The 72089-nt window shown below is 41.7% G+C and overlaps 1 pseudogene; it reads left to right on the top strand.

Annotated features, from left to right (window-relative positions):
* Positions 1-19259: 19259 nt before the first annotated feature.
* On the top strand, positions 19260-29946 carry LOC147417619 (protein TORMOZ EMBRYO DEFECTIVE-like; annotated as a pseudogene).
* Positions 29947-72089: the final 42143 nt, after the last annotated feature.

The raw sequence follows: 72089 nt of genomic DNA, 5'->3' as shown, positions 1-72089 counted from the left end.
CGTCGCTACGAGAGCGTCGCTATATGCGTCGCTATAACCGTCGCTATGAGCGTCTCTATATAGCAACGCTCATAGCGACGGTTATAGCGACGTTTACACAGAAGACTATAGCGACGCTCATAGCGATGCTACAGAGCCATAAATAGCGACGGTTATAGCGACGCCCGAGAGAATTTTTTTTTGGTGGCAGGGCATTGAATGCCCTGCCACCCATCAACCATATTGTACTTGATTCACTTTTTTAAAAAAGTGCAAGGGTAGATAATAGACCTAAAATAGTCACCCACAAGACGCATTGTTTGCAAAATTGACAATTGTACACATCATAGGCAAAATGAATTGATTGGCAAATGTAATAATGACAATTGTACAACATCATAGGCATAAAGAATTGATTGGCAAAAGGAACTGCGGTGACAAATGTAATAATATACATGGTTCAAAAAGACGTATAAAATCCGTCTCATGATACATAAGCTATGAGAAACCCTAAACTAATGCTATCTAGCTACGGCTAAACTGACGTCGTCTAGTCAGATGTCTCATCGCGTCCAAGCGACGTATCTGTCGGATTCTGCAAAAAAAGACAATAAGACAGCTTTCAGTAAGTATAAACATATAACGACATTTATAAAACAATACAAAAAATAGAAAAGAGTAAACCCTAATACTAACCATGCCGCCGCGAGAACTGAGAATGTCCATCAGGGCGTTTAAGCCCTTCCTACCTGCGTACTCGCGCTCGTACGGTGTGGGATCACGTCCTGTCATCGACCACTGTCAAAACATACAAAGATTTCATTATGTTAGAATTAAAAAACTCATAAACCCTAAAATATCGAACATAAAGAGCAATGCGAAAACACTTACAAAATCGGCCTCAAATGATGCCCATCCACCGCTCCCCAAGTGGTGCGAGCTCCCTGCCTCTACTCGCGCTCTGGCTGCATCCTTTTGTTGCTTCCACTTGTCGGGATTCTCGCGCGCTGCTTTCTTCGCATTCTTCCAATCTTCTTTGGCCAGCCAATCTGGCCTGTTCCACCCATTCTTGATTGCTTTTTGCACTTCGGAACGCTTGTGTTTGCAGTATTCGCGCATTCGAATCTTCATCAGGTCTTCATTGAAGCGCTGATCCCGTGTTGGAACGGGAAACTCATCATGAAGTATGCTGATGACTCTGTTTTTTAAATCACTTGGTACTTCACTCCATTTGTTTAGTATGTAGTGTCTAAACAGCTGAGAGCAAAGACCACGCATGCGCGAGATCACCTTCTTTCCGTCATCATCCATGATGATGCCGCCGCTGAAGTCGACGGAGTAAGACAAGCCCTCTGGCCGGTGACGCGTGAACCTGGGTATCCCGACAGGGGTCTCTAGCGGCGTGTCGATGGGGGTACGGACGTCAGGTGTCTCCACCGGCGTCTGGGCCCCGAAGCGAGGAGTGTCGAGTGGGGTGGCTCCTGGCGGAGTAGGTACAGGTGTGTAGCTTCTAGGAACAGTCAGCCGTGCAAAACCTGGCGTAGATGGCGATGCTGTGGCTGGTGTGGGGGCGGGCAAAGAAGGGGAGGGTAAAGAGCCTCATCGAACACGAGGCGGTGTGGAGGCATTGGTGGCGGAATCCCCACAACAACCGCCACCGCCACCACTAGAGCGCCGGTGTCTAGACGAGTGTGAAGCTCGTCTCGTCGACGCCGAAGCTTCGGAGCGCGCCGAATGCTCCGAAAGAGAGGGAGATGCGGATGGAGTAGGAACGCGCGATGATGCGCCAGAGCGATGACGCTCCACGTACCACTGTCTCTGCTGCGGTGACAAAGAAGAAAGAAACTCCTCATCATCCATACCTGCATTAAACACACGAATATTTAAACTTAATATTGAATGAATAGAGTAGACAATGACGCAAAGACCATTAAATACAATGACGTAATGAAGCATATAAATACAATGACGCAATGAATTGAGTGATAGAAGAGGCAAGTCGAAAACTCAGAATTTTCAATCAAAAGATGTGAGCGCGAGTAGAAAAGAGCGTTATACACCATGGAAGGTACTTAGAGAGCCAGAGCTTTTACAACACGGAGCAAAATTGTTCAAATACAATATTTGTGGCTTTAAGAGATCTCTCTCTCATCCTCGCATAACGCAGCATAACTTCCCATATCCTCTGTTTCATTTTGTAGCTCCTCTGCATGCACCCCATATAGAGTAGTAGCATCTTGATGCTCGTCTGGCACCACCGCAGCGGCTTCTGATTGAGCATCTTCTCTGATCTCCTCCATTGATGCCGTTGTGATTGGCACATGGTAGCCTTCATACGTCCTTGCACTACGAGGGGCTACCTCTATGACGTACCACCAGTTTGATGTAGACTTTGTAGGATGAAATATTACCTGCCAGAGCCACATAACTTACATGAGAGCTTTCAAGCACATAACTTGTAAAAGGGGGATGTTAACTATTTACATACTTACTTGTTCACAATGCTCGGGTAGTACGAAAGTGTCTCTTAGGTCAGTCCATTTCTTAGTAGAATCCACCTCAAGAAAACCAGACTCTCCTCTACGCACAGTAGCGTTGCGACCCTCCATGATTATCTTGAACCATTGCACGTCGAACAAGTCGACAAAAAATCCTCTGTAATCGATCCTCAAAATCTCTTGCAGCGTGCCGAAGTAAGTGAGTTCCGCCACCACAGGATCTGCATCAGAGGAACGTCGTCGACTAGACTGTTCAAATTTTGCCATGATTCCACAATCTTGAGTAAAACGCTTTTTGTCGATTCGTTCCACTCTAAAATGTCGACCTTTACACCATGCTGCTATGTATGACTTATACTACAACGAACAAAAATTATGAGTGGCCGTTCAAACGTTTATAAATAAAGTCACTTGCTAGTCGTACATTGCAAACTTACCTTGGTCGCGTGACCCCGAGAGTACTCCCACTCTTCCTCAGTCACTTCGTCACCGCATTGTTGTGCGCTTTTCAATTGGTTGTGCAACCATCTTAAGCTCATGAAGGTTGGTAGGCTCTCCAGAACCGCTGGATAGTGCATCGGTGGTCGTCTTCCCCGTCTCCACTCAATTCATGCCCTTTGTCGCTCTTGCTTTGCATCCTCATATTGTGAAATCCACTTTTGCATCACTGGATTGTGAAGCATGCAAAATCGGTTGATTTTAGCCTCTAGATCTTCCGTCATCTTCTTCTCAACACCGAGATTGCACATGACAATCCCAGATATGCGCTCATCATCTATGGTTCGCCATAGCGTGTCCCGGGCTTTATCAAATCCATCTAGCCACTCTCCAATGTACACTAGGGACTCTGATACCAACCAATCTTCTGCCATGCTAACCTCCGGACGTGCCTTTTGACGCACATATCCCTTAAGCGTTTTCATGAAACGTTCTAAGAAGAACATCCATCTGGAATGAACTGTGCCAGCTATTTCCACCTCATCAACTATGTGAACAAGAAGATGCACCTGAATCGTTAGCATGGTAGTAGGAAAATGTTTCTCAAACATGCACACAAGCTCCGCAACATTTAGTTTGGCGAATGGTATGGAGTCTACGTTGATCTCCTTTTGTGAGATCCATTGCACCAGCTTTGCAAGTTTGTAGATTGTGTTACGGATGTCGAGAGACAAACATCCCTCAATGGCAACCGGTAAAATAAACTGTAAAGTATGTGCAGCAATGATATTAAAGTCCACATTTTATGCAATGATATTAAAGTCCACTATGAACGTACCTGACACATTTTATGCCAATCGTGTGACTTCAAACCGGTAAGCTTTCCTTCTTTAGTAAAACACGTTCGGAGCGAGTGCATTACGCCAGTGGGGGTCCGCAAAGATCGAATGGTCTCTTTTACTTTGCGTTCTTGGGCTCCTGTGAAAATCCATGGTGCTTTAGGGAGTTTTATCGATCCATCAGACGTTGTTTGCGGCCAATATTGCTCCATACGATCCACATTTCTAAGGTCAACTCTGGCTCCCAAAGTATCTTTCTTGCCGGTCAGATGGTCCCATAGTAGATTACCCACATTCTTGAATATGTGCATTGGATCGAGCAAGTGATTGATCATCAGTCGGGGCCAATATGGTAACTCGTACCATAGAGATAGTCTCTTCATCCCTGGAGGCAATCCGTCATCGCACATCTCCTTCTGCTCTAACCATGCTTGTGCAGACATCCTTGGTGGCTCTCTTCCCAAAAAGCCGTCACGTAGCACATGATTCTCTGGAAGATACGCTTGATGACCTTCGTAGATTTGCTTCTTCAGTGAGGGTGCCCTACGTGCATTCAGTCTAGGTCCACATGTGACACATGCTCTGTATCCGCTTGTTTGAAGCCCTGCATGTATACACATGATAATAGATCAACTATGGGAAAAAACAAGATTTACTATGTCTGAGTGAGGAGTGTCAATAGATCACCTGAGCATTCTGTTAGCCCGGGATAGTCATGCATGGTCCACATTAGAATGCCTCTGATCAAAGCATTCCGTCGTCCTGTGTGTCGGCTCATATCCACCACCTCTATGCCAATCCACAATTGTTGTAGCTCTTCCAATAGTGGACGAAGATACACATCCATATTCCCCACTTTATATCGCCCTGGCACAATCAAGCTTAGCCATAGGTGCCCCTTCTTCGTAGTCAACCACGGGGGAATGTTGTAGTTGACGATGACAACGGGCCATACACTGTAAGATGTTGATCTTTGACCAAATGGATTTACGCCATCCATAGCCAGGCCTAAGCGCAAATTTCGAGCTTCCCTGGCAAAATCCGACCATGTTCCATCTATATGTTTCCAGGCTGCGCAATCTGCAGGAATTCGTAGCACACCATCCGAAAATTTATTCTCCTCATGCCATGATGCTAGGGCGGCCATGGACTTACATTCGAAGAAATGCTTGATGCGAGGAAGCAGAGGAAAATGTCGCAAAACCTTTTGTGGAATTTTTGTCCCGTGGAGATCTACTCGATATCTTTCGGAATCACATTTCGGACACTTCTCCATGTCTATGTATTCCCCTCTGAAAAGAATGCACTCATTAGGACAAGCGTGGATAGAATTGTAATCCATCCCCAAGTTTCGCAAAATCTTTCTTGCTTCATCTCGGGAATCTGGCATCACATTGTCAGCTGGTAGTATGTGCTCTTTAAGCAATCTACACAACATAAAAATACGATACAGTCGTGTAAAAATCTATCAGATCATTATACATTTAGAGTTTTATTAAAGTAAACTAATTGTAATAGATCACCTGAAAAGCGCTGTGACGCTAGTGTCACTCCATCCAAACTTTGCCTGCATGTTGAGAAGAACCAGGAGTGCTTTCAATCTAAACATACGTGCTCCATTATACAATGGCGTATCGGCTTCACTTTTCATATCATCATAGATAAGCTTTTCTGAATCCATGATCGTCTCGATCATTTCATCAATCTCGGGCTCAAACATTGCCTTGTTGGGAATGTGCTCTGCATGATCATCCCCCGAGCTGTCAGAGGCTACATCTTGTGGCCTCACATATGCTGCTTGACCAAAGCGCCTGCGAACACGTCTATTGGGTTGCAAGATTGCTGCTTGTTGGCCAGCGTCAGAGTCCGACGAGTTATAATTGGCAACAACTCGATCTATAATAGATGGATCGAACTCGCCAAATTCGCGAACGTGCTGCAAAGAAACACGTCTTGTCCGTCGCACAGCATGCTTGCATTGATTACAAGGACATAAGACCCTCGTTGAGAGATAGGTGTTTCGGTTGGACGGTCCCACATCCTCGTCACTACTCATAATGAGGATAAAAATCTTATAACCTGGACAACAAATTTAATATTCTATTGGCATTCTTCGTCTTATCTCTCTCTCTCTCTCTCTCTCTCTCTCTCTCTTTACCTCACATTCTCTAGTCATGTCCAATCCCCGCACACCTCGGTCTAGAGGTGCACGGAGATCAGAACCACCGGGTTATAATCTCGTCTTTATTGGTCAATACCTATATTTGTGGGTACAAGAAATCTACACACCCACGTCTACATGATACTGCATGTAGTGGACAAAACCCCTTTGCCTCTTCTCTAGCTGTAGCACTTCACAGCATCTTAACATTTTTTCACAGTAGATCTTTTCACTGTTCGTCTAACTCTAAACCCTAAACCGTAAGTAATTCTTGCATGGACTCGATCTAACGTAAATAAGCGTAAATCTAAATAAACGTAAATCTAACTAAAAATAAACCTAAATCTAATTTAATGTAAGTCTACATCTAACCTAATCTTTAACGTCTTTTGGGATAGTTTCCTACGACGTTAAAACTCTCTTCTTCTTGTGTGTGTGTGTGTGTGTGTGTGTGTGTGCGGGTAAACCTAAATAAACCTAAGTCTAATCTAATATAACATAAATCTAAATCTAACGTAAATTATGTTATATTAAAAACAAAGAACTAAACTAACAGCGACGCCGGGATTTTTTTTTTTTGAGCGTCGCTGTGTGAGCGTCGCTAATATGAATAGCCTCTTGTAGTGGACTTAGATAGATTAGGCTCGAACTTAAGTTCGATCCTCAAAGTGGGTGCGCATGTGGAGTGGAGGCCTTTGTAGATGGGGTGGAGGCTCGAACTTAAGTTTGAGCCTCAAGGTAGGTCCCATCTAGAGTAGAGGCTCAAACCTTATGGCATTTTCCCTTGAATAGAGTGGACACCATGAAGCTTAAGTGAGTGTGAAGCGACTTAGATGTGGTGGAGGCTCGAACTTAAGTTCGATCCTCATGGTGGACGCCCATGTGGTGCAACTCAAATTTAAGTTTGAGCCCATGACATTTTTTTATTGAATAGAGTCGAGACCATAAGGTTGTAACTCTAGTTAAAGCCTCAAGGAGCCTAGATGGAGCTCAATATCAAACTTAATGGAAATGGAGTTCAAGCCCACGTGCGGTAAGAAACCAAGCGGTTGACATACTAAGAAAGGTAGAGTGCCTACAATCAGAATAATTAAAAGGGAGTTGGGTTGACATTTATGTTCACAAGCTATGGTGAACCACCCTCAATATATTGGTGGCTACATGAAAGGAATCCCAGATGCTATGATTTTCTCACGCATGAGGGATGGGATCCTACAAGTTTCCTTACTTCCTCTTTATCAATTGAATACTACAGCCAACACAACCGTGATTTGTAGAGGACCGAGGTAATCCTTCTTCAATTTGTAGAGGACTTGTTTCATGCTGGCAAGATCCATGTTTCTTGCAACGCAATCCAATTATATGCTCTTGCTTGCATCCACACCATGTAAACATCATCTGCACTCCCAATGGATGCCCCAATTGCGCGCGCTATTAGCTTGTTCACCGCTAGTAGCCCCTGGACTTACCTTGCTCACCTCTGTTATCAGCAACTACAATCATGGTAGATCTCTTGCTTGCATCCGCACCATGGAAATGTCTGTTGTGCTCCCAATGGCCGCCTCCATTGCCCTTGCTATCAGCCTCGTCCCAGGCTTCTTCACCATTGGTAAAGTCCCGTCTTTCCCAACCCACCTTTGCTATCAGGACCACGGCAATGTCTGTTGGCCACCCCTTCTATCACCCCATCCTCACCTTCTTTACCACTGGTAACCCTTGGTCTTTCCTCCCCACCTTTGCTTCGACACCTCTATTTGCGTCGTTGAATACAGGCACTACCGTAGCACCATGGTAGATCTCTTCCCTGCGTATGATCTCGGTGCTGCTGATAGCCATGGGACCTCTTGCATGGCTGCGACGTCAGTAGAAATAGCCACAAAGTAGAAATGGCAAAACTGGGTGGAGAGTCGGCCGCCCTTGCTATCAGCCCCCATCCCCACCTTCTTCACCACCAGTAACCCCTCGTCTTTCCTCACCCACCTTTGCTTCAGCACCTCCATTTGCGTCGTTGAATACAGGCACTACCGTAGCACCATGGTAGATTTCTTTCCTGCGTATGATCTCGGTGTTGCTGATAGCCATGGGACCTCTTCATGGCTGCGACGTCAATAGAAATAGAAACCAAATAGAAATGGCAAAAATGGGTGGTTCACGGCTTCAAAGCAAGCGCCATAGTAGGTGGAGTATGTAGGCCATGTAGCTGTGGGTTGCAGGTAGCAGATGATGCATGCACGGTGTGTCGAGCAACCGCCAACGGCTCGAACCCGCCGTCAGTTTTAAAATTCAAACTTGACGATTCTCGTTAGTTTTAAAATTTAAACTTGACGGCTTTGAACTCGTCCATTAATGCTTTTGGGTAGGTACAACAGGAGTTTTTTTTGGTCTCTTGCTATGTGCACACGATGAGTTCTTTTTATTTTTTGGAGTAAAATTGTGTTCCTGAATCATGTATCCTCGTGTTCTTGTAAAGTGAACCACCTTGTTCAACTCAATTGCTCGAACTCAAGATTGAGCCTTGGTCCATGATTGAAAAAAGAAATGTTCATGAGTGAACCACCTTGTGCAATGGATCATACTTCTGTTTCTAGGACCAAAAGCCCTCCCCCACAAGAAGTTTTGGACAAATTCTCACAATAATTCCCACATTTGACTTACCTCAACATCATGAGCTTCTGTGAGGGAGGCACCGCATACCTAGCCAGGCTCGGTGCCCTGTCCCCAATCGTACCTGGCTAGGTATGCGATGCCTCCCTTGCAAAAGCTCATGATGTTATGCATTGTATAAAAAACATTGAAAAGGGCTCCGTTTTCTTACATGAGAAAATTTCCAAATCTTCTTGTGCCCAAGGCGTTTTATGTATTTTCTTATCTTGTAAGTTGGATTCTTTCTTACTATTTGTGAAGTTGTGTTTTGCGCTCAAGAGGCACTCATTACCTAGCTACGTGCGGTTGGAGTGCAACATTAAAACTTTCATGTAGAACTTATATACGAACTAGCATCCAACACATAGAGCTAGTATGTGTGGTACGTTATTAGAAGGGTTTGTTTAACCCAAATCTAGGGAGATTTCTCTCTTTGGAAGTGAAAACCGAACGTGGAAAGGAAGATAAAATTGAAAAATGAAGGGAGGATGGATCACGACACATTGGGAGGCCACCAGTTGGTGAACCCATGATCCAAGGGTAATGGCTACCAAGACAACTCGTGGCAGGAGAGGAAAGCCGATATGAGACACCAAAAATTGTCCAAACTTGATGAAACTTGGCTAGTGACCTTAACTTGAGGTGCTTAAAAGATCTGTGTCAAAGTTGGGGCAAAAACTTGCAAAAATTTAGTTAGAGTAAATAATCGTGATTATTTACATCTGCTTTAAAACTTGATGATTTTGCAAATTTGACTATACCACAAGGTCAAGCACATCAAGTAGACCCCACAATTCAATTTTGGTGAAATTTGGACCACAAAAGTGAGACTTAAACCAGATTCTCAAAATCAGAGTCTGCGGACACAGAACAGTGGATAAACTTGATCAAATTTTGTCCAAACTTATTGAAATTTGTCCAAGGGTTTTAACAAGTTGTATACTTGCCAGAAAAATCCAAAAAGTGCCAAAACTTGATAAAAGTAAATAATCGCGATTATTTACTTCTGTTATCGAGAGACTTCAATTTTGACTTTTGGGCTAATACAGTGTTTAGACCAACATAATATAAGGCCACAGGGCAATTTTGGGTTCAATCGGATCAAAATTGGTACAAATACACTCAGTTTACAGGTTGCAGATTAGACCTTTGATTTTGCTAAAGTCGAATCTAAAAGTCAAATTTTGACTCCCATAGCACGATTTGAAGTGATATACAGAGACAAATCACAAGAGTTCTCAAGAGCTCTATTGTCTTTATAGAAGAAAAGCTAACTTGATTAATTTTGTACAGGAATCAGGTTGCAGATGAGGAATTAGTGGCTTGACAGAAAGTTGCAATTGGAACAAGTGAAAATTGACGACAAGTCAATCCAAAGTTGAGTACTCTATTCAGGGCTTCATAAGTCTATATGAACCTTAGATCTGATCGTGTACTAGGAAATCAGGGAATGCTCGGAGAAACCTCCAGTAGAGTATCTACCGAAGAAAGAATGAATCAAGGCAATTTCTTGCACACAATTCTTGAAGAAGTCTCAGACACTTTTTCAGATTCAACATCCGAAATGTCTTCTTACTCGACTCACTCGGAAACCGGAAAAACAATACGCTATAAGCATATACTCTCTTTTTACAAGACTAGCCGTCATGGAGCCCAGGTTTACTTGGACCCTAACGAGGAGTATGCTATTCGCATTGATGACCATGGCATTGAGTTCGAAGAAGAGGTTAGGGCAAACAAACAAGGAAAAATGTACATGGATTGAAACGGAACTCAATATGTACAAGTTGAAAATCCTCATGTGGTAGACAAATGGGGATTAGAAGTAAACACTATAATCCCAGATATGTCAGCAAAAGAAGGACCACCAACTTTGGAATTTGAGGGATACGATTAAGTAGACTTGAAGCCTTTGAAACGGCTTAGTACGGGTAATCCTAGGATCAGAGTCTATTGTTGGGAAGATAGAAACATAAAAGATCTTTCGTGGACTTCTCATGCCAGACCAGGACAATTAACGGCCATGAAGATAATCTATATCTTCAAGATCAAAGATAAGGGATTTGCAAATCTACCAACTTACCTGTTTAGGGATTGTTATAACAACAATGTTGTTATGATGACTCCTGAGGAGGTAGAACAACCAAATACCAGGGGTATTCCATAAGGGATTAGATCTTGGGGAAAGGACCAGAAACAACTCCAAGAGACGAACATCGTGAGAGATCATCTGAGAGTAACGTGAAGAAACCATAAACCACCTCATCACGTAGAAAACCGGGTGACACTAAGGCCAGTCCAGGGCTACATGAGTCACTATTTCCAATAGACTGGTTTGAAGGACTCTGAACAGGATCAACTCTTAGAAGACCTGGAGTTGAACCAAATAGACGTGTCAGACCAGCTGATTTTCAAAAATGGGTCAGAAAATACAGTGGATCAGGGGATCCATATGACCACTTAGCAAGCTTTAAGCAAGTGCTAAGAGCAAAGCATATATTCCATTTCCATACTCAATTCGAGGGGTTTGGAATGACATTAGAAGGAAAAGATTTGACATGGTTCCAAAACATTCCACCAAGGTCAATCATGGACTTGAACACATTAGCTCAAGGATTTGTAGTTGCTTGTTCCAAAACAGGGATTAAACATAATACGGTAGCTCAAATCTATAGCTTTAAACAGAAACATGGTGAGTCTATTAGGGATTGTGCAACTTGAATGAAACAATACATTGCAAGATGCCCAGAGATGGAGATACCTGCAGAAGAACGACTTGTATCCTTGTTTCTGGAGGGACTCCTAAACAAAGAGCTTCATTCTATACTCTATAGTAAAAAGCATACAACCCTAGAAGCGTGTGTGTCTGATGCGATTGACCTAGGAGACAATTGTAAGATTTTCAATGAAGAAGATGTTCCTGAGGATAACCAAATCAAGAAAACAGCATCCACAAAACCAACACAAAGTGGGAACGGCTGCTGCGGCACCACTCTTAGCCATAGAGGATATGCTAAAAAGGATGAACGACATGATGAACAATATGAAAAAAGCACCTATCAGAGGACCAGGACAAGGGATACCTCCACAGGGACAACCAATTAGGCCACAAAAATGGTGTGCAATCGAGGGTAAATGGACCAACCATGAAACCCATGAGTGCTACTTCAGACCAAAGTATGATGGGAATGTTCAGTATGTGCCCATGAGGCCCCAAGGACAACCCATGCACAGATATGAGCCTAATATGGCCCAAGCTCAAAGACCACCAATGGGTATGGAAAGACCTCAACTTGTGTTGGGACAACAACCTCCGTATCCAAGACATACTGCAGTGCATGTAAAGTACATGCACTCGGAAGGAGTCATAGATGAACAAGCATTAGTGCCTATTACACCCTATGCAGAGCCTAGTCCATCTACAATAATGGTAGAAGGAGATTGGTATAGTCCACATTCACCACCAATGGAAAAAACCATGACTTATGCTCCACCAGAGGTCGCACCAATGTATTATGTAGCTAATCAAGGTGTTAGACCTCCCATGGGAAGACCCATGATGAAGCCTAGAACAGGAAACTATCATAACTGTGGTGCTGATGACCATTGGAAGAACGAATGTCCAGAGCCTGACAAAAACCTCAAACCAATTGAAGCCTATTGCATACAATGTTGCAAAAAGGGAGGACACTTTCCAGAAGATTGTCCTAAGAATCCTTTGAACAAGGAAAAAAATGTCGTAAACGTAGTCCAAGTGATGCCTAGTAGCTCATCAGAGAGTGAACCGATTGTTCCAATCAAGGTAACCACTAGAGCCCAGGCCAAGAAAAAGAAACACAACTCCTCTGATGATTTGGAGAACACAAAAGTTTCTTCTCAAAGAATCAAAAGGAGTAGAAGCAAAAGATATGAGATGAGAAAACGAAAGATATGAGATGAGAAAACAAAAACAATGGGTTGAAAACGAAGAGAAAGCAAAAATGCTAGCCCAGGATAAGTTGAAAGAAACTGGCAGAGTGAATTCAAGGAAACAACCGTGAAATCTGGAGGATCCATTCTGGTTGATAAAATTTTTGAGCCTATTAATGTTGCCTTGGAAGCCTACCAAGCAGGACTTAAAGCAAGCCAAAACATAGAAAACAAATGGAAAAACTATCCATCTCCAGACATGGAAGCAGCAAAGCTGGAGGCTTATCAAAACTTGGTAAGAATCATGCAAGAAATTTTGGATAAACAAAAACCCAAGCTTGAAAGTATTGCAAAACCTGAGGAGCTTGCGGTAGAAGAAACGAAAGCAAAATCCGATGTGGTGGCAGAACCCCACCTAGAAACAAATGAACCAGAGCTTATAGTGCCAGACAACGAAAATGCCTTAGATGGAATTCCATTCGTAGAGGAAGACTGGCCAGAACACTTATGGGAAAAGGTGAGAGAGATCAATGATGGGAGCCTAACTTTAAAATCAGCTCTCCTATAGAGGAAGTCTGGCTGGATAACCTACCATCTAATATGAGCATGGATTTACAATCCTTGTATGGGGATTGCGGATCAAAAGCTTTAGGAATATCTAAACCATTGACATTAAAAACATTACCTTCTTACTTGGAAGATAACGAAGATGAATCCATTGTTTCCAAAACCACTCAAGTAAAAAGAGCTAAACAAACCCTAGAAGTAGACAACATTCATTCAATCATGTCTACACCTATCCAATGCACTCTTACCTTGGGAGAACTGTTGAAACTTAGGCCATACTTATGGAACGATTTATAGAAAACCTTAGAGAAGGTGGGGATAATGGGGTTAATCTCTAAGAATTTGGGAAAAATGAAAAATGAAATGGATAACAAAGAGAGTCGATCAGCTCCTATGAACAAGGTCGGAGAATATTATGAAGGGGAAGAAGGAAACACCACCCTCCCAGTGAAATATAATGACATTGAAACCATGGCAATACTAGATAGTGGAGCTGGCATAGCCATAGCCACTAAAGAATTATGTGAATCCTGGGGACAGCCATCCATTAGACAAACGTGAATGAAATTGCAGTTGGCTGATGCACACATTGAGAGACCACTAGGGATACTTGAAAAAGTGATAGTCAACTCCTGTGGAATTGAATATCAACACACTTTTGCCATAGTAGACTTTGGAAAAAAACTCAACTATGAAATCATATTGGGAAGACCTTTCATGCAATAGGTACAGCTTATCCAAGATTGGGGAAACAACTATCTTTACTTGAAGTAGGTGGGATCTATAACGAGAGTCAATCTAAAAGATCACACTTATAGAGATTTCTTGAAAACACCCATCCAAGAGTTTGATTCAGTCTCTTCGGTTGAAACTAAACTCCCATCCTGGTTAAACAAAGACACTCCTATTTTGGATGTGTGGAGCTTCAGAAAATGGATTTAAGACGAGAGGAATGTATCCTAGAAAGGGACTGTACAGACAAAGCCTACATACCTGAACCCTTTCCATAGCATTTATTTGAAATATTCGAGTGGACTCAAATTTTAGAGACAATGGATGTATGTGTGAATATGTCTATGCCTACTCAATTTTGCAATGAGGATGGCTACGACATGATTCCCATCCAAATGATGTCAGTCCTCAACATTGAAAACAAAGATGAGGAACCCAAGGACTTGATGAAAGCTCAACAAGTATTTTTTGACCTCTATTACGATGCAAGTGATGAGTTAGATGAACACTCAACTACCTCAGAAGATTCGGGGTCAGAAAAAGAGTATATGAGAGCTCAGTTAATCTTAAAGGGACGGGAGGAATTTTTTTTTTAACTTTCCAAACTAGAAATCAAGAAGACAAAAATGGTATAGACGAAAGAGAGACACCAATATCGTGAAAACACGACCTATGCCATCAGTTTCCAGTAAAACACAATTCTTGATGCAAATAGATGCTAATGATTGTGTCAAGGACAAAATAACTGGCATATATCCTTCAAAAAAAAACTTAGAAATGTCTCAAACATCAAGAAAAGCAAGGAAGGGTACTCAAGCAAAATCTCAGGATAAAAAACCACTCATGACCAGAGTCGAGCGGAAAAAGAAATATCAAGAGTTGAAAAAAGCTCTAAAGGAGATATACTGTTGGATGGATACACCGCGACGGACATCAGCATAGCGAGAACTCACCTAACATATAATGTCAACTGAGGACGAAGCTCGACCCACAGGCGTGTGGAAGCAAGCAAAGGGTGTCAACCTCTACTCGACCGACTAATGACTACTTCCTACAAAGATATCAAATCTACATGCCATCGGTTCTGTGAATGTGAGAGTCTCCTATGATGCTACCGCAAGGCAAAAGCCCATTAGATGTTCTCGAAACGTTACGAAACTTGAGGGATATCCTATCAACACCAATAGGCCAATCTCCCTGAGGTCCGTGACAAAAAAACCTACTCAATACCCTCCGTGCAGAAAACGCGTAGGATGTCTGGCCGGATTTTGCAGGTCGACGTTTCCGAAAACTAAAGTGCATAATGTGTAGCACTACTTGCTCTGATCGTGTGGATATGCTGAAATGAAAAAATGGACAACAGTTACTCACCGAAACTCCAAAAGTAGCTCGCGGGTGAATCTGCCAAAACACAAACGAATGCGCGTGATATAAGCATCAACGCGTAGCTCTCTTTGTGGGCAACACACTGCTGCTCTCTGTTTACGATTCCGACCACCGTAGCTCCTGTAGCACACACACACACACACACTCTCTCACTCTCTCGCAGTCTCCCAACGACACAGAAGATCAAATTATTAGAAGTCTCTTTACAAAGCTTTAGATTTTGGTTTATATACTAAACCTTAGAAAACCTAATGTCCGACCAAAATGACCTGATTTGTCCCTAGGCTTCTATAGAGCATAATTACAACACTGTGAGCTGGCTTCGCTCATCCAACAAGCATCTGTGGCCAAAATACAATTGCGGACTTAAAATATGAAGTTCCCGTAAACATTACAAAAGTGGTCGTAATGGCTCAAAATAATAATAACTGGATATTTGATGATGTCCATGAGCTTGTATCTTCACATTACAGCATCCATCTTCATCTTCATCACTTCATCAACATCTTTATTTGGAATCTTTAGAGAATCTTTGAGGAATATTTATGGAATCTTTGTGGAAGCGTTGTTGAAAGGTTGACCTTTCAACATATACACAACCGCAATGGAAACCACGAAAGAGGATGGTAAGGACGTAAGGCATGTTGCATCCCATTACAAAAATTATACTCTCCAAGATCGGAAAATAATAATCGAACAACCTGTTAGGGAACTACAAAAACAAGGCAAATCTTACGAAGGGCCTCGAAACACTAAAAGGGTAGACTTGGCTGAACTAGGAGAAGAGCCTAGACCTGCTTACATTGCAAATGACCTAACAAAAGAAGAAGAAAAGCTTTTGCTGAGCTTGCTAAAGGAATACCGAGATATCTTCGCTTGGTCTTACAAGGATCTCAAGGGTATTGATCCAGAAATCTGCCAACATACTATACCCATGAGAGACGATGCAAAACCAAGTAGACAGAGACCATACACTTATAACAAAGCATTTGCCAGGAAGATCAAAGAAGAGATTGAAAAACTAAAGGAAGTTGAATTCATTTACAAAATTGAACACACAGATTGGGTGTCTCCAATTGTGGTAGTACCTAAGAAGAATGGGAAATTACGAGTGTGTGTTAATCTCAAAAAGGTAAATGCAGCTATCATTAGAGACAACTTTCCTCTTTTAGAACGAGTGGCAAGAAAAGAAGCTTACAGCTTCTTAGATGGCTTTTCAGGATACAATCAACTTTTGGTTGACCCAAAAGATCAACATAAAACTGCTTTTGCAACAGAATGGGGTATATTTGCCTATCGGGTTATGCCGTTTGGGTTAACTAATGCTCTAGCCACATTTCAGAGATTGATGAGCCATGCTTTCAAAGAGTATCTTCGAAAATTCTTAGAAGTATACATGGATGATCTATGCTTACATTCGTCAATCCGGGCTGATCATTTGGAGCACCTCAAAAAGGTATTCGAGAAATGTAGACTTTATAGGATTTGCTTAAATCTTGAAAAGTGCACATTCATGGGAAGACAAGGAAAAATTATTGGACATATCGTGTCTAAAAATGGCATAGCTACTGATATTGAAAATATTTTTGTCATTGCTGATTTGCCTATACCAACAATAGTCAAGGGGATACAAGCCTTCATGGGACATTGTGGATATTACCGACGGTTCATCTACATGTACGCTATAATTGCAAAACCCATGTATAGCTTGATTACACACTTTGAATGGACCGAGGCATGTGAATAATCCTTCATGAAGCTTAATCAAGCTCTCACCTCAGCTCCAATATTGAAAGCACCAGATTGGGATAAGGTATTCCACGTACATGTAGATGCTTCAAACTTTGCTATTGACTGTACACTAGCCCAACCAAGAGATGGGAAAATTGACTTTCCTATTTCTTATGCTAGCCGACAATTGAACATGGCAGAAAATAATTACACCACCACCGAAAGAGAAGGACTAAGAATGATCTATGCCACTAAAAAGTATAGACATTACCTATTAGCCAACAAGTTTGTGCTCTTTGTGGACCACCAAGCTTTGTTGTATTTGGTTAACAAGCCATGCAGCATTGGGAGAATTGTGAGATGGTTCATCATTCTTCTCGAATTTGATTTCACTATGGTTGTAAAAAGAGGCACTACACATCAACGAGCAGATCATTTGTCAAGGATTGTTTCAAGGGAATCACCTAAAGGGGTAGACGATGATCTACTAGATGCCTATTTGTATAATCTACCAGATGCCTATTTGTATAATGATACCCAGATGGTCGGACATTGTGTCATTGATGACAATAGTTCAAGTGGATTCACAAATATCACTTCCTATCTACAATTGATTTAACTGAGCATGCAGTCAGTCATTTCACATACAAGAAGGCAACAAGTCAAGCATTGACAGCAGGAATAGTGACAATCAAAGGATGCAACAAGAATCCAACTCCAACATTGGGAGTAGTCAACTTGAACGTGGTAGTATATGGATGTTCATGTCCGCATTAGTTTGTATGCTTGCCAGATGAACACATGAATGAGACGATGATTCTTGGAATTCCCTGGATGCGTACATACAAAGCAGTACCAGGTTGGGAGACGAATCAACTAAAGCTGTCACCTAAAGGTGGGCAACTCATTGTTCCAATTGCACCAAAGCAAGGAGGAATGCAAAATAAGCAATCAGCAAACCAATCCACGAAGCCAATCTTCTCCATCCCCTCGACAATCAAATGCTACAGGTACCATGCAAGGAGTCAGGAAGATTTGGGTACCAAAAGCACAGCTTAAGGATAAACCAATTCAAATCTCGGTACCTAAAACTTCACCGAAGAAACAAAAAGAAGGTTCCATGGATTCGAACACAGAATTGAGTATCTCCGAGCAAGGAACCTAACATGAAAAGGGTTTGGAAGAAAAAAGAGCACTTATCTTCTCCACAAACCATGAAACCAATCAAGCAGTGGCAAGTTAAGTCTCAACAGACTCCACCACACCATGCAGCACCACGTCGACCAAGCTACCAATGGAGAGAAAAATCTCGACAACAGTCTAAAGTGCTACCAACAGCTTAAGCAATCAGAGTGCTAAAGCACCCTGATGGTACAATCAAACAAAGATAACAAAAACTATAAGATTTTCTCTTTGGAAGACATCAGCAACAGCAAACCTCGACATCGGAAACCCTTGAGTTAATTACTCAAGATCTAGCTCTTGCACAACATATTGGTTTGCATTGCATCGATCTTCATATCATGCTAGAGCCAATCACGGCTATGCATAGACACAATTCTTCAACCCATGCACGCAGTCGTCCCGGAGTACTCCATCTAAGAGGGATGGAAGGCACTAAATACTAAGTAATTAAGGGCAATGTTTGAAGAGGGAGGAAAATTTCCATGTTAACGTGTGATTTTTTACAAAATTACCTAATAATGCCCTTATAATTCATCATCAAGGAAAATTTCATTGATAATATCTTCCCGATGAGTGTAAATAGTGTATATACTATCAGAAAATCATCAAAAATAGTCATTTTTGGGTATTTTTAATCATTTTGTTGATAAGGAAGCCTAAAAATGGTAAAATCCAACCAAAAAAAATATAGCTATGTTTTTCAAGGGATTTTCTTAATTATTGGATTTTTACTTTACTTTTTTAGAGAATTTTGCTATTTTTTTTATTTTTTTCAAATAAACATGTCAAAATTAATAATAAATAACAGGAAAGATCAGATGGAAAAATGGAAGACACGATGGTGATCGGAAGGACAAGGCAAACAAGCACAAAAATTTTCAACGAAATCAGAAGACGAAAGCGGGAAGCCTAAATTAGGCGGCCAAGCCTACTTTTGCAAAATTCTTGCAGAATGAGCTACAATAATCTGATCAGAGAAATTTTTGAGTATAACATAGATTTCACGGTTTAGTAAAACTAACAGGGGAATCTGGGAAAATTTGGTTTGTGAAGTCCAGGTATAGATATCCAGGGTAGGCTAAAACCACCTCATTTCCACTTGGAGCCTTTGCAGAGAGAGATTTCGGCCTCTTTCACACGACATTTTCGGAGCCCAAAGTTTACTTTTTTCAGCGCCGTCCCACACGAGACATGAGGGGTAAGTTCTTTACTCGATAATGATCCATTTTGTACGGCCGGCAGCTAGTCTAAAGCCTTAGAAAAAACCCTAGAACTGAGCAGTGCACGAAGACCTACGACCTAAAACTGACCATATCGACCTGCTAGCTTGACCAAATCGGATGGGATTTGAACCATAGCATGCCCTAACATAATAGAACCTTTCTATACCATCAGATGACCATTCGACTGGGGTCAAGGTGGTCCCCAGAAGAAAAGTTAGGTTTTTGGAAAATGCCAGAATTTCGACATGACTCCACAGATGGCTTGCAAATGAGGTTCATATAAAAATGTATATGATTGGTTTGGTGAAATCCATCAAACAAAGCCCTCAAAAATCAAAAAACGGCTCGAAGGTTACAAAGCGTCAAATTCGATATACGAGGCCAAACTGACTCCAAATGAGCCAGAATTGGTGGACTGGTAGCTTCACGACTATGTTACGGACAAGTCCAAAGCCTCAAAGTTGACTGACCAACCCAACAGACAGAGTAACCACAAAAAATGGTGATTTCAGAGTCGAAAGAGCACAAAGTGACATCGGCATGACCAAACTTGACCAAATTCAATTTAGGACTTGCATTAGGTGTATGAAACATGTCTAGGTCAAAATTGGTGAGTTTTGTAAAGTTTTTGTCACTGAAGTTAATAATTGTGATTTTTTACTTTTGCATCATTTTTTCTTGGAAATTGTCAAATCACTTCACCTATCATGTGTACACACCTATTACATGCCAAAAATCAAGTATGAGCCAAACTGACCACCCATTACTTGTAAAATTGCCAAAAAACGCAAAGAAGTCTTTGCAAGCCAAAATTTGGGTTATGAACAACTTTTCTTAATCCAAATCATCTCATACCTCATACCCAAGGTCTATGCCATGCCTAGAACCAATTTGTACAAAAAAATATCAATTTTGGAAGAAAAGTTAATAATCGCGATTATTTACTTTTTGGCTAAAATTGGAAAATTTTGATGTTTGGCCATCAAACATCCAAAGTACATGTTGTGATAAGCCCACTAGCCAAATTTGAATCAATTTGAATTTTAAAATCTCAAATTTCCTTTATATATACTGTTTCAGAGATCGAAAGCCAAAATCTGGTACCATTTTCAACCTTGTGCATCCAAATGAGCCCATATTTCCCTCAAAGCATGTATTTGGGTTGCAAATTTTTGTTTTGACCATATAGTTTTGTTCCTTGCATGATTCTATGCATCTTTGCTTGTTCAAAAATTGATTTGAAGCAATTTGGTCCAGATTATCAGCATTTCAGTCTAAAGGGACATTCTAGAGAAAAATCCGACAAATCTGCTAACTTTGCACTCTATTCACTGAACAGGAGCAATGCAAGCAGCGGAGAAGACCAAGAAGAAGCTAAACCAAAAAGAGAAACTACAAGAACTACCTACGTATCAACTGGACCCCAAGTCAGTCAAAGCGGCAAAAGCATCCTATCTTTCTAAAGAACAATTGTAAGAGCACCACACTACGACCTTCACTGGAAGATTCAAGAGTGAAGAAGAGAATCAGGTGGAGTTGCAGCTCCTGCCTAAAGAGGTCTATGATGTAGCTGCAAAGCCAGATACCAAAGAGGCTAACCGCAGGTTGGGGCTCAGGCATTTCTACGAACAAGAGCCTTGCGGAGTGGACTTTTGGAAAGCTTACAAGCTTCTGTCCACAATCAAAGAAGACGGAACCGCCCAGATATCAGACACCCAAGGGAACAAGGTCGAGGTAGTAATCACAAAAGAAATAGTGGCAGAAGCACTCAGATTGCCCACTGAAGGAATGACCATGCGGGCAAGAGACAGGAAAACCGTATGTACATTTACCAAGGAGACAACCGCGGCCACATTCGCCAATCTTATCCACAAACAGGTGGAAGAGCCAGCCTGTTTGTACCATCAACACTTCCATTTTCTAGCAAAAATGCCACCAAGGTACACGACACCAAATCACACAGTGGCCACCACCTTCACTCAGGTTCTTAAGTCAACAACAAGGCAGCCTGTGGACCACGCGCAATTTGTCTTGACAACCTTGAAGGGCACCAATAAGGAGGGTAAAATAACATACTTGGGCGCGCCAAAAGTGTTGAAAAGAATAGCCTATCATGCCATCGGCATGGTTGACAACCTACCGCCTGCCCCTGATCAGAATACATGGATCTTGGCAGCACAACCCTCTCCAAGAGCTACAAGATCAGGTAAAAGATCTTTTAAATCAGGTGATGAATCAGATGATAGCTCACCAGAGCAGCACAACAGTGAGAGCTTTGACAACGAAGAAAACAGAGCTCGGAGGGAAGAGATGAAGAGGAAAGTTGTGGCTGCCCACCAAGAGGAGCCAACTCAAAAACAAGTGTGCTTCGAAAGAGAAAAATAGGCTTACCAACATAGTAGGCAAGCACAAGGAAAGGACCCAGAAAAGTGGGTACCCGCAGGACTGAAAGGACCTCGAACAAAGCATCATACAAGAAAAGAGGTAGATAATCCAACAGATTATTTAGAAATAATGTACCAAGAGGCCGAAGCCCTAAATCTGATAGAGGTATAAGAAATGGCAAAGAAAGTTGAGGAAATGGCTACTCAAGAGCAAAGCCAGGGATCTCCCCGACCCACCTCACCACCACCAAAACAACAGGACCATCCCATGCCTAGCCCACCACCATCACCACCAGGCCAAGGTACCAATGAAGAAGCAGAGATTCAAAAAGAAAAAGATTGTGAATCCACCCAGCGAACAAAATCTACACAAAAAGCTGACCACACAGAAGGACATGAGGAAAAAGAAGCCGATCCAGAACTGGAGCAGGCAACAAAAGAAACTCAAAAGCGAGCGGAAGAAACTGATGAGGAAGTAGATACAAAAAAAGAGCATACCACTACACATGAGACGGAGCCCGAGCCAGAGAAGGTAGAAAGGCCAGCACCTGAAGAGATGGTAAGGGTTGAGACCACACCATCTACTTCCACTAAGCCAGAAACTACCGAGGCATCAAAGCCTCAGGATGGCCATGGAGAAGACAACCATCTACCTCTACAAAATCACCAGCAATTACGACACAGTAAGAAGCAGCACATGAGGCTGTAGGCACATCCCAGCTGGTAAGATAGGAGGAGTGGCAGTCCAATGACAAAGTTATAATAGAGGTCAACGAGTATGCAAGGTAGATGCAAGACATGACGGAGAAACTCCGCTCAACAGCCTTAAACCACAACACAAAGGCCAAGGAACTAGAAATGGTGATCGACGCTCTTCAAGGAGAGCTCAACGATAGGATGATTATCATCATTGATCTCCAAAGGCAAGTGCAATAGCTGAAGGCAGAGGTGGGACATCATCAGATAGCCAGGGATAAAAAACAAAAAGAAATGGAGGATTTAGGTGACCTCCTCACTAAGTTATCTGATGCCTGCAAAACAAAAGACGAGAAGCTAATAGAAGTCACAAATAAACTTCTTATCACCTCTCTGTCAGCTCAGAAAATTCAAGTACAACTAGATGTAGCCAATGCTTCTCTGCAATATTCCGAACAGAGAATCAATGATCATGCTATTTTCTTGCGGCAAATCAGAGAAAATCCAGCCGTGGCCTCGATCAAGGGAACTGACGAAGTGTACAAGGCACTTGAAAAGAAAAACAAGGATTTAGAACTGGAATTAAAACTTGAACAATCACAGCACAGAGACCTGGCATTGATGCAGGTTCAAAGAGAGGAGGAGCTCCTAAAGGAGATAGCAGAACTCAAACGGATAAATCAGCTCCTCAGAGATGGAAAGCCAGACACACAGGAAGAGACAGGCACTTCAGAGCCGCCCCAAATAAACATTCCCTCGGCCTCGTTTGCTGCATTTGAGATGCATTCCACAGTAGAGCAGAGTGGTGATGAGGATTTTCAGGTCCACATCACAGACGAAGATACAGTGCCAATGGTCCAACTGCCAAAATTTGAAGAAGACGCACTGAAGGAGAAAATCACCTTAGAGGTGGATGAGCAGTGGAAGGCCGTTATGGATTGGGAGTTGAGAGTTTTACACTCTATCAACGTCACTCAACTCACTCCCAATCAAATCAACGCTCAATGGCACCAACTATCCCTGCCGTACCCTCTCATCAAGGTAGAACTTTTACAGGTAAAAGAAAGGCTGTACAAGGATATGCAAGAAGATGGTGCAGATAAAGACCACCTGAAGTGGAGGTTAAGCTGGCTGAACAAGAATCCGAGATACTTGATTCTGTTCACAAGAGCACCTGTAGCCTTACAAAAAGATCCAACATTCTGTCCTGTACCCTGGGGGATTCACTATGGATTTTCGTATGGTATCACGTGAGTGTACAAGAGGGGGGTTTTTAGAGGTCAGACATAAGTGTGTACAATGGGGGTAACCCCCCATTATTTCATGCTTGTACCGTATGCATAAGGGAGGGGGAAACCTACCCCGCGGGGGGGTGGGGGATATTAAGTGCTTATGCCATAAGACACATGCCCTAACAAACCAATTAAAGAATCTTTTACATGAGACTGCTGTTCTTGGTATTTCAAAGAGTTATTTTACTCCACTAGAAAACTAAGATAGCTATACCAATGAGAAGATATGGTACCTCCCTGTCCTCTCCCTTAGCTAGCATCTTTAAGACTTGTTCAACAAGATTCTAGATTTATTGGGGTCGATGCTACCATAAACTTGACTAATCTTCTTCTATGTAGCCACTAGGCATCAATATCTTGGACATCCAGACCCTCAGGAACCTCTTCAACATCATCATACAATACCACCATCTGCATAGCCTTTGTGTCCACATCTGCACCCTCATTTTATTTATTGTTGTCTTCTTGCACATCATCCAAGTCACTCTTCTCTTCTTCTTCTTCGTATGCAAACTCAATAGCAACACCAATGGCATGATCGAGAGCTTCTCCTACTCCCAAGATACCAGCTTTATCATTGTAATCTATAATAAGTTTTGCAATCTTTGCATGTGCGTGCATTGTTTAGTAGCTTTTCAAACTCTTTCTTCTCACCTAGATCCTTGGTGTTGTCATTATTAAGGACAACTAGAACTTTATCAGCTACCCTATGTAAAATATCTTGGGGTTGATCGCAATATTGATGTTGTATGAGGTTCAGAAGTGCTTCCCTCTCGTGTATCCCCTAAGTGGAGGGGCCTTAGTCATGTGATACGCCTATGTATCACCAAGGCTGACAAGGTATAATGGGAGAAGGGATTCCGGCTCCCTCCCCCGGACACATGGCAAAAGGAGAATCCTCCGGCCAGTGTTTCCTGCGCTAGCCAACTGTGCGAGACACATAGAGAAAGAAGTTGCTTTGCGTGCAAATAAAGGGGGGGGGGGGGGAGAGAGAGAGAGAGAGAGAGAGAGAGAGAGAGAGAGAGAGAGAGAGAGAGAGAGAGTTCCTAGAGATTAAGGGAAAATTACCAAAATACCCCTCTAATTTATGAAAATTCCCAAAATCCTCAAATTTCAAAAATTCCCAAAACACCCCCAATATTTTGTCACAAATTCCAAAATGCCCTTCAATTTTTCCAAATTTCCCAAAATACCCTTAATTGTGAGACTAAATTTTTTGAAAGACGGAAAAATTTGTAGCTTTTCGTAAGAAGACTGATTGTCTATCAATACAAGATGCTAAAACTAGAATTTGGGTATGTTACGCAGGCTTTGGGGATGAATTTCTTCATGATTATTAGACATAATTGTCCCTTTGCAAGGTAATTTGTGACAAATTACATGCTAAGCACTCCAAACGGATCTCAATTGTTAAAAAGGAATAAAAATTAGAAAATCTTGAGCAATACAACCAAAATAGATACAAGGGTATTTTGGAAATTTCCACAAATTAGAGGGTATTTTGATATTTTTCTTTAAAAAAATATATTGCAGCTAGTTTGTAATGCATGGCCGCCCGCCACCAAAAAGTGACGTGCAGGCATGTTTTCATAGCCTAAGTCTGAAGAGTTTGAGGGCGGGAAACGGTAGGTAGCAATATGCAACTCAAGACAGGGAGAGGGCTCAACCCTACTTGTTGCTCCCCTTCTGGCCATGGAAGAAGAAGGGTCAGTGAAGGGAACAATCCCAATTCTAAAGCTGGGGAGATGGGTCATAGGACTTTTAGCCATGCAGTGTCTCCTTTGAAAGTTGCAATCCATCAATCTTATTCCCAACATGAAGAGCAACACTTGTCAGAGGGATCTACGATCTCCCCAGACATGCTCTACTCGCACCTTGTTGACCGATTCCCTGCACATAACAGTGAGATCAACCAGCTCCTTGGCTTGCTTGGAGAGCCTTGTCATTTGCGGTTCCCTCTCTTTTGTCTATGGTGGAGCTTCCACAGGTAAAACCTCCATTCTGCTGGTCTAGCCTGCTCGTCAATACTGCTATGGTGGAGCTTTTGCCAATACTGCTCGTCTTTACTTGAACCTGCAGGTAAGAGATTTTTGGTCATAAGGATATTGTACTTTGCCTAGATTATTGCATTTATTCTTCATGCATCCCTTTATTGGCTTCTGGGGTTAAGGATCATTTAGTAAGTATTGCAGTTCTGTGGTGCTATTTTGTGCTTGTTCTGGCAGGCCAGCCAAGCCTTTTGTCATTAATGCTCAAACCGTTTTCAGGTCAGATTGTGGAATGTCGAAACAGTACATTGTGTAGCCATTGCTGAGGGACATAGGGCATCTATAGCTAGGAGCTCTAGCTTTCTCCAAGAAGACTAAAAAATTTCTTGTCAGTGGAAGCACGTACTTTTAGAATTGTTTTAGCAGCATTTGTTCCGAGAAGAATGTTGATATTTTTGCACATACCAGTGATCACACCATCAAAGTCTGGAATGCCACTGGCTTGGAAGAGAGGGCCAGTAAAGACTGGCCAATACTACTTTCATCACTAACAACAGGCTGCCCATGACAAAGACATAAACTCCATAGCTATTGCTCCAAATGACAACATGGTTTGTACTTGTTCATAGGTAAGGACACAACTACTTTATGCATTGGAATGACATCACAAAATTTCAATCGTCATTATTTTTTGCAATTGTTTCAGGATAGAATTGCTCGCATATGGAGGCTTCTAGAGCTACTCCCAAATGTCACACTGCCTGGGCATAAAAAGGGTATCTGGTGAATGCAATTTTCTCATGTGGACCAATGTGTTAACAGCATCTAGTGACAAAATTGTCTGCATATGGGCTCTCTCGGATGGGTCTTGTCTTAAAACATTTGAAGGCCACACAACCAATGTACTCAAAGCATCTTTTCTCTCATGAGGAATACAAATCATATCTGCAGGTAGTTTTTGACATGTCTTGTGGAAGGACTTCAACATTGTGCATAATGTTTTGTGGATGACCTTAAACATTACGCACCATGATAATGTCTTGTGGAAGCAACATTGCACACCATGACAAGGTCTCAGTGGGCTTATTTATGAACTGATTGTAGGAGTTGATGGCTTGTTAAAACTGTGGACCAAACACGTTTGATCGTCATGAGGACAAGGTGCATGTTTGTAGTTTGAATTTTTGGGCATCACTAGTGATAAGTAGTTTAGTCGAGGAAAATCAGCTTCTTATTTTCTATTATTTTGCAGATCTGGGCTTTAGATGTTTGTGCACCTAATGAAATGCTTGCTGGTGGTGGTAGTGATTCAGTTATAAACTTGTGGATGGACTCTACTCAAGAGGATGAAGAGGAGGCATTGCGCAAAGAGGTGCCAAGTCATCTCAACTAAGAGTTTATGTGATCGTGAAGCTTTAATTTCTATCAGTTTTACTTTTCTTTAGGAAGAAGAGACCTTGAAAGATCAAGATTTGTCCAATTCTCTAGCAAATACTGACTATGCAATTGCATTGCAACTTACGTTTGAGCTGAAACAACCTTTTAAGCTCCTGAATATCTTTATTGAGCTTTTCAGGTTGGTTCATAACTGATCTTTGATGTTGTGGCCTCATTCCTTGGTCATGAATATCTGTGTTGGCACAGGTACACAATGTTCTGGAAAAATTAGATAAAGAACACCTTCGATTACTATTATCTTATGTTCGAGAATGGAACACAAAACCCAAGTTTTGCCATGCTGCTCAACGTGTGCTTTCATAGCTTTTTTATGCTTTTCCTCCAAAAAAGTTGTTGGAGATGAGTTCATGCTGCTTCAAATTCAACCAGCACATCTCTTTATTTTACTTATGAAGCTTCTCTACCTACTCTTTTTTAGGTATCTGGTCTTCGTGAGTGTTGGAGGCTCGCCATAGCATAGGCAATCTCTCACAAATCTATCAATCCGGAGAGAGAGAGAGCATGACCCGGCTAGGGCTTGGAGGCATCACACAAAGAATGTGCAAGAGCGTTATTGGATGCAAAGATTGAGAGGATTCAAGAGCCATTAGAAAATTTCGTAGGTCATTTGGACGGCCTTGTAAGAAATTGTATTTCTCTCTCTAGAAACTTTTTATAAAATGCACTTGCACCTTGTGAGTACGTCCAAAAGGACAACCAGACACTCTAAAAAGTAGATTTATATTCCCAATCGTCCTTGAAAACGGTCACTTTTTTATTTAATGCGAGCGTCTTTTTCAAGAGGCAGGTGCGGCGCATTCAATGCAGCTTACGTCATCACTAAAAGTTAAAAAGTCACAAACTATCAAATAGTGATAGATTTTGAGGCTTTTGACACCACCAATGCGTCCGGAACGCCAAAATACCCTAAAAACGAATGTCTACTTGCCTCATTCCGACAACCGGAGAGGCAAAAAATGTCAAAAAACCCCCAAAAATGGGCTTTTTACTTAAGGCGCGCGAGGAGGCATTTCTAAATTCTAGAATGCCCCTCTGCGCGCCGTTAGTACAAAGGTCCTTTTGGTGATTTTTGGACACTTATCTTTCCAGAATGCCCCTTTTTAGAGGTTTTTGGACATTTTCCTCTCAAAAAGCTCCCTAAAAAGAGGAAAAAAGGGCTTTTTACTAACGGCGCGCGAGGAGGCATTCCAAAATTCTAGAATGCCCCTCTGCGCGTCGTTAGTACAAAGCTCCTTTTAGTGATTTTTGGACACTTATCTTTCCAGAAAGCCCCTTTTTAGAGGTTTTTGAACATTTTCCTCTCAAAAAGCTCCCTAAAAAGAGGAAAAAGGGGCTTTTTACTAACGGCGCGCGAGGAGGCATTACAAAATTTTGGAATGGCCCCTCGCGCGCCGTTAGTAAAATGTTCTTTTAGGGCTTTTTGACATTTTTTTGCCTCTTTCGATGTCTGAGCGAGGCAATTGGACATTCATTTCTAGGAGATATGTGCGTTCCGGACGCATTGACAATATCAAAAGTTTCAAAATCTTCCACCACTTGATAGTTTTGTGACTTTTTGAGTTCTAGTGATGACGTAGCCCGTATCAAATGCACCGCATCTACCTTCTGAAAAAGGTGCGCGCATTAAATGAAAGAGAGTGCTCGTCTTCAAGGACCACTAGATTATTAAATGAGGAGAGGGACACCTTTTATATTTTTGTTAATATCAATCTATTTTTCTACGTAATGTAGGCTCTTCTCTCATTGGAGGAGCTTATTTTCCTCTCTCTTCCAAAAGGCCCTCCAAAAGACCTCCGAAATCTCTTAATGGTGCATCCTCCAATGCAAATAGAAATCATCCCAAACAACTAGTGCTAATCGCACATCAAGCATCAATTTCAAGAAATCATCTACACACATCATGCAACAAAGTGAAACACACTAATCTTGGAATCTCTCAAGCACAACTCTAATTACATGCATTGACGATTAAGCACACAAGATCGCATTCAGTCGGCCACCCCAACCATGCCCATCATGGTGTCCAAATCAAGTCACACATAATCAAATTAAGCTCAAGGCTTCTTAAACCTACACACACACAATCACACCATTAGAGGACAACTCTAATCCCTCAATCACGAGTACACTCACTCCGCTTAATCGAGAGAGTTAGATAAGGACTCCACTAATCAGAGAAGCTTAGCATAAGTAAGAGTTAGATTAGAGAAGATCAACACTTCAAAACAATGAAGGAAAGTAGATAAACATGATTGACAACATAATGAAGACTAGATTAATTAAGAGAGGATTACACTAATTACATGTGATTAGCACTAGCCTTCTAAGCATGGGCATTAAGCTCAAAGGCTAGGCCATCAAGACCTCCTCTAGGGAGAGAGTTCTCAAAAGGACCACTCAAGAATGACCTCTCATTAAGCATAGGGCTCTTTTATAGTTTTGGACCTCAAACCCTTCAACTATGGGATAAAGTGAGCTCTCTAGCCTAGACTCATACAACTTTGGAACTCCTAAATGAGCCCAAGCCCTATACAATGAAAAGTAAATACTGTGCACTATGGCACATCCACAACTTGTGCATAATTGGTGTAGCCCTTAGCCGCTTCTAACAGTGAGCTCATTGAAGGCATTTTGCCTTACATTGAACGAGTAGGCTTGACTGGATACATAGGAGTACTTTCCTTTTGGATTACACACTCGCATCAATGTCGGTACTGAATCCTTTGGAAACTCACAACCCCTCTATCAGAAAGTCAAACACAAACAAAGAGGAATTACCTCACGTGTCTAGTGTAGCTGGTCTCTTTGTGGATTTATCTTTCATTAAAGGTATTTGAATTTTTTGTACTAGACCATGGATGTAGGGCAGGTTGCAAGAGCTAAGAATCGATCACTATCCTTGACCCTCTCACTCATACATTTCAAGTCTGAGCAAGGTGGAGACACTTTCTAGGGTAACATGGGTATTTTCAAGGATGGCAAAGGTGCCTCCCCTTCTTCTTGGGACACAATCGATTCTTTCTACAATCGATGATGATTGGCAGGTGAAGCATAAGCGTTGGAGTATCAAGATATTCGCAGGGGAGAATTGTTTATGAACTAATATTTTTCCTTAGTAATCAACAATGAGTAGGCAAAGGTATGGGCTAATCTTTTATGGAGTAACAAAGTGCTTCTTGCTGGCCATCTTTGACAAGTCTATACTACAACTCTGAGGCTTGAAGCATTAGTTTTTTGTGACGGCATCAACACTAGCATGCTGACACATAGACTGTGTGCTATATGTTTGGTGTGTGTCTATGTGGTGAGAGCAGTAGACAAGACTTTTTAATATCATAGGGACAATTTCAAAAGGCCTCAAATGTCTATCGAATGAGTCTTGAACTCAAGGCTTTCTATTCAAGTGAGAACTCAAAAAACCAATCTACCACACTTGGGACTGATGTCTTTGATCAGGCAGGTAGGAGCATTGAGCAAGGATGACATAGCTGAGATTATGATTGCATGTGTTATGTCATGGGCTATATGGTGGTTTTCAATATAGATGACATGGTTCTCTTTCTCTAATTCATTGTGACTGTTGAGATATGGTGTCTCTTATGTTTTATTTCATAGCTCTTCAAAAAATGGATTGGCCTTTGTGAATGTCATGCTAGACTATGAAATTAACCAGATTCGTCCTTGATGCAACTAGTGTGGGATTATTGCATCCTTTGCTACATATCGAATTGGGACAGAAGCTTCTTCCTAAGACCATCATGTGATGGGATGGCCCTTCATTAGTGTTTGGCTCAATTAGTGTCTTTTGGAAAGTTTGTCTATTTGTGCTCTAAAATGAAATGGTGCCTACACAGGTTTTCGTCAAAAAATACTACAAACCCAATAATGGTTCCGATGCACTTGTACATGTATGTGTGTGATAGTTCTTTGTAAGTGAGGTGAACTCAAAATTTTCCCTTCCTACAGGAAGGGTAAGAAATTTTCGGCACTACAATCTACACGTTTGTTCGTTTGCAATTCAACATGTATTTTTGCAAAAGCATGTGTTTTTAAAATTGTCATGTTACTAGTATACTTAAAATAGTGGGTCGTTATATTCCGCAGAAAATCCGTATGAGGGGGGATGGCTCATTGCAAGAATGGCCATATCTTTTTCATATGCAGGGGGTAGGTTAGCATATAAGATTTCGTACATAGGGGGGTTTCTCTAGTTTACATGCACGCAGGTGACATCCCCCCATGATTAATAGTGAATCCCCAGGGTCCTGTACCCAGAGTAAGGACATGGCAAGCACATGAAGCACTACAAAAGAAGAGGCAAACTTGGCCCAACTTCCCCAGGCTTCCAGCTCCAGAGAGAGGCCAAGCGACGGAGGAATACATGGTGAAAACCCTAATGGGCGCCATGTCATTCTTCAAGAGTCTGCCAGATCTCTCCCGTGCAATGCTATATAAGATCTGTAGGATGCTACTCACATGCATACAAGTTTTCAATGAGCCTGAGCAGACAGGAGCCCCATGGCTCTCATTCTTGGAAGGAAACAAAGGCTTATGCTACGATCTGAGTGGGCAACATTCAGAAGAAATCCTTTACGGATTATATGCCAGATGCATGTTCCTGCCCTCACATAATATGCTGGCCTTTGAAGAAGCATTCTACAATGGATTCTTCACCTGGCGAACGTAGATATTTGTGCCGGTGATAAGCAACCTCACATCCAGATTTGTAGGCTACTCAGTAGTGGAATTGAAGAATCAAGTCACCATGCAATTTCTGCAAGTGCCTGACAAAGAACGCAGAATCAGATACCAAAAGGCACTGGAAGCCCTTAAATACCGCCTTGCCCGCTGTCAACCTGAAGACTACTTCAGCCCATAAAGCTGTGTCAAGGGACGACACACACGAGGAGGGGGGAATGTTAGCAGCAAGCTAATGCGGATACCAATTTTCGGAGTTCTCCTTGTAAAACAATTATTATTTTGATAAATCGGGAATATTGTAACTCCTATTTTCTTGGTAAACTTTGTGATTTTGAGCCGGGGCTATAAGCTTCCAGATTGTATCAGCCAGTCAATTCCCAGCTTTGTTAAAAATCCAGATTGTTAGTTTTGACCACTCAAAAACCTTGGCTAAGGTATAAAAGCCAATTTTTGTAAGTTTTTTTATAAGTTTTTGGATAAGAAATATACAGCGTGAGCTAACGGCGCTCACTTCTCTCCTTCTCGCGCTTCCTACTCCCTCTCTGGTTGTCACATTGCGAATGTGTTTATTGCATTGCAACCTCAAATAAGAGCTCTACGCATTGACGTAAGCCATTCACAATATTTTGTAGCTTTTGGCGTCGCCGACCCGCGGCCTAATTTCATCATAACTAGGAATTTACACTTTCAAATCGAAAACTAAGAATAGGCGGGGTATTGGGGCATCATTGCTAAGCATTTAGATGCATTCTGGGTCGAAAACAACTAGGTCAAAAATCCACTGCTGTTAATAATTGCGATTTTTGAACTTGACCTAAAGTGGGATTTGAGACCATAGGCATGTGTGCTTAGGTCTTATAAACTTGTCCTAGAAGTTTTGTTACGTTTGTATGTCATTTGATGTTATAAAGAATGTGATTTTCTTGCCGAGATGAGCGATTGACTTTTGGTGATTTCAGTCACTTGAGTGTAGCTTGAGTTAGATGCGAGTGTTAGTTCTTTTTCGAGAGATTGACAACCTCTTGTATATTGTATGCACTAGTCGAGTCAGCTTCGTCCCATGATTTGACAAATTAATCGTGGTTCTCACTAATACTGCAATAAGATAGGATGGTGAGGCTAGACATGTGTCCCACAATTAAGGCTAGGAAGGAATCCATTGGGTCTCACTTTACATTACATAACCTATGTTCTTTGCCTAAAGAGGAAAATGTTCTCACCGTTTTATGACTAGGCCTATCTCCTTGTCAAAAATACCTTCTATTGCAATCATTCTTCTTAGCTCCCACACACCCTTAGATGCAATTGAAACAATGAAGAAGAGTCCCATCAACTATGCAAATTATGCTAGCTTAGTCATTGTAAGTTTGAGAGTAGAGTACCACACTATACTAGAATGCTCAACATTTTCTCACATCCAGACTTGCCTCTCTCATGTTTTCAACCATCACCTAGATGTATATACTTTGGTCGACCGGCCATAGTGTGGGTTCTCCATTGCAACTCTCATCAACACGATCATCAAGAGTCACTTGTTAGCCCCATGGATAGAACCTCAAAGGGGCCCTTTAAGGTCAAAGATGCTTTTAGAATATACTCTCTACACCAATGAGAATGGGCTTGTGGCCATGATCCCACTAGTTTTTGCATATATTTTTTCAAATGGTCATAACTTAATCATTTTAACTTCAAATTTTTCCAAACAATAGTGCATTTGGATTGCATTGCGGAGCTCTTTCCATAAATATGCTACATGATATAGTTTTGAAGTACGTAGATATGGTCTATCCATGCCCCCTCTATTATGTCCTATTGTTGACTAAAATATGATTGGTTGCTCTTACAAGGCCCCTTTGGGGTTCATATTTTTGCTAATGACACGTATCTTTGGTCCCAAGGGTCATATTTTACCTCCAAGGTCAATGAAAATCTCTCTCTCTCTCTCTCTCTCTCTCTCTCTCTCTCATCCAGCCCTTACATGCTTGAGCGTATTTCCTTGGTGACGATATAAACTATCACAACCATTTGGATTAGGTCCCATTCCTTTGGATGTGAGATGGAACATTGTGGCAATGGAGAGGAGTCCCATTGACTATGCACATTATGCTCATGCAAGTTCGAGAGTCTTTGAGTACTACACGCTACTAGAGTTCTCAACTTTTGCTCACATCCAAACTTGCTTAAATGACATTTGAAGCCATGCCTTAATACCTACACACTTTCCTCTCCCAATCTCAACATGAGCTCTCAATTTGTATTTGCATTACTACGATCCTTGAATATCAAGATCACTCATGAGCTACACACATAGTGCATCACATGTATTCTTCATCATATTTGACTTGTGAGTCTAAAAAGAAATGTTGCAATGCTAGTCAGTCTCAATGTCTCTTTCACCACCTTAAAATGATGCTCCCTTAGATAAACATAGCAACAAAGAAGAAACTTTTTTACATTTCTCGTGAAGTGCGTATTTTGGTAGTCTTCCCATGTTAGCTTCTCCTTGTTGGTTTCGGTTTGTTGAATGGAAAGATTCTCCCTCTATGACACAAAAGTTGGCAATAGCCATACGTTAGCATAAATAGAGATATACATACACAATTACACACACAGAGTCAAACATATAACATGTGCACACAGAATACACACACGTTAATTCACACATGCATAATCATTAGAACGTAAATATATATGAGGATGTGCGCACATGTCCATGTAAATCTATGTATGTGCACCTTATGTATGTGTCTATGTACATATGTAGGAGTGTATATTCATTAGTAATATATATTGTTTTTTTGTAGGTGCTTGGGTGCTTGTGTGTGTGTGTGTATGTGTGTTTGTTTTACACAATATATGCATGTGTACATGTGTAAATATGCACAAAGATATGTGCCTTGTGTTGCACCTTATGTAAGTATGGGTTAGTCTATGTATGTGTATATGTACATATGTATTATACATTTACTTGTAGTGTTTGAACTTTGTGCCTCTCTCTCTCTCTCTCTCTCTCTCTCTCTCTCTCTCTCTCTCCCAACTGTGAGAGAGAGAGAGAGAGAGAGAGAGGAGAGTAACCGGAAGCTCGTCAATCACATGTTCATTCTCACAAAGGTACTTCATTACATTACCAAAAAGCACAGCAGTGTTCTCAAATGCTCCCAACACAAATGAAAAGATCAAATCCATGATATGGAACCCGTTACAATGATCGCCACTTTCATCCCCTCACTATAAAAGATAATCAAAGAAATCATTTTCCTCTTTTGGACCTTCAAGTTTCCTTTAGTAATGTAGTGTCAATTCTATTAATAACGTAACCAGAAGACAACAAGCATAAGAAATGACTCTACATTAGCCTTTGTAATGTAGAGTCAATTCTATTAACAGCCTAACCAAAAGACAACAATCATAAGAAATGTTAAAGAATTTAAGATGGCCTGATGAATTTTGTAAATAAAATATTAAATATATGTATGACAAAGTAACTAAAAAGAGGGAGAAAGAGAGGATGGCGAGGGCTAGGGCGCCCCTTGGTAGTTGGGGGGAAGGGGGGGGCCTCTCAAGAAATGAGTGCAAAAACAAAGAGATTTTTCATGGTTTTTTCAATATCAAGATTTAGCATTGAAGAACGACAAACAATGCATGTTCTTATTTACAACCATCATTGCCTTATCTCTTGGTTGTCTATCAACTATGCCCAAAAAGAGGCTGATGAACAACAAAGCAATTACTCAACAAAGCTAGTTTAGTATGGTTAACCGCTCATAAACGGAATTTCAATATTACAAGGATAAGTTTTTTACCCAAATAAGTCACTTCAAGGAGATACTCATGAATATATTGAACAACAAAGAGATGATCAATCTCTCTCTCTCTCTCTCTCTCTCTCTCTCTCACACACACACACACACACACACACACGTACATTTATTTTGTTTTTGGCATGGCTTATGTTCCTCTCATTTTTCCTACATTTTGTAATCCTGTCATGCTCACTGCATGATGTCTTGTCATAAAAAAGCTGGAAACCCGACCCAAGATTGAGGTGCTTATCGTGCTTGCTTACTAAGGTGCTTGAGGTGCTTGTCGTGCTTGATGACTAGGGTGCTTGTCGTGCTTGCCGACTAGGGAGCTTGAGATGCTTGTGGGAACATTACCCAAGATTGAGGTGCTTTGTCATGCTTGTTGACTAAGGTGCTTGAGGGTAAGGTGTTCCACAAAGTCAGCAACTATCCCTACAAGGACGGGTGTCACTACAAGAGGCTCTTCACATTAGCGACGCTCACACAGCGACGCTCAAAAAAAACATTCCCGGCGTCGCTATGAGCGTCGCTATAAGCGTCGCTATGAGCGTCGCAAATTTCTTTGTAAATTTGCGACGCTTATAGCGACGCTTATAGCGACGCTTATAGCGACGCTCATAGCGACGCCAGCTGGGGTAAAAAAAATAACCGAGCGCGCCCAAAAACTCAGATCTCAGATCTGAGTTTTTCGGCGCCCTCAAGCAAAGAGCAGGTAACGCTCTCCCTCACTCTCTCTCTCTCTCTCTCTCTCTCTCTCTCTCTTTTTCTTTTACACACACACACACACACACACACGAGGAGAGGAAGGAGAGACAGGTATGCTCCTTCCCTCTCCTCATTCTCATGTTCCCTTCCTCTCTTTCTCTCTCCCTCGCTCTCTCTCTCACACACACACACATACACACACACATATAGTGTTTTTGAGAGAGAGAGAGAGAGAGAGAGAGAGAGAGAGTGCAAAAACGCACACACATACATAAACAAAGAATGCACACACACATTGAGAGAGAAAAAGAGAGAGAGAGCATGCATAAACAAAAAATGCACGCATTGAGAGAGGAAAAGAGAGAGAGAACATGCATAAACAAAAAACGCACACATTGAGAGAGGAAAAGAGAAAGAAAACATGCATACGATCCAAAAAAACGCACACACATTGAGAGAGAAAGAAAGAGAAACTAAGGGAGCGTCGTAGGAAACTAATTAAAATTAAAAGACCTAAAGATCTAGCCGACGAGGAGTTGAACTGAAGACCTATTATTCAAGAGAGAAATGGCATAATCAATCTATCATACTTGGCATGGGTGATAGAAAGGTTATACCATTTATCTCTTTTTATTGGCACACACATCCACACACGCGCACACACACAGGAAGAAGAGAGTTATAACGTCGTAGGAAACTATTTTAAAAGACGTTAAAGATTAGGTTATATGTAGACTTACATTAAATTAGATTTAGGTTTATTTTTAACTAGATTTACATTTATTTAAGCTAGATTTAGATTTATGTTATATTAGATTAGATGCGGGTCTCCATAGACTGCGATGCCTGCATGAAGCGGGTGAAGAAAGCCCTCAATGGAATATAGGGTATTGCTGCCTTCACTCATAGTGGGCTCCGTCGATCCAAAAGTACTGGTGAAATGTCTTCAGAAGATAGGGAAGAAGGTGGATCTTCAGGGCGGCAAGAGTCACTACATCCCCGACACAATGACCATCTAGACAACCTCTAGTCATTAGACTTACGTTAAATTAGATTTAGCTTTATTTTTAGTTAGATTTACGTTTATTTAGATTTACGCTTATTTACTTTAGATCGAGTCCACGCAAGAATTACTTACGGTTTAGGGTTTAGAGTTAGACGAACAGTGAAAAGATCTACTGTGAAAAGATGTTAAGATGAAGTGAAGTGCTACAGCTAGAGAAGAGGCAAAGGGATTTTGTCCACTACATGCAGTATCATGTAGACGTGGGTGTCTAGATTTCTTGTACCCACAAATATAGGTATTGACCAATAAAGACGAGATTATAACCCGGTGGTTCTGATCTCCGTGCACCTCTAGACCGAGGTGTGCGGGGATTGGACATGACTAGAGAATGTGAGGTAAAGAGAGAGAGAGAGAGAGAGAGAGAGAGAGAGAGAGATAAGACGAAGAATGCCAATAGAATATTAAATTTGTTGTCTAGGTTATAAGTTTTTTATCCTCATTATGAGTAGCGACGAGGATGTGGGACCGTCCAACCGAAACACCTATCTCTCAACGAGGGTCTTATGTCCTTGTAATCAATGCAAGCATGCTGTGCGACGGACAAGACGTGTTTCTTTGCAGCACGTTCGTGAATTTGGCGAGTTCGATCCATCTATTATAGATCGAGTTGTTGCCAATTATAACTCGTCGGACTCTGACGCTGGCCAACAAGCAGCAATCTTGCAACCCAATAGACGTATTCACAGGCGCTTTGGTCAAGCAGCATATGTGAGGCCACAAGATGTAGCCTCTGACAGCTCGGGGGATGATCATGCAGAGCACATTCCCAACGAGGCAATGTTTGAGCCCGAGATTGATGAAATGATCGAGACGATCATGGATTCAGAAAGGCTTATCTATGATGATATGAAAAGTGAAGCCGATACATCATTGTATAATGGAGCACGTATGTCTAGATTGAAAGCACTCCTGGTTCTTCTCAACATGCAGGCAAAGTTTGGATGGAGTGACACTAGCGTCACAGCGCTTTTCAGGTGATCTATTACAATTAGTTTACTTTAATAGAACTCATGGTGTATAATGATCTGATAGATTTTTACACGACTGTATCATATTTTTATGTTGTGTAGATTGCTGAAAGAGCACATTCTACCAGCTGACAATGTGATGCCAGATTCCCGAGATGAAGCAAGAAAGATTTTGCGAAACTTGGGGATGGATTACAATTCTATCCACGCTTGTCCTAATGACTGCATTCTTTTCAGAGGGGAATACACAGACATGGAGAAGTGTCCGAAATGTGATTCCGAAAGATATCGAGTAGATCTCCACGGGACAAAAATTCCACAAAAGGTTTTGCGACATTTTCCTTTGCTTCCTCGCATCAAGCATTTCTTCGAATGTAAGTCCATGGCCGCCCTAGCATCATGGCATGAGGAGAATAAATCTTCGGATGGTGTGCTACGAATTCCTGCAGATTGCGCAGCCTGGAAACATATAGATGGAACATGGTCGGATTTTGCCAGGGAAGCTCGAAATTTGCGCTTAGGCCTGGCTATGGATGGCGTAAATCCATTTGGTCAAAGATCAACATCTTACAGTGTATGGCCCGTTGTCATCGTCAACTACAACATTCCCCCGTGGTTGACTACGAAGAAGGGGCACCTATGGCTAAGCTTGATTGTGCCAGGGCGATATAAAGTGGGGAATATGGATGTGTATCTTCGTCCACTATTGGAAGAGCTACAACAATTGTGGATTGGCATAGAGGTGGTGGATATGAGCCGACACACAGGACGACGGAATGCTTTGATCAGAGGTATTCTAATGTGGACCATGCATGACTATCCCGGGCTAACAGAATGCTCAGGTGATCTATTGACACTCCTCTCTCAGACACTGTAAATCTGGTTTTTCCCCATAGTTGATCTATTATCATGTGTATACATGCAGGGCTTCAAACAAGCGGATACAGAGCATGTGTCACATGTGGACCTAGACTGAATGCACGTAGGGCACCCTCACTGAAGAAGCAAATCTACGAAGGTCATCAAGCGTATCTTCCGGAGAATCATGTGTTACGCGATGGCTTTTTGGGAAGAGAGCCACCAAGGATGTCTGCACAAGCATGGTTAGAGCAGAAGGAGATGTGCGATGACGGATTGCCTCCAGGGATGAAGAGACTATCTCTATGGTACGAGTTACCATACTGGCCTCGACTCGTGATCAATCACTTGCTCGATCCAATGCACATATTCAAGAATGTGGGTAATCTACTATGGGACCATTTGACCGGCAAGAAAGATACTTTGGGAGCCAGAGTTGACCTTAGAAATGTGGATCGTATGGAGCAATATTGGCCGCAAACAGCGTCTGATGGATCGATAAAACTTCCTAAAGCACCATGGAATTTCACAGGAGCCCAAGAACGCAAAGTAAAAGAGGCCATTCGATCTTTGCGGACCCCCACTGGCGTAATGCACTCGCTCCGAACGTGTTTTACTAAAGAAGGAAAGCTTACCGGTTTGAAGTCACACGATTGGCATAAAATGTGTCAGGTACGTTCATAGTGGACTTTAATATCATTGCATAAAATGTGGACTTTAATATTATTGCTGCACATACTTTACAGTTTATTTTACCGGTTGCCATTGAGGGATGTTTGTCTCTCGACATCCGTAACACAATCTACAAACTTGCAAAGCTGGTGCAATGGATCTCACAAAAGGAGATCGACGTAGACTCCATACCATTCGCCAAACTAAATGCTGCGGAGCTTGTGTGCATGTTTGAGAAACATTTTCCTACTACAATGCTAACCATTCATGTGCATCTTCTTATTCACATAGTTGATGAGGTGGAAATAGCTGGCACAGTTCATTCCAGATGGATGTTCTTCTTAGAGCGTTTCATGAAAACGCTTAAGGGATATGTGCGTCAAAAGGCACGTCCGGAGGGTAGCATGGCAGAAGGTTGGTTGGTATCAGAGTCCCTAGTGTACATTGGAGAGTGGCTAGACGGATTTGATAAATCCCGGGACACGCTATGGCGAACCATAGATGATGAGCGCATATCTGGGATTGTCATGTGCAATCTCGGTGTTGAGAAGAAGATGACGGAAGATCTAGAGGCTAAAATCAACCGATTTTGCATGCTTCACAATCCAGTGATGCAAAAGTGGATTTCACAATATGAGGATGCAAAGCAAGAGCGACAAAGGGCACGAATCGAGTGGAGACGGGGAAGACGACCACCGATGCACTATCCAGCGGTTCTGGAGAGCCTACCAACCTTCATGAGCTTAAGATGGTTGCACAACCAATTGAAAAGCGCACAACAATGCGGTGACGAAGTGACTGAAGAAGAGTGGGAGTACTCTCGGGGTTGCGCGACCAAGGTAAGTTTGCAATGTACGACTAGCAAGTGACTTTATTTATAAACGTTTGAACGGCCACTCATAATCTTTGTTCGTTGTAGTATAAGTCATACACAGCAGCATGGTGTAAAGGTCGACATTTTAGGGTGGAACGAATCGACAAAAAGCGTTTTACTCAAGATTGTGGAATCATGGCAAAATTTGAACAGTCTAGTCGACGACGTTCCTCTGATGCAGATCCCGTGGTGGCGGAACTCACTTACTTCGGCACGCTGCAAGAGATTTTGAGGATCGATTACAGAGGATTTTTTGTCGACTTGTTCGACGTGCAATGGTTCAAGATAATCATGGAGGGTCGAAACGCTACTGTGCGTAGAGGAGAGTCTGGTTTTCTTGAGGTGGATTCTACTAAGAAATGGACTGACCTAAGAGACACTTTCGTACTACCCGAGCATTGTGAACAAGTAAGTATATAAATAGTTAACATCCCCCTTTTACAAGTTATGTGCTTGAAAGCTCTCATGTAAGTTATGTGGCTCTGGCAGGTAGTATTTCATCCTACAAAGTCTACATCAAACTGGTGGTACGTCATAGAGTTAGCCCCTCGTAGTGCAAGGACGTATGAAGGCTACCATGTGCCAATCACAACGACATCAATGGAGGAGATCAGAGAAGATGCTCAATCAGAAGCCGCTGCGGTGGTGCCAGACGAGCATCAAGATGCTACTGCTCTATATGGGGTGCATGCAGAGGAGCTACAAAATGAAACAGAGGATATGTGTTTAAACGGAGAGCTCTATATAGATATAGGAAGTTATGCTGAGTTATGCGAGGATGAGAGAGAGATCTCTTAAAGCCACAAATATTGTATTTGAACAATTTTGCTCCGTGCTGTAAAAGCTCTAGCTCTCTAAGTAGCTTCCATGGTGTGTAACGCTCTTTTCTACTCGCGCTCACATCTTTTGATTGAAAATTCTGAGTTTTCGACTTGCCTCTTCTATCACTCGATTCATTGCGTCATTGTGTTTATATGCGTCATTACGTCATTGTATTTAATGGTCTTTGCGTCATTGTCTACTCTATTCATTCAATATTAAGTTTAAATATTCGTGTGTTTAATGCAGGTATGGATGATGAGGAGTTTCTTTCTTCTTTGTCACCGCAGCAGAGACAGTGGTACGTGGAGCGTCATCGCTCTGGCGCATCATCGCGCGTTCCTACACCATCCGCATCTCCCTCTCTTTCGGAGCATTCGGCGCGCTCCGAAGCTTCGGCGTCGACGAGACGAGCGTCACACTCTTCTAGACACCGGCGCTCTAGTGGTGGCGGTGGCGGTTGTTGTGGGGATTCTGCCACCGATGCCTCCACACCGCCTCGTGTTCGACGAGGCTCTTTACCCTCCCCTTCTTTGCCCGCCCCCACACCAGCCACAGCATCGCCGTCTACGCCAGGTTTTGCACGGCTGACTGTTCCTAGAAGCTACACACCTCTACCTACTCCGCCAGGAGCCACCCCACTCGACACTCCTCGCTTCGGGGCCCAGACGCCGGTGGAGACACCTGACGTCCGTACCCCCATCGACACGCCGCTAGAGACCCCTGCCGGGACACCCAGGTTCACGCGTCACCGGCCAGAGGGCTTGCCTTACTCCGTCGACATCAGCGGCGGCATCATCATGGATGATGACGGCAAGAAGGTGATCTCGCGCATGCGTGGTCTTTGCTCTCAGCTGTTTAGACACTATATACTAAACAAATGGAGTGAAGTACCAAGTGATTTAAAAAACAGAGTCATCAGCATACTTCATGATGAGTTTCCCGTTCCAACACGGGATCAGCGCTTCAATGAAGACCTGATGAAGATTCGAATGCGCGAATACTGCAAACACAAGCGTTCCGAAGTGCAAAAAGCAATCAAGAATGGGTGGAATAGGCCAGATTGGCTGGCCAAAGAAGATTGGAAGAATGCGAAGAAAGCAGCGCGCGAGAATCCCGACAAGTGGAAGCAACAAAAGGATGCAGCCAGAGCGCGAGTAGAGGCAGGGAGCTCGCACCACTTGGGGAGCGGTGGATGGGCATCATTTGAGGCCGATTTTGTAAGTCTTTTCACATTGCTCTTTATGCATGTTCGATAGTTTAGGGTTTATGAGTTTTTTAGTTCTAACATAATGAAATCTTTGTATGTTTTGACAGTGGTCGATGACAGGACGTGATCCCACACGTACGAGCGCGAGTACGCAGGCAGGAAGGGCTTAAACGCCCTGATGGACATTCTCAGTTCTCGCAGCGGCATGGTTAGTATTAGGGTTTACTCTTTTTTATTTTTTGTATTGTTTTATAAATGTCGTTATATGTTTATACTTACTGAAAACTGTCTTATTGTCTTTTTTTGCAGAATCCGACAGATACGCCGCTTGGACGCGATGAGACGTCTGATTAAACGACGTCAGTTTAGCCGTAGCTAGATAGCATTAGTTTAGGGTTTCTCATAGCTTATGTATCATGAGACGGATTTTATACGTCTTTTTGAACCATGTATATTATTACATTTGTCACCGCAATTCCTTTTGCCAATCAATTCTTTATGCCTATGATGTTGTACAATTGTCATTATTACATTTGCCAATCAATTCAGTTTGTCTATGATGTGTACAATTGTCAATTTTGCAAACAATGCGTCTTGTGGGTGACTATTTTGGGTCTATTATTTACCTTTGCACTTTTTTTAAAAAGTGAATCAAGTACAATATGGTTGATGGGTGGCAGGCATTCAATGCCCTGCCACCAAAAAAATATTCTCTCAGGCGTCGCTATATGCGTCGCTATTTATGGCTCTGTAGCGTCGCTATATGCGTCGCTATACTCTTCTGTGAGAGCGTCGCTATAAGCGTCGCTATAGGCGTCGCTATGAGCGTCGCTATATAGCGACGTCTATAGCGACGCCTATAGCGACGCATATAGCGACGCTCTCGTAGCGACGCTTTTAGCGACGCTTATAGCGACGCCGGGGGTTATAAAAACCCAGTCTATTTCCGTCGCTAAGAGCGTCACAAGAGCACATAACCTCTTGTAGTGTGTCTAACCTCACTCCTTTCTTATTGCACATGTTGCAAGAACCACAAATAAATTGTCAATCCATGGGACAAAGCTGACTCGACTAGTTCATAGAGGCTATAAGAGGCTTTAAATCTCTTGGAAAACAATAAACAACTCGCATCTAATTCAGGCTACACTCAAGTGACTGAAATCACTAAAAGCCAATCGCTCATTGGCAAACAAATCACATCCGTTATAGCATCAAATGACATCCAAAATGTAGCCAAAATTCTGGGACATGTTTATAAGACCTAAGCACACATGCTTATGGTCTCAATTTCCACTTTAGGTCAAATGTAAAAATCACGATTATTAATAGCAGTGGATTTTTGACCTAATCGGTTTTGACCCAGAATGCATCTTAATGCTTAGCAATGATGTCCCAATACCCCACCTATGCTTAGTTTTTGATTTTGAAGTGTAAATTCCTACTTATGATGAAATTAGGCCACGGGTCGGCGACTCCAAAAGCTATGAAATACCGTGAAATGCTTACGTCAATGCATAGAGCTCTTACCTGCGGTTGTAACACAACAGAGTGACTGCAATGTGACAGCCGGGGAGGGAGTAGAAAGCGCAAGAAGGAGAACAGTGAGCACCCTTAGCTCACGTTGTGTATTTCATTATCCAAAGCTTAATAATAACTTACAAAAATTGGCTTTTATACCTTAGCCAAGGTTTTTGGTGGTCAAAAGTAATAATCTGGGAGCTCTAACTAAGGATAGGTTGATACAATCTGGAAGCTTGTAGCCCCGGTTCATCAATTACAAATTTTATCCAAAAAATAGGAGGTACAATATTCATCAAAATAATAACTGCTTTTACAATGAGAGCTCCAAAAAATGGTATTTGGGTTAGCTTGCTGCTAACATTCCCCCCCTCCTCGCTTGTGTCATCCCTTGACACAACTTTATGGGCTAGAATAATCTTTGGATTGACGGCTTGCCAGACGGTCTTTATGTGCATGGAGTGCCTTCTCATCTCTAATCTTTCTTTCTTTGTCGGGAACTTGCAAAAATTCATAGTGACACTGTTCTTGAGCTCGCTGTCGGAGTAGCCTACAAATCTGGAGGTTAGGTTGCTGATCACTGGCCCAAAAATCTTCGTTCGCCAAGTGAAAAAACCTGTGTAGAACTCTTCCTCAAACGCCAACATATTATGAGATGGCAAGAACATTCGGCTGGAGTAGAAGCCATAAAGGACTTCTTTGGAAGGCTAGCCGCTTAGGTCATAGCATAGACCCTGATTGCCCTCGAGGAACAACATCCACAATGCTCCTCCTTGCTCTGGTTCATGAAAAGCTTGAATGCATGTGAGCAACATTCAACAAAATTTGTATATCATGTGGCACATGAAAGATTAGGGAGAGTTTTGAAGAATGCCATGGCGCTCGTTAGGGTTTTCACCATGTATTTCTCTATTGGCGTTCCCTTTTTTGGAGCTTCTTTGTCATTGCTTCATGTGCTGGCCACGTTCTTACTCTTGGACAAGACAAAAGCTGGGTCCTTCTGAAGGGCTGCAGGTGCTCTTGTGAATAGAATCAAGTATCGACATGGATTCTTTTTTAGCCAGCTCTTTCTTCACTTGGGGTGGAATTCATCTGCACCTTTTTCTTGCATGTCTTTATATAGTTGTTCCTTAACCTATAGCATCTCTACCTTGATCAAGGCATACGAGAGTGATTGTTGATGCCATTGTGCATTGTTGGTTGGGAGTGAGTTGATTAACATTGATTGAATGGAGAACTCTCAACTACCAATCCATCATTGCTTTCCATTGCCCATCCGTTTCTTGAGCGACTTGCTCCTTAAGTGCATCTTCTTCATCTTTTGACAGCTGGACCAGTGGGACTTTATCAACATTTGTGATTGATACTTGAAACTCTTCTTCTCCTCCTGGCCCTTTTGCCAGCCATGTTTCCATCTGAGCAAAAGAGACTGAGGGAATTTTAATGGGGGGTTGTTCTAAAGTACCTGCTTCCTCTTGAATCTCTTGCTGCTCGTCTTGCAGTAGCTGGTCAACTCTTTTGAGCTCTAATGTCTTCTAGAGAAGATCTTCTTCTCTTTGTACCCGAATTAATGCAAGGTCTCTTTGTTGTGATTGCTCTAGCTTTAGCTTGAGCTCGAGATCTTTATTCTTCTTTTCCAGTGATTTATACACTTTGCATGTACCTTTGATCGAGGCAACTGCAGGATTTTCTCTTATCTGTCATAAGAAGGTTGCCTGATCGTTAATCCTGTGCTCTGGATATTGTAATGAAGAGTTTGCCACGTTGAGCTGCACTTGGATCTTTTGAACTGACAGAGTTGTAGTTAAGAGCTCGTTGGTAACCTCTGTTAGTTGTTCATCTTTGGTCTTACAGAAACCTTTTAGCTTCATGAGAAGTTTACCTAGCTCTTCCATTTCCTTACGCTGCTTTTCTCTGGCCAACTCGTGTTGTTCAGCTTTAGCTTTCAACTCATAAATTTATCTCTGTTGCTCGGTGATGACAGTCATCCTGTCCTCTAGTTCTCCTTGCAGAGCATATATCACCATCTCTAACTCCCTAGCCTTAGCACTGCGGCTAAGTGCTGTTGATCGGAATTTCTCTATCATTTCCTGCATTTGCTTGGCATATTTGTTTACTTGGAGAATTACTTCATCATTGGTCTGCCAGTCTTCAGGTTTTGTGGGCTACCTAGATGTTTCAGCAGTCTTGGTGGGTGGCTCCTTGGTAGTTACTTGCGGTTGCGGAGGAGCTTGTTCCTCCCCTTGAGGCTATGTGGTTGCCTCTTCTGCTTTGTCTTCTTGAGGCTTCATGGATGCCTCTACCATTTCTTGCTAGGTGGTTGTAGACGGTGTGGTTTCTGGTTCTTGTGCCTTTGGTTGCTCAAACTAGCAGTCTCTTGTGGTTCAAGACTTGCTATCCTTTCCGGTTCTAGCTCTTTTGCTTTGTCTTGCTCGGAAGTAGTTGTTGCTTGTTGTTCAGATCAAGTTGCCTCTTGCGTTCTGGCTCCTTTTTATTGGTTTGCTCGCCCTCTGTGGGTCTATCTGTTGGTGATGGTGGAGGGCTTGGCATGGGGTGGTCTTGTTGTTCCGTAGACGCTGACGATGGTGGGAGACATCTCACTTTGTTCGTGCTGGGTCTCACTTTTTTGGGCCTCCTAAGCTTGTCTCTAGTGCTCTGCCACATCTTCTTATGCTTTTCTTTTAGATTATTGAGCTTCTTTTAGCTTTAACACTTCTGCTTTTGCGTACATGCGTTCAAGAAATCCAGTGGGGTCCTGTGCCTCTTTCCTTGCAAGGTTCTTTGTTCTTGGTCCCTTTAACTCTTTTGGTACCCACTTTCTAGGGTCCTCACCTGTAGCTTGGCGGCTTCTTTTGTAGGTTTCTTTTTTCCTTTCAAACCTCGTGTTTTCCTACTGAGGCTCTTCTTGATGTGCCACCACTGCTTTTCTTTTCATATCTTCAATGCGGGCTCTTCTTTCCTCGTTGTCTGAGCTTTCACTACTATCTGCTTCAAGAGAGCTCTCTACAAATTCTTCATCGGATTTGTAAACTCTTTTTGTGGACCTTGAGGCTAGAGGAGATGGCTGTGCATACACAATCCATGTGTTTTTATATGGGACAGGTGGAAAATTGTTTGCCATGCCAACACACACGTCCCACTGTCCCACACGTTATATATCTCTCTCTCTCTCTCTTGTCTCACTCTCTCTCTTCTGTTGTCTTCTTCTTTCGCACCTTCCACGCTGCTGTCCTGTTGACTACCCAGTCCCCGCCGGTGCCTGCACGAATTCACGTCACTCTTTCTCTCTCAGTGTCACACTGTGTGCCCACTGCCCACGCGCGCGACGCACACTCACACACATGCCTTCACAAACTCTGCCCCGCTGGCATTTCACGTCCACGTCCCTCTTAAATCTCTCTCTCTCACTGTCTCGGTATCTCCCACCCACGCGCGCACGCGCACACACACACACACACACACACACATGCTTGTTCCTAGTCTTTCTCTCCTCTACATCGCTGACAGCAGCTAGCCCGGACCCAAACGCACTCTCTCTCTCTAGACTCTCTCTCTCCACTTGTGAGGTCCCCACCCCGTCATCTCAAACGACGGATCTGATGGTAAACCTGGTGGCCACTAGATCTACAACGGAAGCAAACAAAGTGGTTTATGGTTCTTCTAGCGGACAATCTCTCATCAGAAAGTGAGAAGTCCCGAGTGCCTTTTTTTCCATGTTTCAGAGGCACGTACACTTGAGGCTTCGCCGCTCTTGGGGCAATGAGTATTACTAGCGTCGATTTATAACACTATGGGGACGGAGAGTTCCCGACAGATCAGAACCACCCTTCTCATAAGCATTCGCAACCCGAGCCAAGCCCCCACTTTCCACCCCCACACTCACACTTCTTTGTGTGTCCTAATTACTACCACAATGGTTGTTCAACATATAAGTTCCTTGATTAGGTTCCGATTCACAAGGTTCATCAAGACAGCCCTTCAACTAGTATTGCAAAGCGGCACCAAGACAGTAACTCTAGTAAAAATTTTACTCAAAACTTATTCATTAAAATTCCAATGTTCTAGAGGTACAACATCCCCCCTCTAGCGAGAGTTTACTCCTCCCATTGTCGCCTAGCTGCCCATACAACTAGGTATGTCCACCGCATAGAACGCACGACATGGACATTCCCACCGCATAGAACGCAAGACATGGGTTCCCACCGCAAAGAACGCAAGTCGTGGGTAGAGGCCCTAAGCTAGTAACTCTAGCTAGTGCAAAATCATCGCGAGCCGCCCCCTGTGATCAGTAGGGGGATCAGGACTAGTTTTAACATTGGAAATAGAAATGAACATGCCAAGCTAAATTTTCCCTAGCAGACATTCTTTCCTATCTCAAACAGTATAGCCAACAACCATGATTCTTTCCTACTTAGAATTTAATGTACATTTCAATTCAATGCTGAGGTTTTCGTCGGATTTCTCCAACATGTTTAGGGATATGTTCTTTCCTAACTTATCGTATGCAATGCTAAATTAAAAAAACTTGAATTAAAATGTGACCTACCTCCTCCATTTCCTCGTCATTGACCCGTGAATTGGTCGGTACTTGGTCGTGCATGGGAGCTTTCCCGTTTCCATTCACGTTGCTTGTTACCGCCTCGCGGTCATGGGCACCACCGAAGCGAGTTCTCTTTACCGGGGCCATTTTATACTCACTACTTAATTGACAAACTCCAAGAAAAAGAACTAATGTCCGAGAATACCATAACAACCAAGATGACAGATTAGAATCACTGAACTTTTATACGAGAGGGTTACATTTCCTTCAAGACATAGTAATTTGTGGATAGTACCTTACTTGTTCCTGCGGGAATTGGCTCTAAAGTTAAATACTTGGTCTAGGTAATTAGGAATTTCAGATTTTTACTTAATCAAATTACTAGAGGGTGAATTAGACATGCTCAATCACCTTCCTAATGTAAGTAGAGAGATGCAGAATTTCCATATGCATAGGTGAGAGGATTCTCCCTTCCTAGTGGCTTAATGATGGATTAATTACCCTTAATTACATCCTAATCTATGAACAGATTGAATCTAACTTAGTTACTCAAACATTGTGTGGTAATAGGGTGAAATTGACCAATTCCACATCATTGTCGGCTTGACATTTATTTACTATGATGACTAGCGGGAGATTTCTTCTTACTAATCATGCATTAATCTATGATTAAGAGAGGTTAATTGCTTGCATAATTAACAATTAGATTAAGATTATGCAATAGACTAATGATATGGAGAATTAGAGAGCATCTATTGAGTAATTTATCTATGATTAAGCATAATAGTTGCGGGATTAAGAGAATGATAGAGAGATTTGTGGCAAAGCAGAAAATAAATTTGATTTTACCGTGATTAAGACTGAAATCTACTTGAAATTCTGATCCAATGGAGTTCTCGAGATGATAATCGGGCAGCACGTCCCTCCTTTGCTTCTTCTCAAAGGCTATGTGTGCCGGCAACACCTCCCCAAGGTGTGTGTGTGTGTGTGAGCACACTCTTATATAGGCTCACCCAAGCTGAAAATCGAACCATGCTGCTAGATGCATCTGAGGGAGCTCTCAACTCATGCAAGGCAACTCAGTTACATGCCTACCAAGTGTCCAGTTAGCTAGTCTAAGTGACTCTCACACTCTCTCTCAAGCATGGCAAGTCTCCCACAACTCCCTAGAGATGAGAGGGCGCCCCCTAGCTGCTAAAACAAGCTCCCAGTGGCCTGGGATCTGTTCCCACACAGCCCCTGAGCCTCGGTGCTCCTCGCACAGCGTTAGGAAATTTTGATTTTAGGCTAAAACGGGCGATACGAATCGGAATTTAATGCCGTAAATTGCTATACTAATCTCTAACTAAGGTGTACCTGTCCGAGTACCTGCCATATTTAGCAGTCCCCGGGGTCTGAAATTCCATTTTTTCAAATTCGGGGTACGGGTGCAGTTTTTCGAGACGGTTAAAACTAGACGGGTCGGGCGACCAAAAACTTACTATTTTTGGAAATTTTCCACAAAAATTATTTTAATTCACTTTTGGAAGCTTTATAATATTCTGAACATCATGGCACCGACATAATTTGGAAAACTGCTAAAAATAGTAACTTTTTCCATTATCTTTATTCCATGGTACAACGGTGCTCTTTTTGGTCGGGGTTAGAGACCTTACAACCTCCCCAACGTGAAAAAAATTTGAGATGTCCTCATCTCAAGAATGTGCTTGGGTAATCTTTTATGAGCGTTGGTTCGTCCTCCCAAGTTGAATCTTGTTCGGGGTAATCCTTCCACTTTACTAAATGCTCTGTGATTGCTCTGTTGCGTAACTTCCTTTCCCTTGTTTCAAGTACATAGTCAGGCTGGAGCTCGAGAGCTCCTTGTGCTGGCATGACTATCTGATCTGAGTCCAAGAGATGATCAGGATTAGGGATATAGGGTTTGAGTAAGCTGATGTGGAATACATCATGAACCTTTAAGTTTGTAGGTAACTTTAGCTTGTAGGCCTGGTCACTCACAACTTTAACGATATCGAATGGTCCACAATACCTTGGGCTTAGATTCTCTGCCTAGGGATAAGTTGCTTTTCTTCGATCGGACTCGCAGAAAAACCTTATCTCCTTCTTTGGAAGTTCTTTTCGAACTGTTCTTATCTGCATAGTGCTTCTGTCTATCCTGAGCGGCCTGAATGTCTTGGCGAATAGCTCTAGTCTGAGCTTCCATATATTCTAACATCTTTCGAGAGGCTTCTACTTTGATAGTTGGACTTGAGAAGTTCAGTGGTGCTAAACAGTCTTGTCCATAAAGAGCTTTAAAGGGTGACATTCCAATGCTTCTGTGTTTGGAAGAATTATAAGCATATTCTACCAAAGGAAGATATTGTAACCACTTCTTTGGCTCTTGCGAACAATAGGTCCTGAGAATGTCCTCAATGACTTGATTTACTCTTTAAGTCTGTCCATCTGTCTGCGGATGATACGCTGTGCTGAAGGCTAATTGTGACCCAATAGATTGGAAAAGAGAAGTCCAAAACTTTGATGTAAACATGGCATCTCTATCACTGACGATACGCTTGGGTAAACCATGTAACCTAAAGATTTTCTTGATGAATACTCGGCTAATATCCGAAGCAGTAAAGGTTGTCTTTACGGGTATTAGATGAGCCACTTTTGTGAGCATATCAACAACCACGAATACAAAGTCATAAACTCCTGTAGAAGGTAATTCTGTAACGAAGTCCATACTGATGCATTCCCATTTCATTTGGGGTATGTCAAGAGGTTGAAGTTGCCCTGGTAACTTGATTATTTCGGCTTTTATCCGCTGACAAGAAAGACATTGCCTCACATAGCGAAGTATGTCTCCTTTCATCCCGGACCAAAAATAACTCCTCCTTACAGCATGAAGAGTCTTAGCATAACCTGGATGTCCAGATGTAGGGCTATCGTGTGCTTCATTCAGAATAGTCTTCTTTAAAGCTGGGTCTCTGGGTACACAGAGTCTATGTCTGTAGTAAAGAAATCCTCCCATAAGAGAGTAATCTTTAGCTTCGGGCATCTTATTTTGATGGACTAATGATACTATACGTTGGTATTCTGGATCTACCAAAGATGTTTCTTTAATTCTATCCCAGATAGGGTTATTTGGAATAGAGATAGCTCCAAGAAAAGATTTTCGGCTAAGTCCATCTGCAACGGCATTTTCCTTCCCTGGTCTATATTATTGTAAGAGTTCTATCCATCGCCGTTGTCACATATTGAGAATAGGTTGAGTAAAAATCCATTTTAAGCTCTTGTGGTCTGTAACTAGCTGAAACTTCCACCCGAGAAGATAATGTCTCCATAACTTCAGCGCATGTATAACCACTAAGAGTTCCAAGTCATGAGTAGGATAATTCTTCTCATGATCCCTTAGCTTTCGTGAAGTATACGCCACCGGTCTTCCTTCTTGAGTAAGAACTCCGCCTAAAGCAATTTTGCTAGCATCGGTCGCTACTTCAAATTCCTTACTAAAATCTGGAAACTTTAAGATAGGAGCTGAGACCAAGAATTCTTTTAGCTTAGCAAAACTAGACTCGTGCTCGGTCTTCCATTCGATCCTCATTCCCTTCTTGAGGAGTTCCGTCAAAGGTGCAGCAATACGTGCATAGTCCTTGACAAAAATCCTGTGCCATCCCGTTATCCCAAGAAATCCTCTTACTTTGTTGATGGTGGATGGTTGAGGCCAATCAACGATATCCTTGACTTTATCTGGGTCCACTGAAATCCCTTCGGCCGATATGATAAATCCAAGATAACTGACCTTTGGTGAGCAGAAGGTACACTTGCTCGCTTTAGCATAAAGTTGGTGTTCTCGAAGAAGATCAAGTGCTTTGTGAACATTTTTTTCATGATCTGCCTCGTTCTTAGAATAGATCAGAATGTCATCAAAGAAAACCAAGACAAAATTATCCAGACAAGGTCTGAAAATATCCTGCATAAGTTGATTGAAGCTTGCAAGAGCATTTGTTAGACCAAAAGACATTACTGTGAATTCGTAGTGTCTATACCTAGTGTTGAAAGCTGTGTTTGGAATATCTGATTCCTTGATCCTAATTGGGTAATATCCTGACCTTAGATCAATCTTTGTAAACATTTTGGCGCCATGGAGCATGTCCAAGAGTTCATCAATCCTTGGAATTGGATACTTGTTTTTGATAGTTACCTGGTTCAGTCCATGGTAATCTATGCATAGCCTTAAGGTCCCATCCTTCTTCTTCTGAAAAAGAGCTGGTGCACCCAAGGAGAAGTATTGTGTCGAATGAATCCTTGTTCAATGAGTTTCCTAAGTTGTTCCCTGAGTTTGATGGCCTCTGGAAGTGACATTTTATAAGGTCGTTTTGAGATAATCAATCCTTGGAATTGGATACTTGTTTTTGACAGTTACCTGGTTCAGTCCACAGTAATCTATGCATAGCCTTAAGGTCCCATCCTTCTTCTTCTGAAAAAGAACTGGTGCCCCCCAAGGAGAAGTACTGGGTCGAATGAATCCTTGTTCAATGAGTTGCCTAAGTTGTTCCTTGAGTTTGATGGCCTCTGGAAGTGACATTTTATAAGGTCGCTTCGAGATAGGTTCACATCCAAGGATAGTCTCAATCTCATGATCTACCTCTCTATGTGGTGGAAGATTTGTAAGATCTTCAGGGAATACATCATCATACTCCCTCAACCAGTTTGGTCAAAGTGTGGTATCTAATTGTTCTACCTTGTTGAGCTTTACCGCATAAATTTGCTGCCCCTTTCTCAGTCCCTTCAAAAGTCTGCTGGCCTTAACTAGAGTAGCCTTAGGGCTCCCATTTTCCCCTTGGATTAAGACTTCATTACCCAATTTATCTGTAAAGGTAAAGTTCCCTTGTGCACAATGGATGTGGGCCTGATTTTGCTTTAACCAATCCATCCCTAGTATCCCATCAAAGAATCCTAAGGGTAGGGTTCGAAATTGGACAGAAGTTGGGTGTCCCCTTAGATCAAAGTCGATTTTTCTTGCAGAGTGTTGAGATACTACTTCCTTGCCGTTTGCTAACTCTACAACTAGTTTGCTTGTTGGATACTTATCTAGCTTTAGCTTCCTCATGCATCTAGGTGAAAGAAATGAAAGACTGCTACCACAATCTATAAGGAAGCTAACTTGTTCACCTCTGAGAGATCCTCTCGTTGTTGGCCTGAGAGCTTCTAACGATTGTTCAAGGGGTCAATGAGCCCTTGGAAGAACCGTGCTACTTGTTAATCCAGGCTCATTCTAACAGCATATCTTCAAAGAGTAACAAACATTGAGTAATACTCCTCGACTGAAGAAGTTAACTGATGAAGGGAAAAGAACTCGTTCATCTTCAAGGTTTTATAGGCGGGTGGTAGCAACGCCCCCTCACTGCAGCCTTGATGTCTTCCCACGATTGGGAAGATCCCTTGATGTTCAAAACTCTGCAATGCTGTTTCGACGGAATCTTGGCATCGCCAGACAAGCGGAACATTGCAAGCATGGTTTGATTCACGGGTTGGGTTCCCGCAGCTTCGAAATAGTCGTCCATAGCCTCCATCCATACTTCTGCATCTCTCTCCACATTTGCCCCCTTGCCCTTAAAGAGTGGAGGTTAAGCTTGTTTGAGGAGGAGCTTCTTTGATCCCACTTTATCAAGAGACAGAGACTTAGAGACAAAAACACTTTGTTGATGAAGATTTATTACAATCGAAACCCCTCAAGGTTTAGGATAATTCATGACCAATTTATTACAAGGCTTTTGGAATGCTTATAAGATACGCCTAGCAGGGTGTGTTCACATGATACTCTACTTTATTCGTGAAGTAGTTCATATACTCATCTTTGAGTGGATAGTAAACTATGGTGTCGAGCCGGGATAATTCTTTTGGTACTCCAAAAGTTCTAACTCTGTTTGCTGGGATTACATTAGTGATCTTCTCCAAAAGCCACTTGTTAAGGGTTTGATTGGTGCCGTCAGAGACAGTCAGGTCCATATGTGCAGGCAACAAGTAGAATATCTGCACCACCCTCAATTCTTCTCCCCAATGTATTTTCTTCAAATCTGTAGCCAGGCATCCTAGCTTCCGAGCGTTGGTGTAGTAAACCCCTCCTTCATGTGTCCAATCGAGCCCCCATCCTCTATCGATGCGAGTGGAGTGCGGTGTATGAACCTTCAGCAGCATCTCCATGACATCTCGCCTGAATTGGTAAACTGGGAATCGTCGAGCTTGTCGTAAATAAGCTCAAACACTTGGAACTTCCGATATTCTAGCACCGGGTCTTCCTGCAACACCAATGCAAGGAATTCGGATCAGCTACCTATATACCCTTAGTTCCTTTTAAATATTCAAACAATACGACTTTATTTCCCAGTCTAACCTAAACTTAGCTCTGATACCAGGTGTGACGTCCCCACCCTGTCGTCTCAAACGACGGATCTGATGGTAAACCTAGTGGCCACTAGATCTACAATGGAAGCAAACAAAGTGGTTTATGGTTCATCTAGCGGATGATATCTCATCACAAAGTGAATCGAGTTCGAGCCTACTAACATCGAGATCTAGTTCCATGTTTCAGAGGCACGTACACTTGAGGTTTCGCCGCTCTTGGGACAATGAGTATTAATAGCGTCGATTTATAACACTATGGGGACGAAGAGTTCTCGACCAATCGGGACCACCCTTCTCATAGGCATCGGCAACCCGAGCCAAGCCCCCACTTTCCACCCCCACACTCACACTTCTTTGTGTGTCCTAATTACTACCACAATGGTTGTTCAACATATAAGTTCCTTGATTAGGTTCCGATTCACAAGGTTCATTAAGACAACCCTTCAACCAGTATTGCAAAGCGGCACCAAGACAGTAACTCTAGTAAAACTTTTACTCAAACCTTATTCATTAAAATTGTCATAATAATCAATATCTAATTCTCCTAAATGATTTTCTCATGTTAAACTAATCATTTAATATGGGGAAGTGCCAGGGGAGAAAAAGCTAGAATATTGGTTAAGCTAGCAGACCGGCCACAGTAGGGATCCAAAGGAGGGAAAATAGGGATCCAAAGGGGGGGCCATCTGCAAAAGAGCCATGTGTAACAATGGGCTAAAAAGACCCTAAGGTTCAGCCCATTAAGACTTCCAAAATGCTAAGGTTCCAAAATTCAAAGGTTGTGTCCAAAGATCAACCTTAAGGGAATTGGATGCTTAGTGTGTGTACCGAAAAAAGTATTTGCAATCCCTACTTGGGAGGGGGTGAGCCTTTCTTCTAGGGGATGAGAGAGAAAGCCACACACACACACACAAGCTCCCTTTACACAAAGGGAATGAGGGACACATGTCAACTCCCTACGCCAGATGCCCACAAGGTGTACCCAATTCCTATTGGATGGCCTTGGAGGTGGACCAATGAGAATTAGGCTAGAGTAAATCTAGTTTTATTAATTTAAAGACACTTAATAAAAGAACCAATGAGAATTAAGTCTCCTAGATGACTATTGGACAGTCTCCCAAGGGGTCCAATGAACATTCAAGAGCCCAATGGCTTGCCTGATTCCTATTGGCCAGGAGGCAAAGGGGTCCAATGAGAGTTTAGTTTAATTATTAAATTACCTAAAGCTGTCACAAAATGGGAAAGAGGGACACATGTCAGAAGGCTATCTCTTATCCTGCTTAATAGTCATTGGCTTGACTTGGGGAGGGCCAATGAGGGTTGAGCAAGAGCAAATAGCAAGAGGGCTCGCCCAAGAGGGAGAGGGGGCTGATTTTTGCAAGGCATTATCACACACACACTCACACACAGTCTATGTGTGAAGTAAAGAATAATATCTCTTCCCAAGCTTTAATGGAGAGCTCATCACCTACTCCAAGCTTGTGAGATAGAAGCCTACATCGACACATTCTTGGCATGTGGATGCAAATCCAACCAAGAGCCAAGCTTCAACGCATGCTCATCTCCTCTACCAAGCTAATTACTAAGCTAAGCTATGCTAATATGAGTGATTATGTGAGGGAATGTACATCTTTCTCGTAAGATACTCCTTCTTCCTCTCAATCTACTCTCATACCCTGCTAGCTCTCACCATCTTTGAAGGTGTGTGAGGCCTTGGGTCTGAGCCGGGGATAATTTATGTTGTGTCTGCTAAGTGTTTTGCTTAATGCATGAAGCTTTCATCTTCATTGCACTAGCTAGTCTTGAAGGAACACAAAGAATTGTATTGTACAATGTCTTTCTTGATGGGAGAAACCATAATACAAAGCCTTTTGGAGGGGGGACCGGCTCCATGCAAATCCGGTCCTCAACTGTTGTCAATAACTTAATTTCTCTCTCTTTTGAAAGTATTGTTGATGCTATCTAACTAGGTGTTATGGTTTTTGTTGCTCTCTCCACCCAAGCACTCTTGTAATTCTCATTAGGAATCTATTCTAATGAAATGCCCACTATGTTCATGCTAATTTCCGCTACACACAAGTTTTTAGGCCATTAAATGTTACATTGGTATCAGAGCACAAGGTTTGTCTTTTCTTGCTCAAGAAGGGAGGTCCTCAAGCTAGCTATAAATGGTTGGTATTATTAATTGGCTGTGAGTAAGTAGAATAGGGATTTTTCAGCCTTGCAGTGCGCCTGCCTTCGTGCAGTTAACGGGGCATCACCGTCGAGAGCTATGGTTTTAATAGTGGAGTCCTGCGGGGCTTGCCTACGACTTAACCACTATTGAGCTATTAGAAGCTTGACAGGAGCCGGTGGTGTTTTGGTGTTGAAAGACCCTCTCTTCTATTCCTTGCAATTAATGGTATTCGAGCCGCGGGTACAGTAGCTTGAGTGCTTTTTCTAAAGGGGTAAAGAGGAGTAGCAACTAGGTCTTGAAGTGCCAAAGTACACCTAAAAAATTTACACCTAAAAGTTGTTAGAATGGATGACAATAGTAAAGAGAGTGAAATTAATGTTGATAACTTTGATTTTGCTAATGAGCAAGCTACTAATGATGCTTCGATGCTTGTTAACTATCTTGTTTCTAGGCTTCAACAAGCCATGGGCAACCCATCTCTCCAAAGTGAAGTGCAACGACAGCTTCGTGCTCACGGGATTCTCCAAGCTCATCACCATGACGAGAGAACACCTAGGAAGCCTCCTTGTGAGACTCCCAAAAGAGGTCTCTCTCCGATTCGGGAAGAAGAAGAGAATCCATATGAAGGGCTCAAGAATTTACTTCTTGATGATGCATCTCCTTCCCAAAGGCGAACTCAAGAGCCTCCACCGAAGGAACGAGAAAGAAGTGAGTCTCCCGCCACCTCGGCAGAGATGGCTCCACGAAGACGGCGGGCTAAACGCTCTCCATCACCACCAAAGCGGAGAAGACCATCACACTCTTCTCCACGCCATAATTCAAAGAGGGATGATAAAAACCAAGAGAAGAAAAAGGCGAGAAAGAGGACACCCTCTTCTCCATCTTCTTCATCCTCTTCCTCTTATGAAAGTGATGGTGAAGACGCCAAAGATCAAGACAAGAAAAAGGCCAGAAAGAGGTCACCCTCTTCTCCACCTTCTTCAAATTCTTCACCTTCTGAAGAAAGTGATGGTGCAACCTTTGAACCATCAAAAAGAAGAGGCCATAGGAAATCCTATGCCGCATGGAAGAGGTCATCCAAGCTAAAGAAGTTCAAAGAGGGAGGGAAGAGCATCTCTTTTCTTACCTATGATGGTACCTTTGGTGCTACGGACAAAGTCTTGGACTTTATCCAGCAATTTGATGCGGCGTTTGGAGATGAGGGCTTCACGGAGTCCTCTAAGCTACGCCATGTAGCTATGCACTTTCAGAAGTCCGCCAGACAATGGTGGTCTAGCCTACGAGCCAACGGTGAAGCTCCACGAACATGGAAAGCTTTAAGAGCTTCCATTATGAAGCAGTTTTTGGCCACCGATGTGAAAGACAAAGTAATCACTAAATGGCGAAGCTTAAAGCTCTCTCCCTATGAATCCATCCACAAATATGTAGACAAGTTTTGGGACCTACAACTCAAAGCCATTGTCTTCAAAAAGTTGGATTTTGGAGAGCAAAAGCAACAATTTTGTGCGGGCTTAACCGAAGAAATGGCGGAGTATGTCAACTCCCAAAGGCCACGTACCATATCGGTGGTAATACACCATACTATGGTGGCCTCTCGAATCAATTTCCAAATGGGGGCTAAAAGAAATAATAAGCCCACAGAAAACAAGGGTTCCAATGAGCCTAAGGGAAAGGACAATGTCCAAAAGTCTCCTAAGGGCAACTCCAACAAAGCTAAAGACAAGGGAGTTTACAAAGGTAAAAACAAACTCTCTTCTGAAGAGCTTGAGCGTTATCGCAAGGATAACCGGTGTTTCAAGTGCGGTGAACAAGGGAATGCGTACCGCGCTTGTCCCCAAAAGAACAACCGCCAAGCCTTCCTCCTAGAGCTTCCTTGGTTGAAATCCAAGAGGAGGAGACTCACCCAACTCACCACAAAGGATCTCCTCTATGCCATGCTTGGGGAAAGGTAAGAGAACATGATGCTTTTATTCTCTTTGCATGACCCTGGTTCTACTCATAATTTTATATCTATAGAGTTGGCCACCAAGCTAGGCATAGAAGCTTACGAGATGGGAGATGTCCTACCCGTAGACAGTGCCTTCAAGGGGCAAGAAGCTTCAGTCACTCCCTTAATTAGGAAATTGAGGCTTCATGTCCAAGGCTATGTGGACAAAGAGGACTTCTTTATCTCTCCTCTCAAGCATGAGGATGTAATCCTAGGGGCACCATGGTTTGACCACCTGGCTGCCAATGTTAAATTTCCTGAAAGGAGAATCTCCTTTAAGTTCAAGGAAAAAGACATGTATATAGATGCTAAGGAAATGGGTAACACTATCCCAATTTTACATACACCAGCTTTCAACAAGTCAGTAAAGAGCTCTATTTCTGTGTACATGATTTTTGTTAAAGATTCTCAAAATGAACCTAATGCTTTAGCAAAAGAAAATAAAAGCAACCAAAAGGAATTAGAGTTATCCAATTTTCTCAAGGGGTTTCAAGATGTTTTTATTGACGACATCCCTTGTGAGCTACCTCCTAAACGAGGTAATGATGACCATGCAATTGAACTTCTTCCAGGAAGTTCACCGCCTAACTTATAGAGTTTCTCAAGCTTAACAAGAGGAGATTACGCGGCAAGTGCATGAGTTAGTTGAGAAGGGCATGGTTAGGCCTAGCTCATCTCCATTTTGCTCACCTGTGCTATTAGTGCAAAAGAAAGATGGCACATATCGTATGTGTGTCGACTATAGAGCACTAAATAGGATCACTATCAAGAATAGGTTTCCCGTTCCACGGGTAGAAGACCTATTTGATAAGCTACAAGGATCGACCTACTTCAGTACGATTGACCTAAAAAGTGGCTATCATCAAATAAGGATAGTTGATCAAGATATTGTAAAGACCGCATTTCCCACCACATTTGGTCGTTATGAATACATTGTCATACATTTTGGCTTGACCAATGCACCAACCACATTCAACCACTTGATGGAGAAGCTATTCATGCCTCATCGAACCTTCATTGGAGTGTTCTTTGATGATATTATCATCTACTCTAATTCATTAGACGAACACGAGCAACACCTCCAGGTAATATTTCAAGTTTTAAGAGAGAATAAACTTTATGTTAATCGAAAGAAAAATGAATTTTTCTTGCAAGAGATTCAGTATTTAGGTCACATTAGCTCTCAAGATGGTATCCAAACGGATCCATCAAAGTTAGAGGTAATAAAAGGATGGCCTAAACCAAGGAAACTTCATGAACTAAGAAGCTTTATAGGTATGTGTGCATACTATAGACGCTTCATAGAAAAGTTCTCACAAATTGCGGGACCATTACATGACCTAACAAAGAAAAGCGTTAGGTATACATGGTCTGCTAAGGAGAACAATGCTTTCGAAAAGCTTAAAGAAAATCTTATCTCTCAACCTGTGCTTACACTACCGGATCTCTCAAAACCATTTGAGGTCCAATGTGATGCTTGTGGTGATTGCCTTGGAGTTGTTTTGCTCCAAGAAGGGCACTCCATAGGCTATGAGAGTCGAAGGCTCGACCCTGTTGAGCAAGCTCTAGGCATATATGAAAAGGAACTCCTTGTAGTTCTACATGCCTTAGACTCATGGAAGCACTATTTATTGGGGACTCCTTTCATTCTGCGAACGGATCACCAAAGTCTTAAGTACTTCATGACGCAGACCAAGCTCTCCGACAAACAAATGAGGCGGGAAAATTTCCTTTTGCAATTTCATTTTCATATTTCTCACATTGCTGGCAAGCATAATCAAGTAGCTGATGCACTCTCAAGACGACCGAGAGTGAATGTGGTTTCCATAGCAACTCACAATGATCTGTCTTCAATGATAGATGAGTATGCTCTTGATCCCGATTTTGGAGATGTGATTTCAGCCCTTGCATTAGGGAAGAAAGAAGAACCATTTACTTTACAAGATGGTTATCTTCTCTATGGCAATAGACTATGTGTTACTAACGCACTACGTGAGAAAGTAATGTATGAATCTCATGCTCCACCTTATGCGGGGCATAGAGGGATTCAGTCTACCTTAAAGGGAATTGAAACATATTTCTATTGGCCTACCATGAAAGTGAACATACAAGAGTATGCTTCTAAATGTGTGGTCTGCCAAAAGACAAAATTTGATAGAGGGAAGAAACTTGGATTGCTTCAGCCCTTGCCAATCCCTAATTCACCATGGGAGAGCATATCCATGGATTTTATCTTTGGATTGCCTAAGTCTATCCATGGGAATACGGGAATATGGACGATAGTAGACAGGTTCAGTAAACATGCTCATTTTATGCATGTCAAAAAGACTATCAAAGCCCATCAAATGGCAACCCTCTTCATTTCCCAAATTTTCAAGTACCATGGCTTGCCAATGTCCATAGTGTCGGATAGAGATCCTAGAATGACCAGCAATTTTTGGAAGGGTCTCTTTGAGAATTTAGGGACAAAGCTAAACTTCTCTTCGGCCTATCATCCACAAACGGATGGCCAAAGTGAAATAGCTAACCTAACCATTCTCGATCTACTAAAAGCCTATGTAACAGAAGTAGATCAAAGATCCCAATGGGAGAAGTACTTACCCTTATTGGAGTATGCTTACAATAACACTGTACATACTTCCAAGGGAAAAGCACATTTCGAGGTAATAGAGGGGAGATCGAAAAGTCCCTTGCTACTTAAGATACATGGGAAGATCTTCGCTGCACATGAGTATAGCCGAGACCTACAAGAATCTTTTCAAAAGATTAAGAATGCTATCTCTATCTCATAGCAAAGGCAAAAGGCTGCTGCTGACAAGCACAGAAGATCCCAAGCCTTTAAACAAAATTATTGGGTCTTATTAAAGTTTCCCAAGGCTCGATTAAGGCACACGACGGGCAAGAATCCTACGGGACACCAAAAGTACTATGCTAAGCTAGCAAAAAGGTACTATGGTCCCTTCCAGATTCTTAGGCCAATCAATGAGATGGCCTATCAACTCAAGTTGCCCAGTCATTGACTCATACACAATGCTTTCCATGTGAGCCTATTAAAGCCTTACAAAGGAGAGCCACCTCAAGAACCAACTATTGAAGACCCACTGGAGATCGAGGAACAAGAGGAGGTGCTGCAGCCCGAGTCCATTCTTCGACATGAAGACAAGGTACTAAGAGGCGGTAAGACTATCCGACGATATCTTATTAAGTTTAAGAATTATCCTTTTGAAGATGCTAGATGGATGCAAGGCATACAATTAAAGGATAACCTAAACCTTTTCATTGCTTACAATGATTCCCAAGAGTAAGCAAATGTACAAAATGTTAAAAATGAACAAAGTTTTTGTCTTATAAGACTCTCTTTTCTTTATTGTGCACAAAAATAAGGTAGTATGCATGCTTAGATCAAGTTTGCGGAGATGACATCTCCCAAACACCAAGTAGAGCTTGTCACTCTACTATGGAAGAATGATAGGACTAATGTGCAGACATGCTTGCGGCAGCCTCAGGCTCTCAAGCGCCAAATGGACTAGGCATCCATTGTGGAATGATGTCGTAGGGTAACATAGGGATCCTCTACCCGCTAAGAAAAGGACTCATGGATATGCTTTATCTTCTCTACACCATAGTCGAGGAAGAATATGATTTTAAGAGAGAGGTAATGTCATAATAATCAATATCTAATTCTCCTAAATTATTTTCTCATGTTAAACCGATCATTTAATATGGGGAAGTGCTAGGGGAGAAAAATCTAGAATATTGGTTAAGCTAGCAGACCGGCCACAGTAGGGATCCAAAGGAGGAAAAATAGGGATCCAAAGGGGGGGCCATCTACAAAAGATCCATGTGTAACAATGGGCTAAAAAGACCCTAAGGTTCAGCCCATTAAGACTTCCAAAATGCTAAGGTTCCAAAATTCAAAGGTTGTGTCCAAAGGTCAACCTTAAGGGAATTGGATGCTTGGTGTGTGTACCAAAAAAAGTATTTGCAATCCCTACTTGGGAGGGGGCGAGCCTTTCTTCTAGGGGATGAGAGAGAAAGCCACACACACACACACACACACACAAGCTCCCTTTACACAAAGGGAATGAGGGACACATGTCAGCTCCCTAGGCCAGATGCCCACAAGGTGTACCCAATTCCTATTGGATGGCCTTGGAGGTGGACCAATGAGAATTAGGATAGATTAAATCTAGTTTAATTAATTTAAAAACACTTAATAAAAGAACCAATGAGAATTAAGTCTCCTAGATGACTATTGGACAGTCTCCCAAGGGGTCCAGTCAGCATTCAAGAGCCCAATGGCTTGCCTGATTCCTATTGGCCAGGAAGCAAAGGGGTCCAATGAGAGTTTAGTGTAATTATTAAATTACCTAAAGCTCTCACAAAAGGGAAAAAGGGGACACATGTCAGAAGGCTATCACTTATCCTGCTTAATAGTCATTGGCTTGACTTGGGGAGGGCCAATGAGGGTTGAGCAAGAGCAAATAGCAAGAGGGCTCGCCCAAGAGAGAGAGGGGGCTGATTTTTTCAAGGCATTATCAAACACAGACTCACACACAGTCTATGTGTGAAGTAAAGAAGACTATCTCTTCCCAAGCTTTAATGGAGAGCTCATCACCTACTCCAAGCTTGTGAAATAGAAGCCTACATCGACACACTCTTGGATGTGGATGCAAATCCAACCAAGAGCCAAGCTTCAATGCATGCTCATCTCCTCTACCAAGCTAATTACTAAGCTAAGCTATGCTAATATGAGTGATTATGTGAGGAGATGTACATCTTTCTCGTAAGATACTCCTTCTTCCTCTCAATCTACTCTCATTCCCTACTAGCTCTCACCATCTTCGAAGGTGGGTGAGGTCTTGGGTCTGAGACCGGGGATAATTTATGTTGTGTTTGCTAAGTGTTTTGCTTATTGCATGAAGCTTTCATCTTCATTGCACTAGCTAGTCTTGAAGGAACACAAAGAATTGTATTGTACAATGTCTCTCTTGATGGGAGAAACCATAATACAAAGCCTTTTGGAGGGGGGACTGGAGGGGGGACCGGCTCCATGCAAATCCGGTCCTCAATTGTTGTCAATAGCTTAATTTCTCTCTCTTTTGAAAGTATTGTTGATGCTATCTAACTAGGTGTTATGATTTTTGTTGCTCTCTCCACCCAAGCACTCTTGTAATTCTCATTAGGAATCTATTCTAATGAAATGCCCACTATGTTCATGCTAATTTCCGCTACACACAAGTTTTTAGGCCATTAAATGTTACAAAAATTCCACTGTTTTGGAGGTACAACATCCCCCCTCCAGTGAGTGTTTACTCCTCCCATTGTCGCCTAGCTGCCCATACAACTAGGTATGTCCACAGCATAGAACGCACGACATGGACATTCCCACCGCATAGAACGCAAGACGTGGGTTCGCACCGCAAAGAACACAAGTCGTGGGTAGAGGCCCTAAGCTAGTAACTCTAGCTACTGCGAAATCATCGCGAGCCGCTCGTTGTGATTAGTAGGGGGATGAGGACTAGTTTCAACATTGGAAATAGAAATGAACATGCCGAGCTAAATTTTCCCTAGCAGACATTCTTTCCTATCTCAAACAGTATATCCAACAAACATTCTTTCCTACTTAGAATTTCATGTACATTTCAATTTAAATGCCGAGGTTTTAGTCGCATTTCTCCAACATGTTTAGTGTGAGGTCCCTGCCCCTTGTCGAGAGGAGCGGAGTACCTTTGATAGGTCTCCAATCCTGATAAGGAAAAACCAACGGACATTGCCTTAGCTACTACGTAGCCACGGGCATGAACCGTTAGTGAAGAATTGGTCCTATCTCGCTATGGCGGAGCGTGACCACCATAACCCTATCTAAAAACTATCTATAATCAATTATACCTAAAATTATAAATCTTAGAGTGGCCAACCTGTGCGCTTTTTTCTCCATGTTTCAGAAGCAAAGCCGCCAAGGTTTGTCTCTTTTAAGATTTATGACAAAATAAAAAATAAAAAATTCTAGCGTTGGAAAGTTACCCGACTCATCGGGTCCACCCGTCCATAGAATGATACCGTCGGGGTATCATTCTCCCACTTTCCACACCACACTCACCCTTCTTTTGTTATCTAATTACTACCACACTGTTTAAACATACATGTTCCTTTACTTTATTTATGATACTGATTCGTTAAAACAGCCCTTCAAACAGTATTACAAACAATTGTCAAACAAGAAGTCGTCCAATTTTAAACCAACAACCCTTGGATTAGGTTCACTCAAGAATCTCTACTAGCGCTATTATGTCCGATCGGTATATACATTATTTATAAATACCCTTGTCCTCATGAGCGTCCCATACCGCTCGACAAGTACTCGTTGTGCTAATCTGGACGTACTCCCGTCACAGCAACAACGGTGCCAATCTGGGCGTCATCCTCACGCCACGGCAAAACAAAACCGCAGTATCCAGCTGGGCTAATCTGGGTGTACTCCCACCACAGCATCAGCGGTGCCATCCTAGGCGTCATCTCACGCCTCGGCAACTGCCACATAATACCAGCGCTAATAAGTAGAGATACTTGAGAAAAACCATACCGAAGGTTTTGGACAAACATTCTTTCCTATAGCAACCAGTTTAACCAGACAATCTTTCCTACTTGTCAAACATATGACGCGTTTCTTGGGGTTAAGCCCCGTGGTTTCGGTCCGTATTTTCTTTTCATAAGGTAAATAATATATTCCTATGGTCTCGCATATGCAATGATGCATAACTTGAAACTGCAATACTAACCTGTACCATAGCTCCGATTGGTCCGATTGGTGGAGACATAGCATTTTCCGCAGGGATTCCACCGTTACTTGTACCAGCTTCATGATCATTAGTGCCTTGTGTTCGAGCACGCTTTGGAGCCATTTTTTTGTACTACACTTATGTTATACACTTAGAACTTTAAATTAGTCAATTTTCCTAGTAATCTCCTTGTTTTCAAAGAGAGTCTATAATTTGAATCCTTGCCAACTCGGATTCACACTTAGTGTTGTTGTTCTACATCTAATTTCTATACACCAAATATTTGCTAATCTTAATTAATAAATTAAGTGTGTAAATTATGAGTGAAAGTTTAGGAATGCATTACTTTTATGCATGACATTTCTAATCCAATTCTAACTTCAATTCTATACTTCAACTAAATCAATTTTTAGTATTATTCAAAATTCTATTTAACCTAATTGACAATAACATTGGTGAATGAGAATTTCATCATGTATGATAAGAATATGATGAGTTCTCTTATGTATTAACTTTCAATTAACAATATATAAGTTAATAGTGAAGATGTACTAACTAGAGAGAATAGGTATACTTAGAGAGATTAGAGTAAGAGAAAACATACACACACATCTTTTCTAAAGTTAATTGATTCTTACTATTCATTAGAAAGATTAGAGTAAAAGAGAACACACACACATACTTTTCTAAAGATAATTGAATCTCACCAATCTATTAGAGAGATTAGAGTAAAAGATAACACACACACACACACACACATATCCTTCTTAAAGCTAATTGAATCTTACTAATCTATTAGAAGATTAGAGTAATAGATAACACACACACACACACACACATAACTAATTGAATCTTACTAATCTATTAGAGAGATTAGAGTAAGAGATAGCACACACACACACATAACTAATTGAATCTTACTAATCCATTAAAGATTAGAGTAAGAGATAGCACACATACACATAGCTAATTGAATCTTACTAATCTATTACAGAGTTTACAGTAAAAGATAGCACACACGCACACACACATCTAATTGAATCTTACTAATCTATTAGAGATTAGAGTAAGAGATAGCACACATACACATAACTAATTGAATCTTACTAATCTATTAGAGATTAGAGTAATAGATAACACACTCACACACACACACATATCCTTCTTAAAGCTAATTGAATCTTACTAATCTATTAGAAGATTAGAGTAATAATAGATAGTACACACACACACATAACTAATTGAATCTTACTAATCTATTAGAGAGATTAGAGTAAGAGATAGCACACATACATCATTCCTAAAGTTAATTGAATGCTTAATTAATACGCACCTTATTAGTCCACTAGAGTTTTTGCTCTCTTAGTGGTTTGTGGACGCCTTCTCTCTAAGAGAAGTGGCAGCACTTCGTGAGCGCTATAGAGGTAATCTCTATCTTCAAAGTGTGAGCATGGATGCTCTATTTATAGCAAAAAGAAAAACGTCCAACTTTTTTTTTTCAAAAAAAAAAATATATATATTTTTTTCAAAAATCATATCCGCGTTTTTGGTACCCTTGTGGTACCCATGAGCTTGACCACTTTGTCATTATCATCAAAAGATAAGGCCACTCCTTTCCATGTGATAGTGTGTCCCACTTTGTCCCCTCCTATGTGATCCATGTGCTTTCATTTGTCATCCCTATGTATTATTTTATCTATTTCCTTGATGATAATTTACTTTACATTTTTAAGTTAAACTTTACAGTTTTATATTAACTTTATAGTAGTAAAAGAAAATTCTACAATCAGTAAATAAGTCTTGCAATAAGTTAGTTAGTGATTCATATAGCTAAACATGTCAGAATTTTGTAGCGTAAATTTTTAAATTCTAGGTTTTCTCAACCTACGATTCATAATTTGAACTTGAATATCTTAAATAATGAGTGATGGTTAAAAAAATTCAATTGCGTAATAGAACTTGTGTGAAATTTGAAAGTAGAGACCTTACATTTAGGGATATGTTCTTTCCTAACTTATCGTATGCAATGTTAAATTAAACAAACTTGAATTAAAATGTGACCTACCTCCTCCATTTCCTCATCATTGACCCGTGAGTTGGCCGGTACTTGGTCATCCATCGGAGCTTTCCCTTTCTCATTCATGTTGCTTGTTCTCGCCTCGCAGTCGTGGGCACCATCGAAGCGAGTTCTCTTTATCGGGGCCATTTTATAGTCACTACTTAATTGACAAACTCCGAGAAAAAGAACTATTGTCCGAGAGTACCATAACATAAGTGAGAGGATTCCCCCTTCCTAGTGGCTTAATGATGGATTAATTACCGTTAATTACATCCTAATCTATGAACAGATTGAATCTAACTTAGTTACTCAAACATTGTGTGATAATAGGGTGAAATTGACCAATTCCACATCATTGTCGGCTTGACATTTATTTACTATGATGACTAGCGGGAGATTTCTTATTACTAATCATGCATTAATCTATGATTAAGAGAGGTTAATTGCTTGCATAATTAACAATTAGATTAAGATTATGCAATAGACTAATGATATGGACAATTAGAGAGCATCTATTGAGTAATTTAGCTATGACTAAGCATAATAGTTGCAGGATTAAGAGAATGATAGAGAGATTTGTGGCAAAGCATAAAATAAATTTGATTTTACCGTGATTAAGGCTAAAATCTACTCGAAATTCTGCTCTAATGGAGTTATCGAGATGAGAATCGGACAGCATTTCCCTCCTTTGCTTCTTCTCCAAGGCTATGTGTGCCGGCAGCACCTCCCCAACGTGTGTGTGTGTGTGTACTGAGTGTGCTAAATGTATCTGAGGGAGCTCTCAACTCATGCAAGGCAACTCAGTTACATGCCTACCAAGTGTCCAGTTAGCTAGTCTAACTGAATCTCACACTCTCTCTCAAGCATGGAAAGTCTCCCACAACTCCCCAGAAATGAGAGGGCGCCCCCTAGCTGCTAAAGCAAGCTCCCAGTGGCCTGGGACCTATTTCCACACAGCCCCCGAGCCTTGGTGCTCCCCGCACAGCCTTAGGAAATTTTGATTTTAGGCTAGAACGGGCGATACGAATCGGAATTTAATGCCGTAAATTGCTATACTAAGCTCTAACTAAGGTGTACCTGTCCGAGTATCTGCCATATTTAGCAGCCCCCGGAGTTCAAAATTGCATTTTTTCGAATTCGGAGTACGGGTGCAGTTTTTCGAGACGGTTAAAACTAGACGGGTTGGGCGACCAAAAAGTTACTATGTTTGGAAATTTTCCATAAAAATTATTTTAATTCACTTTGGGAAGCTGTATAACATCATGGAACCGACAGAATTTGGAAAAGTGCTAAAAATAGTAACTTTTTTCATTATGTTTATTCCATGGTACAATCGTGCTCTTTTTGGTCGGGGTCAGAGACCTTACATCACTGAGTGCCAACAGCTCGCGCGCCATCATCGTGTTTCGCGCTGCTGAGGGCCCTGGTCAACGCTGCACATGTGCCAGGTAAGCAGGGGCTGCGGGGTAGTATTTATTTATTTTGCATAATAAAACACACAAAAATTAAATAAAAATACATTTAAAAAAAATCAAAAAACATAAAAAAGAATAAAAAATCCAAAAACTCAATAAGAAATCTAGAAAATTATAAAAAAAAGAAAGATTAGAAAATCACACCAAAATAGAAAAATAAAAGGCTCACAAAAAATCCAATAAAAAATTTTAAAAAAGGATTAAAATCTTATCAAAAAGTAGAAAAACACATTAAAAAAATCAATTAAAAATAAAAAACACATAGAAAATCATAAAAACTTAGCAATTTCACAGATAAATCACAAAAATTGAAAAAAAACTTCCTACAAAACACAAAAAAATAAAAAAAGAGTAAAAGAATTAATAAATCTTAAACATGGATAAAAAACAATCAAAGTAAATCACAAAAAAGTCATAAAATCTTCAAAAAACCCCAAAAAATTTTCAAAAATCACAAAAAATTCAAGATAAATCGAAACTTAAACAAAAAATCATTAAAAAAAAATAAATTAGAAAATTCAAAATTTTATTAAAAAATAAGAAAAATAAAAAGAAAGTGGTCAAAAGTGCGAGAAGAAGGCAGAAAAAAAAGAAAGTGCCTTTAAAGCGAGAAAGAGCCCAAAAAAGGCAAAAAACAAAAAACAATGCCGAGAAAAACACACTGTCGAGAAATTACACCGAGCAAAAGTGAGCAAAAATCGAGAGCAACAGCCACGAAAAATTGACCAACAGCGAAAGTCAAAAATAGCAGAAAAAGAAACACACGAGCCAAGATCCTTTTGATCAAAGTGAAGACTACTTCAAAAAACTCCCAGATGTTCACAGACTTCAGTGAAGCCAAGTATTGCAAGCTTAAAAATGAAGTGCATATGCAACCAGGGTCATTGTACAGGATTAAAGTGGTTAGATCTATAATCGAGAATCAGAAATGGAAAATCCAACAGATCAGCCAATAGAAGCAAGTCTAATTGGAGAACCAAGCCAAAGACGGTACAAAGGTCAAGATGGAGCAATCTACAGCTTGATGCTTAGTGTTCTGAAAGAATATGCCGACAAATTGGCAAGCACAGAAACAGAAGCTCCTCAGTAAGAGCTTGACATGACAGAGCCAGTTGAAATACCACCAGTCATGGCGTATTGCTCAGATTGCGGACAAAAAGGTGGACTTTTTGTTGAAGATTGCCCTTTAGTGTGGATAGCACATACTGTGCATGATCAATGGGTTTCCTGGTTTGTCGACTTTCAACACTTGTGTGAAGGTAGTGGCAACTACATGATTGGGTGTTGTGTACCTTGGCGGTCTCTTTGCTAGAAAGTGGAAGTGTTGGTGATACAACCGTGCCCGCTGGTTCTTCCACTTGTTTCTGGATGAGATGAGCAAAGGTAGCTGCAACGGTCTCCTCGGTGAAGGTACCTGCTGTCTTCCTGTCTCTAGCCCTCATTTTCATCCCCAGCTTGAGAGCCCCAGCCACAATTTTTTTGGTTGTTATCACTTCTACCTTCTGCCCTTGTTGGTCAGTAATCTAGGCTAATCCGTCTTCCTTGATTGTTGACAAGAGCTCATAGGCTTTTTGAAAGTCTATACTACATGGTTCTTGGTCGTAGAATTCTTTGACTCCAAGCCTTCTATTAGCTTCTTTGTTTCAAGCTTTGCTGTGACATCATAGACCTCTTTTGGCAACAGTTGTAGTTTTACTTTATGTCCTTCTTTACTTTTAAATCTGCCTGTGAAAATGATGGTGTTGTTTTCTTCAAGTTGTTCTTTGGATAGATATGTTGCTTTGGCCATCTTTACTGAATTGTGGTCCAATTGGTATGGTGGAAGCTCTTGCAACTTCTCCTTTTGAGTGACACTCTTATTGGCCTTCTCCGTAGCTTGCATTGCTCTTGTTAAGTGCATAGAGTGCCAAAGTTAGAAAATTTAGCAGATTCCACTCTGAAATGTCTTTCACTCTGAATTGCTGACAAATTGAGTCCAATTTGCTTCAAATCAAAATTTAAACATACATAGATGCATAAAAACATGTAAAGATCACAATCATAAAGTCCACGTAAAAATTTGTAACAAAAATAAATAATCCTAATTATTTACAACTAATGAATTTTTTCAACTTTTTGTAATTTTGGCATCATGGGCTTGAAATATACTTCAACTAGATACTCTGAGTGAAGTGTGGGCTCATTTGAGTGCAGAGGGTGAGAATGGTGCCATATTTAGGCTTTATGTCTCCGAAACAATAGATATAAAGGAATTTTGAGATTTTGAGCTCCAAATTTGTTCAAACTTGGTGAGTGGGCTTAGGACACCATGTGTTTTGGTCGCATGAAGGCAAAGTTGCAATTTCTCCCCATCTTGGCAAAAAAATAAATAATTGTGATT

The sequence above is a fragment of the Adiantum capillus-veneris genome, chromosome 30, assembly GCF_014529385.1.
Source record: "Adiantum capillus-veneris isolate H3 chromosome 30, ASM1452938v2, whole genome shotgun sequence".
Lineage (NCBI taxonomy): Eukaryota > Viridiplantae > Streptophyta > Polypodiopsida > Polypodiales > Pteridaceae > Adiantum > Adiantum capillus-veneris.
The sequence above is the reverse complement of the archived record's forward strand: the minus strand, read 5'-3'. Positions and strand labels throughout refer to the sequence as shown.